We start from the raw sequence: 60,948 nt of genomic DNA, 5'->3' as shown, positions 1-60,948 counted from the left end.
AACTTGAGTTACCAGCATTTATAAATTGACTTTCACATAAAATCAGGACTTCTGGGTTTTCCTGGAAAACGGGAAGATAACGAAAACTGGGTGCTCCTTCTCCCAAGGAAACTGGCTGGATCTGAGTACCAATTGCTCCTTTCGGATAAAATTATCACTCCCTTATTTATGCTAGTACCTCCCACCGTTTCCTTCTGCCCAGCCCGCATAAGATCATTTATATGCAACCAGCCGAGGCATTTGGGTTTATGACCCCTTCTCCAGACACATCACTCACTGCTCTATTACACACCACGTATTCTTCAGCACCGGCGTCTTCGCCTACAAAGGCCCCCCGCAAAGCACTCCTACTCTTCTAAGCATTACTTCGATTCCTTTCACAGCTTTCTCTGACCACCCCCTCAACTGGGTCACCGCAGCACTCTGGCCATACCTCTATTAAAACCCTAATCACACCGGATGTACAAGTTTCTCTCCTTCGCTAGGACAGGAGTTCCTTGAAGCCAGCAGCCACGACTAACTGATTTTCGCGTACCCAGTTCCAAACCCGTGGCCTTGCATCTAACGCAGGCATTCAGTAAACTACCTAAAGTCTCAGAGGTGGGGCTGAGGCAGAAGCGCAGACGAGTGCACCCAAGTAGATTCCGGCCGAGAGGTGAGCGCCCATCACCCCAGCGAGAAAGAGCCACCGCGCGAAGTCCCGTAGTCGCACTTCCGTCGCGAAAACTCAAGTCCCAGCTCTCGCGAGATTCGGTTTGAGTGCCAGCCCCCGAGCCGGCGTGGTTCCCGCTAGATTCGCGCGGCCACGCAACTCTCCGGAAGTAGCCCTTCCGGCGCTGTGCCCCGGAAGCGGAAGTGTGACTGTGGTCTGTCAGAGAGTGTTACTCGGTGGTCCAGAAATCCAGGGAAGTCGTTGTCGTTTAATTTTTGCAGGCTCTCGAGCGCTTCCCCCCTGGCGGGTGGGAGTGCAGAGAGGAAAGTGCAAGATGAGCACCATGTTCGCGGACACACTGCTCATCGTTTTTATCTCCGTGTGCACGGCTCTTCTTGCCGAGGGTGAGAGGGGCTGCTTCTCTGACGTTTGATCAGCCCCCATGGGAAGGATCCTAGGCCTGGGGACCCTCGCGCCACCAAGGGAGTGGTCGCGAGCCTTGCTTGCTTGGGGTTGGGATGGTGGGGATGCTCATCTACTCCAGGGAATCGGGGCCAATCGGGAACAGGAGCGGGAGGGGTAGCGTGGAGTCCGGCTTAGGGTCGATTTCACTTGCGTATTTGTGGAGACACCTTCATACCATGTGTCCGTTATTTTGGTTGAAGAGTCAGATGTCTTAACATTTGAAAAAAGTTAACTGGTGGTAAATATAAAGCAAAAAGTTGAAATCCCTCCTCACCCAACAGTGACCACCAGTAAGTTTGCTGTGACCATTACAAACATTTTTTTCTGTTAGCATGTTGCTTTTAATGTTTCAGGTATAACCTGGGTCCTGGTTTACAGGACAGACAAGTACAAGAGACTGAAAGCGGAGGTGGAGAAACAGAGTAAAAAACGTGAGTATGGCAACATCCTTTAGATACAGTTTCAACAGGTCAAGTTCATTGAATGCATGTTCACAGTAAATATTTTACGAGCACCAACTGATAAAAAAACTTTATAGGAATACAAAGATGAGTCCGATTTGAATTGAAGGCTATGTAGAGGTATATGCAGTATTAGATATTTTTATGCAAAATGTATAATACAAATGGCAATAGAGCAAGGGACATGAGAAGTACGAGTTATGTGCTGTGGTGGTTCTAAAGAAGAGATCCTATTCAGTTGTGAGGAGCCATGGAAGCCTTTGTGATGGAGATGGCTGGTCGTCCTTCTTGGATAGTTAGAATTTGGACAGAGAATGAGCTGGAGGTAGGAATTCCAGGCGAAGAAAATCAGATATGTGCAAAAATATGGAAATTGTGGTGAGAAGATGTGTTTGGAGAACAACAGGTCATTATGATTAGTATCCAGGTGAGCGGTGTCTTCAGGGATAAGGCAAATTTCAGTTGTGTGAGGCGGTTGAAGGACAGTTTGAGTAAAAGGTTAAGAACAAGTACAGTTTGTGGTCTTTGAATAAAGCAGGAACTCCACAGGACACAGCTGAGGGGACTGCTAGAGGTATAATGTGAATGGTTCTTTATAGGCTTGATGTAGCTTTCAGTGTTCTTTTCTGCCTTATAAAGATTAAGTATAACTTTTGTATCTTAAAATTCCTCTGACTTTCTGTATTCTGTGACATCTTTATGTCTTCATAAGGGTTTAAAGTTTTCTTCCTTATAATATCTCACTTGATCCACATAGCAACCATTTGTGATCAGTTGTATAGATATTATTCTTTCCTTATAGAAAAGGAAAGTGAGGTTCAGAGAGGTTAAATAACATACTAATATCATAGAGCAAACAAAGAATTAGAAACCAAACTCGGGCTTTTGAAATTATAGTTTACTGGTCCTTGACGTATTCAGTGTGGATAATGCACCTCAACATATTAAAAACCAAGCTCATTATCTTTACCTTCACAAACGTGATCCTCCTCCGGTATTTCTCTACGTGACGAATGGTACCTCCATGCTTCTGATAGTGCAAGCCAGAAACCTTGATACACTTTCTTCACTTCGTTTTCAGGACATCACACTCTCTTGGTTTTGCTCTTACCTTGCAGGTCTTTTTTTTTTTTTTTTATTTTTAAGAGAGGTAGGGGAATTGGGAAAGGCAGAGGGAATGTGAGAGAGAATCTTAAGCAGGCTCCATGCCCAGCACAGGGCCTGAAGTGGGGCTTGATCCCAAGACTCTGACCTGAGCTGAGATCAAGAGTCAAACTCTTAACCGACTGAGCCATCCAGACGCCCCTTGCTGGTCATTTTTTTGCAGTTTCCTTGTTGGTTCCTCTTTTCAACCTCTTGTTTTTGGGCACCCCAGTTTGTTTTTAGTCCCCTACACTCACTCCCTTGGTGAATTTAATCATGTGCTCTATTTGTCAGTGGCTCCCAAATTTATATCCCTAGCCCTCTCTCCTTAATGCAAGATCCATATATCCTTGTAATAACATTTATATGGTGAGCGATGGCATCTACACTTGTGGTGAGCATAGCATAATGTGGAGAGAAGTTGGATCACTATGTTGTACACCTGAAATTAACATTGTGTGTCAACTATGCTCAAATAAGGATTTACATATTAATTTGTCAATTATACTGTAATGTCGAATATACATTTCAAACCCAACATGTCCACATTGAATACTTTTTCCTCCCTTAAGGCTGTTGCATTTGTAGCTTTCAGGATCTTGGTCAGTGGCAGGTCTATCCCTCTACTTGCTCAGGCCATAATCCTTGTGCAGTTATCTTTAACCCTTCTCTCACACCCCACATCTAATACTTTTGGGCTGCCTTCAGACATATCCAGAGTCTGACCACTTTCCATCACCTCCATTGATAACTACCTTCATCCTTTGCATGAATTATTGCAGCAGCCTCCAACAAGTGTTCCTGTTTCCCTATAGTCTGCTCCCAAGATAACAGCTAGAATAATCCTTTTTTTTTTAAAGTAGGCTCCACATCCAGTGTGGAGCCCAATGCAGGGCTTGAACTCAGGACCCTGAGATCAAGACCTGAGCTGAGATCCAGAGTCAGATGCTGAACTGACTGAGCCACCCACATACCCCCAGAATAATCCTTTTTAAAGCTATTAGAGCATGTCCCATCCCTGTTCATAACCCTGTGATGGTGTCCCATTTTCACTCAGGAACAGCCAGAGTCCTTACAGTGGCCTGTGGAGCTTCCCCTGTTACTGCTCTGATATTCTTCTCTCACACACTCTGCTTCAACCACACTGACCTTGCTGTTCCTCTCTGTACATCAGCCACACTCCTGTCTCAGGAGCTTTCTACTGGCTGTTCCCTCTGCCTAGCATGTTCTTCTCTATGATATCAGCTTAGTTAGCCCCATATCGTCTTCAAATCTTTGTTCAAGGTTTACTTCTGTGAGTCTTGACCACCCTCTTTAAGACTGCAGCCTGCTCATCTCTTCTACCTCTGCTGCTCCTCATCTCCCATACCCTGCTCCATCTTTTTTTTTTTTTTTTAAAGATTTTATTTATTTATTTGACAGAGAGAGACACAGCAAGAGAGGGAGCACAAGCAGGGGGAGTGGGAGAGGGAGAAGCAGGCTTCCCGCTGAGAAGGAAGCCCGATGTGGGGCTTGATCCCAGGACCCCGGGATCGTGACCTGAGCTGAAGGCAGGCGCTTAACGACTGAGCCACCCAGGGGCCCCTACCCTGCTCCATCTTTCCCCCCATGGCTCTTGTCACTTTCTAATGTATTATATGATCTATTTATGTATTGTGTTACTGTTTATTGTTTATCTCCACCTGCTAAAATGAAAGCTTCACTAGGAAAGCGTTTTTGTTGTTGTTCTTTTTTTTTTTTTTTAAGATTTTTTATTTATTTATTTGAGAGAGAGAGAGCACATGAGAGGGGGGAGGGTCAGGAGGGTCAGAGGGAGAAGCAGACTCCCTGCCGAGCAGGGAGCCCGATGCGGGACTCGATCCAGGGACTCCAGGATCATGACCTGAGCCGAAGGCAGTCGCTTAACCAACTGAGCCACCCAGGCGCCCTGTTGTTGTTCTGATATATCCTGTGCACCTAGAACAGTGGCACATAGTAAATGTTCAATAAATATTTGCTGATTTGAATACTTTCTTCTCTCACCCTGTATGTGCAGTCCACCATCAAGCCCTGTTACTGTTCTCCTCCAGGAAAGTTTGCGATCTCTCCACATCTCTCCAGTTCTGCCGCCACCACGTAGTCTAAACGTCTGTCATGTTTCCTGTGATCTGCAGTAGCCTCCTCATTGGTCTCCCTGCAGCCACTCAGATTTATTCTCTACAGTACATCCAAAGTAATTTTTTTTTTTTTTTTAAGACACAAATCTTATGTTACTTCCTCTTCTCAAAATACTTTGTTTTTCCCCATTGCTTTTCGGATAAAGATGGGGCTTGCAAGGTCCAGCATGGTCTGGTGCCTCTTCCCTTCCCCTGCAACTACATCCTGTATCAGGTTATCCCTTGCTGTCTATTCTCTAGCCACTCGGGCCCTTTTTCCATCCTCTGGACTAGTCTTTTTCCTACTATGGGCCCAGGCCTTATCTGCTCTTCCCTCTAACTGGAATAACTTTCCTTTCTCTTTTTGTCTAGTAAACTCCTACTCATTCTGTCTAGTAAACTCCTACTCATTCTTTAGCTCTCAAAACCTTATTTAGTCTTTCAGAAAGGTCAGATCTTCCTATTATGGGCTCTACTTTATCCATAGACGTCTCCTTAAGAACAGATTTATCTAGCCTCAGTCCAGTCCCCTAGAAGACCAGGTTAATGTTCACAGTACCATCTTATGTTTCTGTTCTCTAGCCTTCTTGTTTTTTATGCAGTTATGGTTAAGTGCTAAGTAGTTATGTTATGGTCCTTCTGGGAAGGGAAAGAAAAATTTTTGTTTCTTTGGTTAATAGTAATGATAAAGAGTAAAACATTCAATGTTTTCTGTCGATTTTGTCTTTTAAAATGTTATTCCGTAACATCTTGTAGAATTTGATTTAATTTCCTTTTATGATCTCATACTAGTAGGTTCACTCTAAATGTCTTTCTCCCCCATAGGTATATGTCATGTTTTATCTTTTTATTTGCATAAAAGAGTACTGGTACTTAGACACCAGTGCATATATTGAAACTACAAACACACACACATTTTATTTTAGTCACCACTTTACTGTTTCACTTGCAATATTGGAGTCAAATCGAAGTTTACATCTCTTTGTTAAAGTAGTAATACCAATTTTAGAATTCAGGTAGCATAATTAATGTACTAAGAGAAAAAGTCTTACCTGCCAATTCTCTTTGATGCAACTTTTAGAAATAATACATGTACTGTACTGTTTGCTAGTAAAGGAAGTATGCTAAGATATTATACAGAACAAAGAATGTAAATAAACTAAGTAAAGGTAATTTTTGACATACCTATTCTTAGTCCATTAATAGGTGGACTATGATAGGTATATAGATGAAAGATAGTAAATATAAAATATAAATATATTACATTATTTCTCTTTACAAGGTTATTTTTACTCTATCATCATAGTAATTGAAATGCATTCAAAGAAGTTGGTCTTAGCTTCTTCTGTCTGTTTGTTTTTAAGTAATCTCTATGCCCAATGTGGGGCTCAAACTCACAACCCCGAGATCAAGAGTTGCATGCTCCGCTGACTGAGCCAGCCAGGTGCCCTGGGTTTAGCTTTTTTGATTTTCTTGATCTCCCTACCCTACGCATATGTCTGTCTTGCCAGTTTTCTGTGTTATAATTGTTATTCAGTTATCTGCCCTCACTAGATTACTCTTTAGAGGGCAAGAATCATGGTTATCTTTTTATCTACCTAGAACAATGCCAATTACTTAGGCACCAATAGGTGAATAAATGAATTCCTACCTTCTATAGTGAATATGAGAGTGGAACTATAATTAACCTTAGTTATCTGAGAGAGCAGAATTTGAAAATTGTGCTTAGACTCAACCTACGGCAGTCACCCTCAGCTGATGGTCTGAAAGCCATCTTAGTTTTTATTATGTTTCAGTAGTTACTATTATTGTGTCCTTATGCAATCCTTTACGGGTGTTTGAGTGACGATGCTTCCAGTGTTGTTGTCTTAGTCTTAGATTGTTGTGTCTGCCTTCTGTCAGCAGCTGTGGGAGCAGATTGGTTGACTTGCTCAGGACCATAATGAAAGGCAGTGTGTAACTTTCTTGTGAGCTTCTTTCATTGGTTCAGCTGTGATAAAGCATCCTTCATTTCTTTAGTATAATGCATAATTAATTTTTACTGTTACTGTGTTGTTTACAGTGGAAAAGAAGAAGGAAACAATAACAGAGTCAGCTGGTCGACAACAAAAAAAGAAAATAGGTAAGATGAATTATTTCGTATACACAAAATTTAGAAAAATAAATTTTGGAAATTTGGAAAATTTAGAATTGGAAAAAATAAATTCTTAGGTGATGAAAATTAATAAAGTTGTTAACAGTGGTAACTCATGTTTGTATAATTTTGTGGTTTACAGAGCACTTGCATACATTATCTTACTTGATTCTCTCTTGTCCATTTTGTAGGGTACATTCAAGCAGTTGCTGCTGTTTGCTCTTAGCTTTTGAAATTTTAGTTTTAATAAAATAATGCTGACAGTTGTGGCTTTTGAATTTGGCTGAGGATTCTTGGCACAGTTTGTAAAAGTGTATTTTTTTTTCATATCTGAGATGATTATTTCCAGTTAAGGCTGAGTTACTTGTGTTGTTGCCATGACTTCCTTATGGAGAATTGACTGGTGATGGAAATCCACCAGAGGGTAGGAAATTTACTGCTGAGTAATTTTTATCTGGTCTGAAAAGGAATGACATGTTTCTGGTTTTTCAGTGTAATTTAGAGCTTAATTACAGAATGTAATTCTGTTCCAAAAAGACAATTTATAAATGATTAGGTATGATTTATATTTATATTTTATGATGCTTTCTGCTTCTGAGATTAGGAAAAAAACTGTGAAACTGTGTGTTTTGTTCAGAAACTATGTCTCTACGTACGTCACTGCCATTATATCCTAGAAGGGAATTCTTCCGGGCTGGACTATGCCACTATCCTGTTCTGGTTAAAGCTTTTGAATTTAGTGTTTCCGATGTTTTCTAAATGGCCTACTCATTTAGTTCTGTGGCAGGATGGTATTGTATGTCTACTCTGTGTCAGTTGCTCTGGTGGGTCATAGAGAAACAAAGTAGAAAAAATTCTATTAGGAAGTCTGTCTAGAGAGGGAAAACAGACCAGTGCAGTATGGTAAGTGTGTTCGTAGAGATATATTCTGAGTGTTAAAAAAGTAAAGAGAAAGGATATCTAAACCAAACTAGGGGATTAGGTTTTCTTGAAGAGATAATATTGAATCTTGAAGCTTTAGTGTGAATTACTTAAATAAAAATATAAATAAATAAAATAGTGGTCAAAATTTATTGAGCACTTACCATGTGCAACACACTGAGGTAAACACTTTACATGTTTTAGAATTCTCTTAGCAATTAATTGTATGTAGTAGTGAAGGGTGTTACTTCATTTTTATAGGTGAGAAAAATGAAGCTTGAATTAAGTAATTTGCCCTCAGTCAGTCATTCAGTGATAGATGGGATTAAGTTAGTGGTAGAGAAGGGGTTTGTTCCTGGTCATTTGTTACTTTAGCATTCAATTTTAAGCCCTATACATTCTAGGCAGGACAGGCATATACAAAACTATGGGGGGATCAAGTAGCAAGGTGTATACCTGGAACTATAAATAGTTTAGTATAACAAACAAAAGAAGGTATGTATAAAGTATAGACAGATGAGGCTAGAGAGATAAGTAGAGCCTGTTCATAAAGATCTTTATAAATTAAACTAAGGTAATGAGTTTAACTTGTATCCAGAAGGCTTTCCATCTTTCCATAACCATTAAAGGACATAAGCAGAGGATTGACATCAGATTTTTTTTTTTAAGATTTTATTTATTTATTTGACAGAGACACAGTGAGAGAGGGAACACAAGCAGGGGGAGTGGGGAAGGGAGAAGCAGGCTTCCCGCTGAGCAGGGAGCCCAATGTGGGGCTCAATCCCAGGACCCTGGGATCATGACCTGAGCCGAAGGCAGACACTTAGCAACTGAACCACCCAGGTGCCCCTGACATCAGATTTTAAGGAAGATAACTCTGGCAGTAGTTGGAGATAAATGGGAGAGGGGATAATTCTGGAGGCAGGAAGTCGTGAGGCTTTTTTTTTTTTTTTTTTAAAGATTTTATTTATTTGACAGAGAGAGACACAGCGAGAGAGGGAACACAAGCAGGGGGAGTGGGAGAGGGAGAAGCAGGCTTCCCACCGAGCAGGGAGCTCGATGCGGGGCTTGATCCCAGGACCCTGGGATCATGACCTGAGCCGAAGGCAGACGCTTAACGACTGAGCCACCCAGGCGCCCCAGTCATGAGGCTTTTTAAGTAACTCAGGTGCAAAAATGGCAAGAACCTGAACTTAGTTAGGTACAGGCAGTGGTAATGGAATAGAAGGTAGAGATTCAGCCGATCTAGAGAAGTAGGAATAACAGGATTTGATGACTGTTTAGATGTAGCATGTGGAGAGAGGGATGAGTCTACAAAGAAGTCCAGATTTCTGATTTGGAGAGGAAATATTGGAGGAGTAGCAAATTGGGATGGGGAAGAAAAGAGAGGATGATTTCAGGTTTGAACCTGTTAGATTTGAAATGTTCGGGTGACAGTAGGGCGGAAATATTTGGTACACAGTTGGGTGTGTGGCTTTGGAGCTAGCATAGAGGGATAAAGGCTATAAACAGACTTTAGAATCCTATACTTCTAAATAGTAATTGAGTTCCCACACGGGGAGTTCATATACGGGGAGACCATGTAAAGTAAGACAAGGAAATGGCTGAGGATGGAGATAGTCTTGAGGAAACAGAGGGAGCAGAAGTGGAGCTCTGCAAAAGTATTGCCAGAGAAGTCAGAAAGGGTTTGTCGTTGTAGCTGCGGGGAGGGTTTCAGGGGACAGAGAGGGTCCAAGGTGTTAATTGTCTAAGAGGTAAAATGGGAGTTCTTGTTAGTGATGTAGCAAGAATGATTTCAGTGGCGTGATGGGGGACAGAAGCCAGATTGTCTAGATGAGGAGATAATGCGTGGTGAGGAAGTGAAGACATTGAACATGGATCATTCTTTTTTTTTTTTAAGATTTTATTTATTTATTTGAGACAGAGAGAATGAGAGAGAGAGAGCACATGAGAGGGGGGAGGGTCAGAGGGAGAAGCAGGCTCCCTGCCGAGCAGGGAGCCCGATGCGGGACTCGATCCAGGGACTCCAGGATCATGACCTGAGCCGAAAGCAGTCGCTTAACCAACTGAGCCACCCAGGCGCCCTGAACATGGATCATTCTTTCAAGTAGCTTTACTGTAAAGGATAGGAAAGATATAAAAATGGAAAGCAGATTGCTCTCTGCCCTTAAACTGACAACACAAACTGTCTAAAATGTAAATTACCTGAACATGGAATGCAACCTTGAATTTTTTGCTCACCAGAAAGTATCAGAAGTTAAGAGAAATAATGCCTGTGAAGTGTTGGTTATCGACATCTTACCAAGAGTTAAAGATGTAATGTTTATGAGGAGTTGTTTAAAGGACAACCTATCCATGCTCTAGATTTGTAAATTTTACTCTGAGATTAAGCCAGACTATCAGGAATCTGTAAACCTACACCGCATTATTTTGGACTCCCTAAAATTGCTTCTATTCTATTTCACCTTGTCATTTGTACTGTTAGACATGTTGTGAAAAACCCAGCCAGATAGAATTTCTTGTAATACTACTGTGGAATACTTTTGAGAACATTATTTACAATGTCACGATGCTCTCTTGATGAGCAGTTATGGAAGCTTTCTATTAGTTTTCTTTTTTTTTTTTTTTTTTAAGATTTTATTTATTTATTTGACAGAGAGAGACACAGTGAGAGAGGGAACACAAGCAGGGGGAGTGGGAGAGGGAGAAGCAGGCTCCCCGCAGAGCAGGGAGCCCGATGCGGGACTCGATCCCAGGACCCTGGGATCATGAGCTGAGCTGAAGGCAGTCGCTTAACCAACTGAGCCACCCAGGTGCCCTCTATTAGTTTTCAATGTCAAGAAAAGCAGTGTTAGTTGGTAGAGTGTGCAACCCCTTGATCTTAGGGTTGTGAGTTTGAGCCCCATGTTGGGTATAGAGATTACTTAAAAATAGTAAAATCTTTAAAAAAAAAAAAAAAAAGGAAAGAAAAGCAGTGATTCTCATAAATAATTGATTTACTTTTATTTTGTGGACTTTGCTTGAACCGATGAGTTTTTTCCCCCTTTGAACTAGTTGCTAATAAGTATAGAGTCAGATTTGCTGTTCATCTCTAGCAACTTTCCACGACCAATTCAATGTATTTCTGTGAAATGACTCTATCTACAGTTTTGTTATTATGCAACCCTTACTTTCCCTTTCTTCAGGTCCCCACTTGAGCTTCTTTACAAGAATATAGACAGTAGTTGTGGGGGGGAGCTATGGAAAATGATCCTGCTGCACTGAAAAAAGGAAGTTTTCAGTACAAGGGGAGTATGCAGTGCAATGATAGGGTTTCAGAGAAGCAGAATGCCACTGATTTTACTAGGTGAAGCTCTTTGATGATGGTCTTGGGTAGAACCATGAATTTGAAGCTGAACTGTCTTACATTTGAACAAAAAAATTTTTTTTTAAAGATTTATTTATTATTTGAGAGAGAGAAAGAGAGAGCATGCACGCACGGGGGGAGGGGCAGAGGGAGAGAGAGAGAGAATCTCAAGCAGACACCCCACTGAGCGCAGAACCTGTCATCATGGGGCTCGATCTCAGGACCCTGACATCATGATCCGAGCTGAAATCGAGTCAGACACTTAACCAACTGAGCCACCAGGGTGCCCCTTAGGTTCCCCATTCTTTTTTTTTTTTTTTAAGATTTTATCTATTTTTATCTGAGAGAGCGAGCGTGGCAGGGAGGGGCAGAGATAGAGGGAGAAGCAGGTTCCCCACTGAGCAGGGAGGCTGATGCAGCACTTAACTAACTGAACCACCCAGGCACCCCTGGGTTCCCCATTCTTAATTTCAGGTGCAGATGTTTTGGCTGTTTTACATTTCCCTCTCACAGAAGGGAAACAAATTTACTTAGATATATGGATTTTATTTAGCTCTTTGGCTACATACAAGTTACCTCAAGTAATGAGGGATTTATTTTCAGAATATATGGGATCCAAAACTCAGGAAACACTGAAGTAACTGGTTACAGGAAGGCAGGAACTGTGTTAAAGCCAGTCTGGTAGGCAGAGCAAGCCCTGAGATGAAGTGAGACAGTGGACTCCAATATCTTTAAGGCTGCACTATTAATTAATTATTTTTTAGAGAGGGGGAGAGGTGGTGGAGGGGCAGAGGGAGAGGGAGAGGGAGAGAGAATCTTAAAGCAGTCTTCACGCCTAGCATGGAGCCTGATGTGGAGTTCAGTCTCACAACCCTGAGATCATGACCTGAGCTGAAATCAAGAGTCAGATGCTTAACCAACTGAGCCACCCAGGCGCCCCTGAGGCTGCACTATTAATATATACTTCTCTCTCTTTTTGTTGTTCAACTTCCCCCACTTTCTCTATAGTGTTTTTCTAGCATTTAGGTTTTGCCTACACCTAACTTTGGCTTGTGTCCTAGGGTTCTTCCTGTATCAGTATTACTCATAATGTGCTCTGTAGACCCCCGACATCAGTGTTGCTTGAGATATTAAGAGTGAAAGGTTCTGAGTCTTCCTCCCAGACTACTGAATCAGAATCTCTGGATGTGGGACCCAGGAGTCTGCTATTTTAACAAGCTTCCCAGATATTCTTAGACAAACTAAAGTTTGAGAGCCAGTGCTATATTGTAATTTTTCTGTTTCTGCTCCCACAGTTGATTTACTATTCCAAGATTTTCTGGTTTAAATTTCTGAGAGAAGGAATCTGGTTGGCTCAGCTCATCTCTTTACACCATAGGTCATGAGAAGGCATATGGATTGGCTGCCTTTTAGGTCAGTAGTGGCAGGGCAGGGGTGATAGGAATCTTTGAAAGGCTGACCCTCGACAAAGACTATGGTAGGAGGCAGATATCCTCAGAAGATGGCTGGGGAAGGGAGGGCAGGCATTCCGAAGCTTGAGTGAGTTGGGGTGGATAGCTCTTTTCTTAGTGACTTGGAGATATGGGAGGAAATTTTTGAAATTTAATTTATTTTGGGTCCTGAATTTATATATTCATTCTAGGCCTTTATCTGTACTATTTGGATTTTCCATAAAAGAAGACTGCCTCAGGCATTTAGTTTAAATTTTGTTTCCTCTCCATTACCAAATCTACATAAAATTTCAAGATTATATTAATTGGTTTTCCATTCAAGACGACTCAGAATGTAGGACTGCCATGGGATACCTAATTCTTTTAATCTATAGACTGGCACCTGCTATTTTGATCATCTCTTCCTTATTTGAAAATGTTCTCCATCTCCCAAACTGTTGGTTGGATCTGACCACCCAGTTGCCTCCTCTATTGATTTCCATTCCTTGACAGAAAAGACACTGGTTATTGACTAAGGTAAATGATGAAGTGTTCCTTTCTTAAATAATGTTACCTTGTTGTACACAACCTAATCCTGTCAAGTAAAAATGTATAATAGATTGGCTTAATGTCTGTTCATTCTGTGGTCAGAATAGATGTCATCATTGGTACTAGTTGATTCCCATAGCTACAAGAAATATAGCTTCCTTTTATTTAGAGTATTTCCTTTTAGAATTTAAATTTTTCCTTTTGCCTGTCATCTGGGATAACAAGTCATTCTAAAACATAAATGTAGCTTCTTCATATTTCTAGTTTCTTCTCTCCTTGAAGTTTCCTCAGCTTTCTTAGAGGTTGTATTCCCAAAATTCAGTAGTAAGAGGGTGTATAGAATTTCTATCAGATGGAGGGATTGAGGCATGATTTTCCCCTGTACTAAATCCTAAGGTTCCTGCTAATAAACAATTTACATTATCATTTCAAAATAAATTGCTTGCATTTATTTTACCTGCTAATGTGATGTTTTTAGGAATTATTCCCCTGGGGAAACAATTTCTTTTTAAGGGGAAAGCAGCTTCTTTTTTACATAATAGCAGTTGTATGTTTATTAGCTATTGATAATGTCACGAATTCTGTAATACTTTTTTTTAAATTTTATTTTATTATGTTATGGTAGTCACCATACATTACATCATTAGTTTTTGATGTAGTGTTCCATGATTCATTGTTTGCATATAACACCCAGTGCTCCCTGCAATCCGTGCCCTCCTTAATACCCACCACCGGGCTAACCCATCCCCCCACCCCCCTCCCCTCTAAAACCCTCAGTTTGTTTCTCAGAGTCCATAGTCTCTCATGGTTCGTCTCCCCTCTCTGATTTCCTCCCTCTTCATTTTTCCCTTCCTACTATCTTCTTCTTTTTTTTTTTTTTAACATATAATGTATTATTTGTTTCAGAGATACAGGTCAGTGATTCATCAGTCTTACACAATTCACAGCGCTCACCATAGCACATACCCTCCCCAATGTCCATCACCCAGCTACCCCATCCCTCCCGCCCCCCACCACTCTAGCAAACCTCAGTTTGTTTCCTGAGATTAAGAGTCTCTTATGGTTTGTCTCCCTCTCTGGTTTCATCTTTTTTCATTTTTTCCTCTCTTCCCCTATGATCCTGTGTCTTGTTTTCAGATTCCTTATCAGTGAGATCATATGATCATTGTCTTTCTCTGATTGACTTATTTCGCTTAGCATAATACCCTCCAGTTCCATCCATGTCGTTGCAAATGGCAAGATTTCGGGGTTTTTTGATGGCTGCATAATATTCCATTGCATATATATACCACATCTTCTTTATCCATTCATCTGTTGATGGACATCTTGGCTCTTTTCATAGTTTGGCTATTGTGGACATTGCTGCTATAAACATTAGGGTGCACGTACCCCTTCGGATCACTACATTTGTGTCTTTGGGGTAAATACCCAGTAGGAAGGCAGCTTCTTTTAAAAAAAATTATTTTTTTGGTTTTGTTCTTTCTCTTGCCATACCACGCTTTGTTGGAGTTTGGGTTTTTCTCACTCTTTCTGGGCTATAAAGTTCTTTCCAGGCTACTTCGTAGCAAGTTGAGTCTTGAACATCACCTCCCACTGGAACCCAAAGATCTTGGAGGAGCTTTGGTCTGTGACTAGGCTTTCAGTGGATTTGCCAAAGCAGCTTTACCCAGCCTGGGCCCTGGGATCATCTCAGATGCCCAGTGAAGAGAATTCCCAGGAAGGCTCAGCTGCCTCTCAAATTACCTCTGAAGTATTAATAAAGAACCTTAGTAAATTGATTCTTGACCCTAGTATCAAACTCCCTTCCCCTCTACCAGAATATACATCCTAACAGCAGGACAAAGAGAAGAAAGCACAGGGGCTCGTTGACCGCATCCTCAGCAGCAGGAGGGGTGGAGTAAGGACTTTGTTTTTGTTTTTGGTTTTTTAAAGATTTTATTTATTTATTTGAGACAGAGAGAATGAGAGACAGAGAGCATGAGAGGGAGGAGGGTCAGAGGGAGAAGCAGACTCCCTGCCGAGCAGGGAGCCCGATGCGGGACTCGATCCCGGGACTCCAGGATCATGACCTGAGCCGAAGGCAGTCGCTTAACCAACTGAGCCACCCAGGCGCCCAGTAAGGACTTTGTTAACTGCTCAGAAAGAAAGGATGGAAAGGACGATATGATTGATTCAATACCAGCGCTACTTCAGCCAGCTGTCCAAGCTTCAAAAAGATCTACAGCAGAAGGAAATTGAGGATGAATCAATAGTGGAAAGATTTAGATGTAGCTATCATTATTGCCTGTATCATAAAGATCTTTCTGAGGATACCAGCATGGAGAATAATTATGACATGGAGCCAATATAAACATAAACTTTATTCTTGTACTGTTTCTTCTTGGTAGTAATTTTAGGATCATTTTGCGGCATCTTGGGAAAGCTGCTCTATGTTAGGGCAAACTGTATAATATTTTGATAATCTATGATATAAGGTCTGGCTTTTGTGTATCTTTTCTACCGTGATACCAGTAATTTGTGAGGAATCCTATAGTTTGCATTTAAATGACTTCAGTATACTTCTACTTTTTGATTTGACCTAAGGCAGTACTAATAGGTTTTGAGTGTTGCTTATGTGTTTGAGAGGCCTAAAGTCATTAAGATAAAACCTAACATCAAAAATTGGAAGCCAAGTAACTTGTGTAGAAGGAATACGCAGAAAGCATTGGGTGGTTTGGTTAGAGCATAATAAGAGCAGGGTGCTTACACTAGATTTTCTGGTTTTCAGCAATTGAATTGTAATAAAATTTTTTTGATGTGCTATTTCAGTTTTCAGTAGCAAATGTGTGTAGAGGGTCTTATTAAAATTGAGACTTATTTGAATACCTCTTAAAAAAAGGTATTTTTTTCAAAATGGTTTATTAGAACTTGGGTTATTTTTATATAAACCATGTATTACATGGTTGTATTGACAGGCCAGTCTTCATAAACTTATCTAACCCAGAATGTAACATAAAAACTTTATTTATTCTTAGGAATAACTGCTTTTGTTTTTGTTTTTGTTCTGGTAATATTGGCAACTAAAAGCAAAATTGAATGTGAAATAACATTTTAAAATTCATTTAAACCATTGAGGCTTAAAGAAAAGTAGATTCATTCATTCATTTATTCATTCAACAGAGAGAGAGCACAAGCAGGGGAAGTGGAAGTGGAGGGAAAGGGAGAAGCAGGCTCCTATGTGGGGCTAGATCCCAGAACCCTGGGATCATGACCTGAGCTTAACTGACTGAGCCACTAGGCGCCCCAGAAAAGTAGATTTTAATCAGGATATAAGAGCTACAAATTTTAAAAATAAAAGGTTGTTTTAAGTACTTTAAAAGGACTTAAACTCTTCACTTCTCATTGTGTCTAATAGAATATCCTTGCAAAACTTGAATCTTATATATATATATATATTTTTAAAGATTTTATTTCTTTATTTTACAGAAGGAGACAGCTAGAGAGGGAACACAAGCAGGGGGAGTGGGAGAGGGAGAAGCAGGCTTCCCACTGAGCAGGGAGCCCAATGCGGGGCTCGATCCCAGGACCCTGGGATCATGACCTGAGCCAAAGGCAGACGCTTAACGACTGAGCCACCCAGGCGCCCTTGAATCTTATATTTTAAAATAATGAGAATGAATAACAAATCTTTTTGCCCAGCAGTTATGAGAGTCAAGGTTTGGTAGTCATAATAGAAAAGAGAGAGAGAAGGAGTTTAATGATTTTCTAAGAGTTGAAAGAAAAAAAAAAAAGAGCCATTAAAAGAACATGTATGGGGAGAGAGAGAATATGAATATGAGCATGTGAGTTGCAATTAACAGAGTTGGGAGTGGAGAAAAATGAAAATGGACTTTAGATCAGGTATTTACCTAGCCACCATTTAAAGGTATCATCAGTTTGGGGGGTTTAGTGGAAGAAGGGGAGGTATATAAAGCTAAATATGGCTTAATGGGGATATTTAGAAGTTTATTGTTCATAACTTGGGGAGTACCTGAAATTGTTTCCCTACTGGTAACATTTCTATTAGATCAGATTTGCTCTTTCCCAAATGGGCATTTTTGGATTTCTGAAGACTGTTACATTGTCCTGGACGTTTGAATATTAACTTCTTTGTTTTTATAATGTTTGTGCTTCTTGAGGCATCTTAGCATTTCCTACCCACAGATAGGTTCATTTCGGATGAAATTTTGCATGTATAATGTTTTCCTGTTAAATATATTTGTTTAGTTTGTTGTTTTTTTATTCCATTTCTTCTTTTTGTCCCTTTTCTCTACAGAGGCATCCTTTTAAAAAGCAACTTTATCTTTTTATATACTATCTTTTTTGTTCTAGTCTGTCGGGAATGGTCCCTAGTGAAGAGTGGAGTCACGAGAGTATATAAGGTAGCCTCAGACATAATCAGCTGTTAGTTGTCCATGAATAAAATCCCTGTGCTGAGAATTAGTCTTAGCTGCTGCTGCTATCCCATCCAGCTAAATCTTGTGCAGTTGATAGTGCTGTGCCATGAATTTATCAGAGATAGGTGGGAGGGAAAGCAAACATTGAACATATTTGTATCTTTCACCTCCAAAACCAAGTGAATATTAACTTATTTTTGAATTATTTGAAACCAACTAAAACAACTTTCTGTATGGTAGGTATTTAGTAACAATAGCATAATCCTGTGCTGCTGTATTATTATTATTTTTTAAAAAGATTTTATTTATTTATTTGACAGAGACTGAGAGAGCAGGAACACAAGCAGAGGGAGAGGGAGAGTAGGCTTCCCACCGAGGAGGGAGCCCGATGTGGGACTCGATCCCAGGACCCCGGGATCATGACCTGAGCCGAAGGCAGACGCTTAATGACTGAACCACCCAGGCACCCTGTGCTGCTGTATTATTAAGCTTTGTACACACACTGTCTATTTACGGTCATTGTTTCTGTGTGGACTTAGCTTCAGAAAACTATGTCACCTCAGTTTGCTGTCAACTTTTAGGCTCTTTGTGCTTTTTCTGTCTATTCAGGCTATTAGCTTCATCATAAAGGACTTACCCTCCCCCCAGAAAAGGACTACTTTCCCTAGAAAAGGATTTTTGGTATGCTGTATCTTCAGATCAGGTTTTATTATATTGCTGAATCATTCATGAAACAATATTGAGCACATACTACAATGTTGAGCAGCTAACTACATGACAGTTACTGAGGATACAGAGATGAAGAAGGCATAGAGATTCCTTGTTCTCCAGGAACCTGCCATCTAGTTGGGTTGATGGGTATATAAATAGATCATTATAAGAGAATGTACAAACTCAGTGAGCATAATGATAAAGATGTGCATGAAATATTCTGGAAGCATAAAGAAAGGACTTCTAATCCACTGTCTAGTACAGCAGTCATTAGCTACATTTGGCTTTTTAATTTAATCAAAGTTAGGGTGCCTGGGTGGCTCAGTTGATTAAGTGACTGCATTCGGCTCAGGTCATGATCCTGGAGTCCCGGGATCGAGTCCCGCATTGGGCTCTCTGCTCGGTGGGGAGTCTGCTTCTCTCTCTCACCTTACCCCCTCTCATGCTCTTTCTCTTCATTCTCTCTCTCTCAAATAAATAAAAATCTTTAAAAATAAATTAATTAATTAATTAAAGTTAAATGAAGTTAAAATTTTAGTTCCTCAATCACACTGGCCACATTTTATTTGCTCAGGAGCCACATGTAATTAGTGACTACTTTATTGACAGCACAGATACAGAATATCTTCGTAATTATAGAAAGCTCTATAGAACATTATTGAAAAGGAGGTGACAGAGAGCTGAGGCTTAAAAGTTGAGTACTAGCTAGCCAGGAAGGGGTTGGATAGGGACAGAATAAAACATTCTAGGTAGAAATCCCAGTTGGTCGAGACTGAGGAGTTTCTTGGGATGTGTGGTTTTTAGAGCTAAAACTGGAACAATCCTGAGAAAACTGGGACAGTTGGTCACCCAAGTAGAAAGGACTTCATGAACAAAGACACTGGATCTAGAGAAAAGCTTCACATAGAGAGCAGCTTACATTTGTTTGGTGTTGCAGGAACATAACAGTTCATATAAGGGATTGGAAATGAGGCTGCAAGGACAGACATCAGACTTGCAGGTGATACTGGAACATGACCTTGTAGGGATGAAAGGCCATGCCAGAATTTTAAGCCGGGGAGTATCATAATTTTGGTCACTTTTACATTTTAGGTAGATCTGACAGGCAGCTATGTGGGAGATGAATTTGAGGGAGCAAGTTTGAAGGCAGTGAGATGCTAGGAGACTTGAAGTAATACAGGGTTAGAAATCCTAAGGACATGGTAGTGAGGAGGGGAGGGTTTCATAAATATTTATGAGGTATGTGGGGTGCCTGAGGGGCTCAGTCGGTTAAGTGACTCTTGGTTTTGGCTGAGTCCCAGGATTGAGTCCCATCTCAGGCTCCTTGCTCAGCAGGGAGTTTGCTTGAGATTCCCTCTCCCTCTCCTCCTCCCCCTCCCCCCCCCCCCAGAGCGTGCATGCTCTCTCTCTCTCTCAAATAAATACATCTTTAAAAAATATTTATGAGGCATAATTAATAGGATGTGGTGTTTGATTGGATGAGGGAGTCAGGGATATGCCATGGCTTCTAGCATAGGTGATCTCCTGTACCTTTCTTTTTATTTTGTAGTGGTAGTCCCTTCCCTCTCCAGTTATTTTATCCCTGTTTACCTTCTCATCATCTCATACCCCAATCCTCAACCCTCCAATTTAAAAACGACTTGTTACATTACATTGTAAGAGGACTGCCCAGATAGCAAAGCAGCTCCCGCCCCCAAGATAGACCTTAGCTCCATTCCTTTTTGTTCATTTTGTTCCACAAATCTCCAGCATCCCGCTCTCTCCTGCCCATATCTTTCCCTTCCAGGGAGAACAAACTGGATAGGAGCAGTTCAGGGCAAGGGATCATGTCTTCATCCCACTATGTACTATTTAGAAACTACAGTTCGGTCTGCAAGCCAGCCTTCCTGTAGGCCTCTTTCTGTTCCTCCTTTCCTTCACCTGCTCAAATTTACTTGCCCTCACACCAGTTCATTCTAATGGTATATTTTTTTATTTTAGAGGATATTATATTTTTATTTTGTAATCTTCCTATGAGGGTGGGGATTTTTGTGTGTTTTGTTCATTCATGTATCCCCAGTACTCAGAAAAGTGCCTGGCATGTAGTAGATAATCAGTAAGTATTTGTTGAATAAATTAATCCTGGTGATAATACATGATCAAAGAGAGCAGTAGCATAGTGTACATAGAGATTATTGGCTTGAGAGTTGGGAAACTTGGATTCTAGTCCTGGCTTTGCCACAGAATGCTCACAGGGTCTCTACCAAGTCACTTCCCCTTCACAGGGCCTCAGTTTCTTCCTGGAAACAATGAAATCCCTTATATTAATGGAATACAGCAAATAAGGGCATTAATATACAGTTGAGACTTCATTAAGTGGTTTGGGTTGTGTGTATATAACAACGTTCTTAAAATATATGTGAAATTTTCTAGCTTTCTAAGTGACTCACCTAGAAAACTATGCTTATTTTTAGAGTAATTAGTCTGTAATATGAAAGAACCTGAATTTTATTTTTATTTATTTTTTAAAAGATTTTATTTATATATTTGACAGAGAGAGACACAGCGAGAGAGGGAACACAAGCAGTGGGGTGGGAGAGGGAGAAGCAGGCCTCCCCGTGGAGCAGGGAGCCCAATGCGGGGCTTGATCCCAGGACCCCGGGATCATGACCTGAGCCGAAGGCAGACGCTTAACGACTGAGCCACCCAGGTGCCCCAGAACCTGAATTTTGAATTTGTCTTGATTGGCTTTTACTTTTAGACTCTGCTCTCTTAAGAAACTGAAAGAGGGGGAAAACCATAAGAGATGAGTAACTCATATTTGAAACCTAAGTATAATCATTATGTTTATACTTTCCATCAGAGTAGTATAAAAGTATATCTTAATGTACAGAGTTAAGACAATACCAGAGGTAATTTTTAATTAATCTTTAAAGATTTTTATTTAAATTGAAATATTTTGGTGCTCTGCTGCATTCACATTTTCTGCTAATATAAAGTATACAATATCACAGGTATTCAGCTCATCTTATTATTAAGTGATACTGAGACACAAATGCTTTTATAGTCACCAGTCAGTGACAGTTTAACATCTGCTTTGTCCTCAGCATTATGTATATTAACCAGTTTGTTAATTCTTTTCAGAGAGGCAAGAAGAGAAACTGAAAAATAACAACAGAGACCTATCCATGGTACGAGTCTGAAGTATAATATTATGGTAAACCACAAAATGTTTTATAGCATAAGACTCTGATTTGCATTAAATACATACTTACCATTTCAGAAATTCACCCAATCATGTCATGGGTGTTCCTGGACCAGATGGAACTGAAAATATGCTTCTGGGCTTAAATGTCACTTCAGTAATAAGAGAAGCTCTTTTGGGCTGTCTCGGAGGTCATAATTTGTCCCTTTCACACAGTTCTTGATTAGCTGCGCCCTTCTGTTTCAAATGAAGTTGTCTGTTTTCTTTTTTTCTGATGTCATTGCTGAATCTTTGGTTTTCTGGTGACCTGTGTCATGCCGGCATCTGAGTTGGAGCTTTATAGATGGCCTTTATTGTTGCCTTTGTTCTTTAAGAGGCTTTTTGTTCTGCATGTCAGGCATACCATAAAGTGTAAAGAAAAATGATTTTATTACCCATTTACTCATCATTTTTAAAGAGTAGAGCTTGTTCAAGAGTTTTTCTAAGGCATAGGTAGGCTAATTATGTAGCTTGACTAATTTTTCTATTTAATTTCTGTATGTTTAACACAGGACATCTGAACTGTGCAACAGTTGTCTTTGCTTTCGGAGAGACCTTTGCTATATCATCTTCTGTTTCTTGCAATTTTACTGAGTAAAGCTGTAATTTAGAAGGGCATCTTTTTGAAAATAGCTTTTCTGTTGACATAGTTATTAAGTGTTTATAAGACCAAATTTGGAAACTACAGAAAGAAGAGAGAAAAATTGCTGATAAACCTGTCATCCGGGGGCCCCAGGTTAGCTCAGTCAGAAGAGCATGTGACTCTTGATCTTAGGGTCGTGAGTTTGAGCCCCACATTGGGTGTAGAAATTACTTAAAAATAAAATCTTAAAAAAAAAAAAAAGAACTGTCATCCAGAGATAATGATTGTTAATCTTACATCTATATGATCTTTTGTTTATTTATACTTTTACCACTTAATGTAATTAAGTAAGAAGTTAGCTGCAAGTAACAGAATACCTAACCAGCAATGACTTAAACAGATAAAGATTTTTTTTACTTGTTCAAGAAGTCCAGAGGTTGGTAGTCCTGACCTGGTGTAGCAGCTCAGTAATGTTATTAAGGACTTAGGTTAGCCATTAGATTATGGTTGTTTGGTTATTTGATGGCACTTTATCTTTTATCTTCAGGCATTATGTTCTTCATTCCAGGCAAGAAGAATGGGCAAAAGGCCTAAAGGGATACTGGCCAGCTTTGTCCCTTTTAAAAGTCCCGTTCAGTACTTGTAACTCACTGGCCAGAACTGGGTCACATGGCCACCCAGTACTATTCATCAGAAGGGGGCAAGGAGAAGGGCTTGGAGGTGGAGGGTGGGTTAGTCAATAAACAGCTTGTTGCTATGGGGAATGTCTTTTAAACATGACATGAAACCGAAATTTTTAGGTGTGCCTTAGTAGTGGTTTTCTTTAGTGTGAAATGACAATTTGTTGGTCTCTTTATAGGTCCGAATGAAATCCATGTTTGCAATTGGCTTTTGTTTTACTGCCCTAATGGGAATGTTCAATTCCATGTGAGTATCCTTTAGTAATATGGTTTTACCTAACTGTTGTTCTATATGTGTGTGTATTTATGATCAATTAACCTTTTTTTTGTTTTTAAAGATTTTTATTTATTTGACAGAGATAGCGAGAGCAGGAACACAAGCAGGGGGAGTGGGAGAGGGAGAAGCAGGCTTCCTGCGGAGCAGGGAGCCCGATGTGGGGATCGATCACAGGACCCCCCCCGATGCGGGGCTCGATCATGACCTGAGCTGAAGGCAGACGCTTAATGACTGTGCCACCCAGGTGCCCCAATTAACTTTTTTTTTTAAGATTTTATTTATTTGAGAGAGAGAGAGAGAGCACTAGAGAGAGAGAGCAAGCACAAGCAAGGGACAGAGGGAGAGAGAGAAACAGGCTCCCCACTGAGAAGGGAGCCCAATGTGGGACTCCATCCCAGGACCCTGGGATGATGACCTGAGCCGAAGGCAGACGCGTAACTGACTGAGCCACCCAGGCGCCCCAGCAATTAACTTTTTTGGTAATATTTTATTTTGATACTTCAAATTTACAGAAAGGTTACAAAAATAATATATCCATTATCCAGATTCACAATTGTTAACATTTTGCTCCGTTTTCTTTCTTTTTCTGTCTCTCCATATCATCTGTGTATTCATTCATACATGTATTATTTATGTATTTTTCTTAATTATGCAAGAGTGTGTTATGGGGTTCATGCCCCTTAATCCATAACTACTAAATTTTTTTTTAAGATTTCATTTATTAATTTGACAGAGAGCACAAGCAGAGGGACAGGGGAAGCAGACTTCGTGCTGAGCAGGGAGCCCAATGCGGGGCTCGATCCCAGAACCCTGGGATCGTGACCTGAACCAAAGGCAGATGCTTAACCAACTGAGCCACTCAGGAGCTCCCATAACTACTAAAATGTGTATTTCCTAAGAACATGGACATTCTCTTTTTTTTTTTTTTTTTTTAAAGACTTTATTTATTTATTTGAGACAGAGAGAATGAGAGAGAGAGAGCACATGAGAGGGGATAGGGTCAGAGGACGAAGCAGACTCCCTGCCGAGCAGGGAGCCCGATGCGGGACTCGATCCCGGGACTCCAGGATCATGACCTGAGCCGAAGGCAGTCGCTTAACCAACTGAGCCACCCAGGCGCCCCATGGACATTCTCTTATAGAACTTCAATCCAGTTACCAAAATCAAGGAGTTTTGAGAGAATACAATTATATAATATCTTTCCCACCCTCTTTAATATCAAGGATCTTTTATGTACAAGGTAAAGACCCAGGTATGATGGGGCCTCTAAAAAGAATTTAATATGTTTTCTGTGTTTTTAAGTTACTTACTAGCATACTGGTTCAAAACGAAGGTAGTCACATAGAGATGTTTGACTCTTAAAATAGAGTCTTAACAATGATAAAGTAAGTTACTGTTGTCTAAACTGGCAGATAGCAGGCCTGAGTAATTGTGGAACTGCTTTTGACAGAAACTGGGAAAATATCCAAAGATGACAAGCAGTCATTTATTACTTTTCAAGGCCCACATGAATCATCCCACAGGAATGAGAATTTCCCTCTCTCCCTCTTTTCCTTCCTTTCCTCCTACTCTTCCTCCCCTGCTTCATTTCTGTCTGTCTCTCCCTCTCCCTGCCCCTCCCCCCTTCCTCCAGTCCATTCTTCCCTCCCCACCAGTTCAGTGCCTACGTTGTGCCAGCCGTTGTGCTAGTGTTAGAATATAACAGATAAGGTGTGGCCCCCATCCTCAGTAATAATCATTTTTATGGGAAGAAAAGCTAGATAAACAAATACCTTGATGGATGCTACAGTAGAAACCTGTGTGAAGTGCAGTTGGGGGAAAAGAAGTGAGTGGCTGTTTTTACTTAGGTGAGGGACTAGAGGTGGTGTCCACATGGTTTTAATGTAAAATTTCCTTTTAAGTAATGATTACTAAAATTATAGACCTTTCGGGCTGAAAGGGACCTTTGGAAGGTAAAATAACTTGCCTAAGGTATCTAGAAGTCTGATGATTTCTGGCTTATAATTTTAAACTCAATACTCTTTCCATCCTGCCATACTTCATTTCTTGGGTACATATCCCCATGAGTTACCAGGCAAAGCAAACACCCTTGAAAGGTTTTATAATTAACTACTAAGTGTCCGTGTAACAACTCAAATCCACAAATATTCTTCGTAAAGTATTGCTTTCTGGACAGTATAGAGCTGGCTAAGTACTCATCTGTACTTTTTAAATTTGATGCTTAACTTCTACTTACTTTTCTCTTACTTCTGATGTTTTAAATAATATTTTAAGGTTAGTGTTGTGTCTTTGTGTCTGTTCTGATTGGCCTTAGCTTGACTGTATGATTTTTGTGACAGATTTGAGTCCTGCTTTGCTAGAGGTTCAGCATTTTATTTTATTCCTTAGTCTAAATATATTACTAAATGAAGCTAATATATTTCTTTACCGAACTTATGTTTATGTCTCCCTCTACTAGACTGTAAGTTCCTTATAGTCTTCACATGTGACAGTTTTTATATCCTTAGGGGTTTAGGGCTTATATAGATATTTATTGAATAAATTTAAAAATATTTGTAAATATACACCAGTTTCTTCTGTTATGGTTTCTATACTATTCTGGGGTCAGAATTTGATGCCATTTGAAATGTGAATCAAAAAAATTTTTTAAAAGATTTATTTATTTGAGAGAGAGAGATGGCATGCATGAGCAAGGGGAGGGGCAAAGGGAAAGGGAGAATCTCCAGCAGACTTCCCGTTGAGCATGGAGCCGACATGGGGCTCAATCCCAGGACCCTGAGATCACAACCTGAGCTGAAATCAAGAGTCCCAAGAGTCAGATGCTTAACCGACTGAGCCACTCAGGCACCCCGTGAATCAAAAATTTTTAAATTATAATTACTAATTTCCAAGATGTCAGTGGTTCATTTAGGAAAACACTAGTTAGTGAACCAATTACAATGGAACCAAATTATCAAAAACCATGAGAGTCTGAATGTAGTTGATGAAAATGTCTTCATGTGTGTGTGTGTGTGTGTGTGTGTGTGTGGCTTAACAGAAGTTTATTTCTCATTCTCATAAAGTCTGTCACGGGACTGGGGGACTCTCCAGACCAGCTGCTTTCCATGTGGGGGGCTCAGCATTACAAACTACTTTGAGTTTCTGGCCCCCGTGTCTGTATGGGCTTCCATGATTGAGACGGGAAGAGCACTAGCATCTTGCACCCACAAATAAAGGCTTTAACCCAGATGAAAACGTCTTCTACTGACTCTTAGGTCATAGTTTATTTTGCCTGGGATAGCTCAGAGTCTTGTAATAAGACAGGCTAATATCAGCAATAAATATTGAGAGTGTTTATTTCAGTATTAACCTATCAATAGTGTTTGGAAAAAATAATGCAAAATTGTGCACATCCTATTGACAGGTTAGTAATGTAAATCTAATTTTCAAAGACTATATCTCTTTAATGATGAGAGTGTTGACATTAGGCTTAAGTAGGGAGAAGTCTTGACATGTAAACTAAGTTGTGAAACATGGAAATGAATCATTTTGGCTTATGGTCATTATTTACAGTAGGAGGTAATGTTAGATTATCTTTTTGGAAGAAATTGCCAGTTCTTTCATTCTTTTCTGTGGTTTAAACTAGAGCTTGGCATACAGTTTTGATTTGAATCCATAGTTGGTTTAGTTACTAAATGAAGCTAATATATTTGATTATAGTCATAGAATCACATAACTGCAAAGTATTATAACATATTTCTTATGTTTCTCCTTTGAGTCAATAATCATTTTCATTTGCTTTCCTTTGATTTTCTCCCTCCAGTTTTCAATTTTTTGTGAGTGTACTACATAAATATTTATAGGTTTCAACTATTTTTTTTTTTTTTTTAAAGATTTTTTATTTATTTATTTGAGAGAGAGAATGAGAGAGAGCATGAGAGGGAAGAAGGTCAGAGGGAGAAGCAGACTCCCCGCTGAGCAGGGAGCCCGATGCGGGACTCGATCCCGGGACTCCAGGATCATGACCTGAGCCGAAGGCAGTCACTTAACCAACTGAGCCACCCAGGCGCCCAGGTTTCAACTATTTTTAATGTTTATTCAGGTCGAAAAGCTGCATGCCATTTTTTTTGTGCCTCGTGCTGTGGAAGATAAAAGAAAAATTACCCAGCCTGAGCCCTCATGCTGCTTATTCCCTTCAAATAGAATAGACATCTATATGGGAAATATTGATTTATTACTTAAAAATTTACTGTTCTTTTTTATGTAGGGGTCGTTGTAATTTGTAGAAGATCCATTATAGAGAGAAATTTGAGAGAGAGAAATTTTATAACAGTAACACCCTACCTCAGCTATATTTTGCCTTTTTCTTGGGCTGCAGAACAGCCTGTCCCTGGGCCTGAGAGGCTTATATCTCTTTACGTTATTTTTGAGACTCACTTGAAACCCATCATGTTCTCTGCCAAAGCAGTGCGCTTCCTGATACTTGTGTATCTTTCAGTGGTGCTCATTTCTAGTCACCTGGAATTGAAAGCTTTATCGCTTCCCTTCCTCTCTTCCTTTCAGCACACAGTTCTTGTGTATCTACCCTGTCCCACATTTAATGCTGGACAGAGTTATCTCTAACATTGTCAGTCCTCTGTTCCATCAGTTAACAGTTCCTGTTTATTCTACCTCTCTGTGTCTGTCTAGCCATCCATCCACCTTCCCATCCTTCCCTCCCTCCTTCTCTGCCTCTCTTCTTCCCTCCTCCTTCTCCTCTTCATCCATGCTGCACCACCTCTCATCCTAGTTTCAGCTCATTGCCTTTCGTCTCTGCTATTACCCCTTAATCTTGGGCTTGCCAATAGCTTCCTAGCTGCTCTCCGTCTTCAAGTGCCTCCTGTCCCTGCAGCATTAAGTTAACCATCCCCAAAAGCATGTTACTCATTGTCTAATAACCACATCTGCTACTAATGGAATAGTAACTGTGTGTTGGCCACTGTTGGCCTTTATATAGGTTGCCCTTGTAATCTTAACAGCCTTCCAAGATGAGAATTACAGTCTTTATTTTACTGATGAGAATATGAGATTCCAAGTTACTTAACTTGCCCAAGGTCTCAAAGCTAGTAAACGTTGAGCTGGAATATAACTCATGTGTCTCTGACACTAAAGTCCTTATGTGGCATCATGCCACTCAGACTGCTGCTTTAAGTCCAAACTTTTTAACCTGGCTTTCATGCCATTCCATGCTTTGGCCCCAGCCTGTTCTTCAAACTTTATTTCTTTTTACTGTCTACAAACTATTGTGTTCTTTTTTTTTTTTTTTTTAAGATTTATTTATTTGACAGAGAGAGACACAGCGAGAGAGGGAACACAAGCAGGGGGAGTGGGAGAGGGAGAAGCAGGCTTCCTGCTGAGCAGGGAGTCCGATGCAGGGCTCAATCCTAGGACCCTGGGATCATGACCTGAGCTGAAGGCAGACACTTAACGACTGAGCTACCCAGGCACCCCAAACTATTGTGTTCTAACTGCACTGTTCACTGTTTCTGAGACACACATTCTTTCACATGAATTTTTAAGAATCACTCATGTATCAGCTTCCCCTAAGATAATCCCATTCAAGTTTTGACTCAGATTTTATTCAATTGATATATTAGTTTTGAAGTATTAGACACCTTTATAATTTTTAATATTCCCATCTAGAAACGTGGTGTTTCTGCTAAGTCTGTTTTATGTGCTTTTGTAGTTTCTTTCTAAATAAGTCTTGCATGTATTTTATATCTTCTAGCTCATTACTACAATAACATTGTTATTTTATTCTGTAACTGACCATCTTGCTGAACTCTGATAGGTTCTAGTAGGTTTTAATTTGGTTCTCTGATTTTCTAGATAGATAATCATATGATCGCACAAATAACTTGGTCTCATTCTTTCCAAATTTTCCCCTCCCGCCTTTCTTCCCTGCTGCCTTCTTCTCCTCTCTCATTCTAAGCTGAATTGAATTAGAACAACCAGAAGAGGGGCGCCTGAGTGGCTCGGTCGGTTAAGCATCTGCCTTTGGCTCAGGTCATGATCCTGGGGTCCTGGGACTGAGCCCAGCATCGGGCTCCCTGCTCAGCAAGGAGTCTTCTTCTCCCTCTCCCTCTGTCTCCCGGCTTGTGCTCTCACTCTCTCTGTCAAATAAATAAATAAAATCTTAAAAAAAAAAAAAAGAACAACCAGAAGAGGGTAAAATACTTAATGAAATACTAAAGATAGTCTAATAATGATGGGAACCAAATGAATAGAATATAATAGTTGTATTGCTGCTTTGATAATTATGAAATTTCTAGAGGACCGAGGTTTTCAAAGCTATATACAAGAACATGTGGGGGACAAAGCACTTCCCTCGTCAGCAGAGGCCCCATGGGTTTTCTCTGCAGAATTTTCATAGCATTGTCACTCGCGTGAACTGTCTAGCACCAAACAGCAGTCTCTCATGTGCTCCACGATGTCTTATGTATTTCCATTTTATTTTTCCACACTTAAAGCTCTTGAGTCAAGGGCCACATCTGAAAAGCATATACTGTATAATTATTAAGCAACTACTTGTTGATGACATTTTTAGGCCTTAGACCAGTATTGAAATACCTATTTATGCAGTTCATCAGTACAAGATAAAATATTAGATGCCTTTTCTTTAAGCCACAGAGGTCAAAGAAGTCAAATACAGTATCTTCAGGAGGAAAATGTTACAAAAAGCTTCATTATATTCAAGCTTCTTGTAGAAGGCTACTGTTGGCAGGAAGGAAGACTGTTCTTTGTTCTTCAGTATACTATTTTCTTTTTGTCGACTTTCTTTTTCAGAACACTGGCAACAGTAGCTTTTTACTTGTTTTGTTTTGCAATACTGGTGTGGAGGTTCATGTAATGTAAGTGTTTTACTGTTTATTCAAGTGCTGTATTGATTTTTTTTTTTAAGATTTTATTTATTTATTTGACAGAGAGAGACACAGTAAGAGAGGGAACACAAGCAGGGGGAGTGGGAGAGGGAGAAGCAGGCTCCCCGTGGAGCAGGGAGCCCGATGTGGGACTCGATCCCAGGACCCTGGGATCATGACCTGAGCCGAAGGCAGTCGCTCAACCGACTGAGCCACCCAGGCGCCCTATATTGATTTTTTTTATAAGTTATTTTTTTAGAGCAGTTTTAGGTTTACAGGAAAATTGAGAGGAGGGTACAGAGATTTCCTATATACCCTCCACCCCATGCATGACCTCCCCCACTAGCAACATCCCCCACTGGAGTGGGGCACTTGTTACAGTTGGTGAGCCTGCTCTGACACATCCTAACCACCCAGAGTCCACAGCTTACATTAGGGGTCCCTCTTGGTGTACATTCAGTGACTTTGGACAAATGTATAATGGCATGTATCCACCATTAGAGTATCGTACAGAGTAGGTTAACTGCCTTAAAAATCCTCTGCTCCACCTATTCATCCCTTTCTCTCCCACCACCCCAACTTGTGGCAGCCACTGATCTTTTTACTGTCTCCATAGTTTTGCCTTTTTCAGAAGGTCATATAGTTTGACTCATACAGCATACAGCCTTTTCAGATTGGCTTCTTTCACTTAGTAATATCCATTTAAAGTTCCTCCATGTCTTTATGGCCAATAGCCCGTTTCTTTTTAGCACCAAATAATATTTCATTGTCTGGATGTACCAGTTTATCCATTTACATCTGGATTACTTCCAAGTTTTGATAATTATGAGTAAAACTGCTGTAAACACCTGTGTGCTGGTTTTTGTATGCACATAAGTTTTCAGCTCCTTTGGATAGATACCAAGCAGCACAATTGCTGGGCTATAATTCATGTTTTTGTTCTGGTCTTTGTGGCCTGTGCATTTAAAAATATATGTTATTATTGGGTCTAAGACTGTGAGCACCTAAAAGTTAAAGACTATATCTCTGTTTTTTATAAGCTGGCATATGAAATGAGAAGTCTAGCACATATTTTGATTCTATTATTCAGTTTTTAACTTAATTTCTCAGAGTGTCAACGTGATCATCTGTTTACTGTAGTGTGGAGTCCCCCATCTCTAATATACCTTTTAATCTTCGATTTAATCTTAGAACTCGTTGACAGCTGGCAGCTTTTAAGAAAAAAGCCTGAGGTTAGATGGGAGGGACTTGAATTTCCAGATTTCCAAAGAAGCAATAGGAGGCCCTGCTTGTAGCTATTTATTTCTTCTTGTGTTTTCATCCTGGATCATTTCCATAAAGCTGAAACATTACCATCTTAGAATTAGAAGAGATCTGAAGTCATTTCACAAATAACTTCTGTCCCAATACAAAAATCTCTTCAGTAGTACCTCTGGCAGATAATTTTCCACCCTCTATTTAATTATTTCCAACAATGAGGAGCCTGAGGTTTTCTGAGATAATATACTTTTATTGAGTAGTTTTTAGCATCTGAAAGTAATTCCTTTTACTGGACCAAAATATGCCTACCTGTATTTCTGCTCATGAGCAGTGGTCCTGCCCTCTGGAACCAGAGAGTAAGTACACTGAGAGAAATAATCTTCCTAGGTTTAATAATATCTATAAGCTCTCTCTCTTTTTGCACCTTTCCCCTTCGTTCCCCAACTCGTCTTTATTAGGCTAGACACCACTTCACTTAGCTATTCCTATGACAAGCTTCAAGTCTCCTGGAAAAATTAATTCATTAAAAGTAAGAGTCCTTCGAAGTTTTTTTTTTCCCTCATATCTGTGGCTGGCTTAAGGTCTCATGCATAGGGGTGCCTGAGTGGCTCAGACTCTGGGACCATGACCCGAGCCGAAGGCAGACACTTAACGACTGAGCCACCCAGGCGCCCCATATATTTTTCATTTTTTGAGGAACCTCTATTCTGTTCCATAATGGTTGCACCAGTTTACATTCCCACCAGCAGTGCATATGGGTTCCCTTTTCTCTACATCCTTGCCAGCATTTGTTATCTCTTGTCTTTTTGATGATAGCTATTCTTACAGAAGTGAATTGATATCTCATTGTGGTTCTGATTTATATTTCCCCGATGATTAGTGATATGTTCTCTTCTAGGAATGTTACAGTTTTAGGTCTTATGTTTATGTCCTTAATTCATTTTGAGTTAATTTTTATGAGTGTTGTAAGATAGAGATCCAATATCATTCTTTTGCATGTGGCTGTCTAGTTTTCCCAGAACGATTTATTGAAAAGACTGTCCTTTCCCCATTGAGTATTCTTGGCTTCCTTGTCAAATGTTAGTTGACCTTATATGAGTGGATTGATTTCTGGGCTCTCACTTCTGTTCCATTGGTCTGTGCATCTGTTTTTATGCTAATACCATACTGTTTTGATTATTACAGCTTTGTAATATAGTTAGAAATCAGGAAGTGTGTTACCTCCAGCTTTGTTCTTTCTCAAGGTTGTTTTTTCTACTCAGGGTCTTTTGTGGTTCCATATGAATTTTAGGATTGTATTTTCTATTTCTGTGAAAATTGCCATTGGAATTTTGATAGAGATTATATTAAATCTATAAATGGCTTTGGGTAAAATAGACATTTTAACAATATTAACTCTTCGTATTTATGAACACAGATATCTTTCCATTTATTTGTGTCTTTTTCAACTTATTTCCTCACTGTCTTAGAGGTTTCATTGTACAGATCTTTCTCCTCCTTGGTTAAATTTATTCCTGGGTATTTTATTGTTTTTGATGCTATTGTAAATGGATAATTTTCTTTATTTCTTTTTCAGATAGCTCGTTGTTAGTGTATAGAAATGCATAGAATGATTTTTGTATGTTGATTTTGTATCCTGAAACTTGACTGAATTTGTTCATTGGTTCTAAAAGGTTGTTGTTTTTTGTTTTGTTTTTTGGTTAGAATTTCAAGTTGAAAATAACAGAGAATAAAAGATTATATCAGATGAATATACTGGGTTTGTATGTTAGCAATACGAGGGAGTAGCTTACAGTCTGACTGTACAGTAGGATAGTCAGAGTGGCATGCCTAGAGCCGCATATTGTGTTGAGCATATAACCAGAAAATACGGGGCAGCTGCACTTAATACTTCTTGTGAGAGAATGGGAATATCTTCTCCTGAAAAAATTACTACTTTTGCTTTTGTGAAGTAGTAGAAGAGAATGAAAGTGATTACTTTGAGCAGATCTTTAAATATTTTTGTCATATATAAGTAAAGTCAATTTATGCTTGAGCCTTTCCCTGTGTAAATATATACTAGGAAGGCAGTTGGAAGTAGTAAGTGGACAGTCAGACATATAGAAGATGTCAAGAGAAGATTCATTCTCTTCTATATTCTTTGTAGCACAGTTGTCTAATAAGCTCTTTAGAACCACAGTAGTTGATCTGGATATTTAGGGATTTTTTTTTTTCCCAAAGACAAAGATGGTATTGCTACTTTTCTTTTCCCTCTCCCTCTGTAGAAACATTCTAAATACCAAGTAGGTTTTTTTTTCTTTTTTAAAAAAAAAATATATATGTTTAAATTTTTATCTAAGTTGGTTCCATACCCAAGGTGGGGTTCAGACTTCACAACTCTGAGATCAGGTCACACGCTCCACTGACTGAGCCAGCCAGGCGCCCAAGTATTTTTCTAAGAGGGAATTTTCTAGCTGTTTTAACTGGAATTAAAGACTTTATTTGGGGGATGCCTGGGTGGCTCAGTTGTTAAGCGTCTGCCTTCAGCTCAGGTCATGATGATCCCAGAGTCCTGGGATCGAGCCCCACATCAGGCTCCCTGCTCCGCGGGAAGCCTGCTTCTCCCTCTCCCACTCCCCCTGCTTGTGTTCCCTCTCTCGCTGTCTCTCTCTCTGTCAAATAAATAAATAAAATCTTTAAAAAAAGACTTTATTTGGATAATTTAGCTGAGGTAGTCATACATTTCTCTAATATTATGAAGTATCACTCTCCTTAATCACATTTTTATAATTTTCATTATTGACTGATTATATTACTTATTCGTAGAAAAGTGTAAAAGAAGCTAATATCCCCAGGACCTCAACATAAATGCTGATAAGCATTTTCTTGCAGCTTTTTTCTGTGTTTCTCTTTTTTTTTTAAAGATTTTTTTTTTTTTATTTGAGAGAGAGGGAGAGAGAGCATGAGAGGAGAGAGGGTCAGAGAGAGAAGCAGACTCCCCGCTGAGCAGGGAGCCCAATGTGGGACTCCATCCAGGGACTCCGGGATCATGACCTGAGCCGAAGGCAGTCGCTTAACCAACTGAGCCACCCAGGCGCCCTCTGTGTTTCTCTTTTAGAAATATCTCTCTTTTCTATTTTAGAAAAAGTAAAAAGAATACTTTCCAACACTAATAGTATGTTAAAAGTTATCTGAGAATATTGTGTATGAATTTTAAGACTCTGCTTTTTTCGTTCACCACTATATACTCCATGAATTTCTATTCAGAAATGTTTAGCTTGTTTAAGAGGTGTATTGGGAGCCTCTGGGTCTTGGAACAGAGGGTTCTTAAAATCTTACTGGTGCCATGGTTCCGAGCAGTGATTCTCTGTGATTCTCGGGCGCCTGGGTGGCTCAGTCATTAAGTGTCTGCCTTCGGCTCAGGTAATGGTCCAGGGGTCCTGGGATTGAGCCCCCACATCGGGCTCCCTGCTCAGCGGGAAGCCTGCTTCTCCCTCTCCCACTCCCCCTGCTTGTGTTCCGTCTCTCACTGTCTCTCTCTCTCTCTGTGTGTCAAAAAATAAATAAAATCTTAAAAAAAAAAAAAGGAATAGTGATTCTCAAAGTATGGTCTGGGGGTTCCTAGAGCTCTTTGAGACTCTTGGGAAGTCCTTGAGATGAACATTACTGCCGGAATAATTCTAAGATGTTATTTTTCTTTTTTATTCTTACTCTCTTTTTAGTGTACAGTGGAATTTTCCAGAGGCTTCAGGGCTCTATGATGTGTATTATTGCAACAGCCTGAATACTGAAGCAGCTATGAGAATCCAGCAGTATTCTATTAAACAAAACATGAAAGACATTTGCCAAAAGAAAAGAAAAAGCCTTTCTTTTCACTTTGTTTTGGAAAAGATGGTTATTTTTCATAAAAATATTTGTGTTAACATATGAATTTATTGCCACCTTTTGAATGATTTAGTAAATATTTTTTAACATTCCTCAGTTTTAATTTATAGAGAAGTTAAATAGTGATAGCTATAACCTTGAAACAATGTAGGGAATCTCAATTTTTCAGTGTTCAAGGCTTCTGATACTGAAAAAATTAAGAATCACTAGTTTAGAAAAAGATTGATGGAAAAATCTAGGCCCTTCCTTACATCCTTGTTCTTTAGGTCTCTTTTTAGAATATCATTCTTTGTGCTTGCTTCGGCAGCACATATACTAGATATCATTCTTTGTTTTTTAGAGATCAAGGGACTTAGAGGTCTATTTCTGTCTCAGATTCTTCCCTGGAACTAAGAAGCTTGTCAGTCTTCCAAAAATAACAATTCTTTGTTTTTTCCTTTTTAGATTTGATGGTAGAGTGGTGGCAAAGCTCCCTTTCACCCCCCTTTCCTATATCCAAGGACTGTCTCATCGAAACCTGCTAGGGGATGACACCACAGACTGTTCCTTCATTTTTCTGTATATTCTCTGTACCATGTCAATTCGACAGGTGAGTGACCATATCCAGTATTAAATACATACATTCTTCCTTGCTCTCACACCCTAAATTAGCCTTTACTACTTTAATACTAGAAATGTTTTAGAATCCCAGTGGATCCTCTAAAGCTGTTTTGTTTATTTATTTGTTTGTTTGTTTAAAAGATTATATTCATTTATTTGACACAGAGAGAGAGAGAGAGCACAGAGGGAGAGGGGGAAGCACTCTCCCCGCTGAGCAGAGAGCCTTACGCGGGGCTGATCCCAGGAACCTGGGATCACAACCTAAGCTGAAGGCAGACACTTAACCAACCTAACCTCTAAAGCTGTTTTAAATGTGTATAGGTCTAGATTACTGATCCATTGGGGTGAGAAGTAGCCATAAAACCAAACATGGCTTCCATATCCCATTTTTAGAGCTCTTAGGTTCCTTCTTCATTACAACCATCTAAAGATACAAAGGTGAAGAACGGGTTTGGTCTTCTCGGTATCATTTCTTTTTTTCTTTTTCTTTCTTTCTTTTTTTTTTTAAGATTTTATTTATTTATTTGAGAGAGAAAGAGGGGGGAGGGAGAGCACAGAGGAGAATTAGAGGGAGAAGCAGCTCCCCCCTGAGCAGAGAGCCCAACATGGGGCTCTATCCCAGGACCCTGAGATCATGACCTGAGCCGAAGGCAGATGCTTTACCAACTGAGCCACCCAGGTGCCCCAGTATCATTTCTTCTCTATTATACTCCAGTGCCTTTTGGCACTTCAGGAACACAAATAAATGTAATAATTTGATGATTTTAGGTTATTCACAGTTGAGATACTCAAGTCTGTGTTACAGAATTTACATTTGGCCACCATGATTATCACACATTCATAATGAAAAGCAGTGAGAGCCAAGACAGAAGTATAGATGGTTGAAAGAGCCCAGAGAGAAACCTAACATTTGATTCGTGGGGGAAAATTCAGGCAGAAAGGTTTAGAGAGTGAAGTAGTTTTTGAAATAGGACTTTAAAAAGTGAGAGGGGTTAATTAAAGTCTCTGGCTTAAGAACTTTTTATATTTCAGCTTTGAACACACTGCCATTCAGCAGGCATTGCCATGGGGAAGTTGGCACATGAGACTTGTATTTCTTCTTCTGAATACTGTCAACGGCAGCAGATTTTTTGGTTGGCCTGGCATGTGAGAATAAGTAGGAAATGGAATTATAGTTTGAAACTTGCAAAGATCTTCATGATCTTACTGCTTAATGTTTTCCCCACCTCATCTCTCATCCAACACTCCAGTCATTCTGACTTGCCTGACAGTTTCCATGTCCCACTCACCCAGATTGACTTTTTGTGAATGCTCTTCCTTCTGTCTGGCTGCCTCCCACCTCCTCCTTTTGTAGATTAAGTGCAGCCAGGTCTCAAGACTTCCTGGCATCATTTTCTGACACTTAACTGCTTTCTGAAGGATAGATGTGAGAGAGGAGCCTGACAAGGTGGAGAAATACCAGAAGACTATCTGAATTGTCTAGCATAAAATCATTATGTTCTGAACTATTGCCATGATGAGAGGGATGAAAAAGACGGGGCAAAGTTGAGACATACATGGAGGTAAAGCAGGAGAAAGGAGAAAGTAACTCAAGTCCCACGTGTGGCTTTGGGGACCAAATGGAGACTAGTGTCAGTAAGAGGGGAGGAATAGAGGAATGAAGAGTAGCTTGGTTAGAAGATGAGCCATTGGAGATGTTTATAGAGCAGCTAAGTGGGTATGTCCACCAGAAGTTGTGTTCTTGTGTAGCTGAGGTGTATACTACATCTTTCGAAAATGTCTCTGTAGTGAAGCATTTTATTTAGTCTATCTAAACATGAAAACCAAGACATTAACAACATAGATCTCTTTTGTTGGTTTAGCAGCGATCCGTTGATTTCCAGAATATTGCTCTTAAATTTGATTATTTAAATCTGAAATTTTTAATTGTAGCTTATGTCCAAATATTAATAAAACACAATGATGTATACATTCTGCTTTAAGCAACTAAGAACAATTCTACTTTAAATTACATTCAGATATTACGACTTTATGTGTGATGGCTCACAGTAGTCATTTTAGATGCGCCATTTGCATTGCTACCTAGAAATCACTGTTTCAGACAGTGATTAGAGTTTTTAAAGTGTAGAGTTTTTAAAATGAAAGAAATGTTAAGAATGATCATTGAGAAAGTTCAGCTCAAGCTGGTCTTTAAACTCCTTTCTGTTATTTCAGAGAGTCTGGTGAGGTGTTTGTTTAGCAGTTAATTTTATCAGGAATGCAATGCTCATTTACCATGGCGGTCAGCAAATTTTTTGTTAAGGTCTGGATCATAAATATTTTTGTATTTCCTTTTCAGACCAGACCATACACTCTGTTGTAACTACTCAAGTCTGCCGTTATAGTATGAAAACAGTCCTAGACAGTATGTAAATGAATGAGTGTGGCTGTGTTCCAGCAAAACTTTATTTACAAAACTGGGCAAGGGGCCAGTCATAGTCTGCTAATCCCTGAAGGTTCAGGCAGAGACTGTTGTAACTACTCAGCTCTGCCATTATAGTATGAAAGTAGCCATAGACAATGTGTAAATGAGTATGACTGTATTCCAGTAAACCTTTATTTATAAAAACAGGCAGTGGACCAGCATGATATGCTAACCCCTGAGAACCATAGTGTATAATATGTGCTATAAAGTTAAAATAGGAACAGTAGATCCTAGACTGGCATAGCTTAATAAAATAATTGCTTACTGAGTACAGAGAAAGGGAGGAAAGGGGCAGCAACCCCCCCCCTCCACACACACGCATATAGTCAATGTGTTTTGAGCCAGGAAGAATGCATACTCATAATTTTTTTTAAAGATTTTATTTATTTATTTGACAGAGAGAGAGACAGCGAGAGAGGGAACACAAGCAGGGGGAGTGGGAGAGGAAGAAGCAGGCTTCCTGCTGAGCAGGGAGCCTGATGCAGGGCTCGATCCCAGGACCCTGGGATCATGACCTGAGCTGAAGGCAGACGCTTAACGACTTAGCCACCTAGGCACCCCCATACGCACAATTTTTATTTCTACTTGTCCCATTCCATGCACTGATATTAATAAGAGAAAAGTATAGAAGAGCAATAGTATTGCATAGCTAATATAACAGTGTTGTATTTGAAAGATTTCTTTCTTTTGCTATATAGTTTTCTTCCCCAAGATCAATGGTGAGTTCTAACTTGTTGCTGCATCCTGAGTGGTGCTCGTCTTGGGTGGTTAATTTTATTACTCCAATTTTAAACAAGGTATTCTAATATATTTAAAGTCTTAGAAAAATTACTGAAGCGATCTACTTTTATAATTTTTTATTTTACTAGCTGCATATGGTTTCTGTACCTGTTCCTCACTAATTGTTGTTAGCATATGTACTGGAGGATTATGAACTTCTATCCAGTCTGACATACCTTAGCATTTGAAGTGTTACTATGAAAAATATGCTTCTGTCTTTGAATTAAAATGCTTGTTTTATTTCCATGTTTTGTTTTGTTGTTTATTTACTTTTTAGGATTTTAGGATACATGGTAATTGTGAAGATGCCTGTGAAGTGAGCAGCATAAAATAGGAGGCTTTCAGAAATTCAAATTATAGACGTACTATGATTTCCCCAGTGAGGCCATTCTTAGGCAAAGAAGTAGGCCACTTGGTTTCAGATACACACTGTGGCATAAAGTAGTTTTAAGAGAACATAATGAATTGGGGTTTTTTGTTTACTTGTTTGGGGATATAAAGTGGAGTGAGTGATGGGGAAACTAATATAGAATGATTCAAGTTTCCATAATGATTGGTCATATTCTTTTTTTTTTTTTTTTTAGATTTTTATTTATTTATTTGAGAGAGAATGAGAGACAGAGAGCATGAGAGGGAGGAGGGTCAGAGGGAGAAGCAGACTCCCTGCCGAGCAGGGAGCCCGATGCGGGACTCGATCCCGGGACTCCAGGATCATGACCTGAGCCGAAGGCAGTCGCTTAACCAACTGAGCCACCCAGGTGCCCCGGTCATATTCTTCATTGTAGGAGCTTTATCTGTTTTTGTCTACTTGTTATTTTTATCTATATTTTCTCCTTTCCTCTCCAACTCTTCATTGTTTATATATACCTTAAAGTATCTATGTACCTGTCTGTAGTACATAGGATGCACCTGAGACGTGTATGTTAAACGAAGAGTAGGTGCTACACCAAAATAGGAATTTATAAACTTGGCAAACTGGGGTTATACCATTTTTTAGTCCCAAGAGCAAGGTATGAAAATGCATGTTTCTGCCATCCTCACCCACAGAAATTGCTTTTGAGTTTTTACCCATCTGATAGATAAGAATTGCTACCTCGTTGTAGCTTTAATTTGCATTTTGGATTGAGCATCCCTGTTTGTCTAAGAGCTGTTCATATAGTCTTTTCTTTCTTTGGTGGCAAGAGACTTTGTATGCCTTTTGCCTATTTCTCTATTGGGTTGTTGGTCTTTTTCTGAATTTTTAGCTCCTATGTAGGAGATTAGCCCTCTCTGGGTGCTGTAAGTCGCACATAATTTTTCCAGTTTGTCATTTGTGTTTCAGTTTTACTTACAGTGGTATTTGCCACACAAAATTTTGTTTGCTGGATTTTTTTTTTTCCCTTTTTTGATCAAATTTGTCTTTTATAGCTTTTGGATTTTGAATTATGGTTAGAAAGTTCTTCTGCACTCCAAAGTTACAAGGAAATTCATCCTTGTTTTCTATTAGTACTTTTTTGGTTTCATTCTTTGCATTTAAATGATGAGCCAATCCATTTGGAGTTCATACTGGTGTACCTTATTCTTTTTTTGCTCTCTTCTACTTTGCCAACTGTTATGTGATTTTTAGGAAGGAAAACATAAAAACATGGATTCATGTTGAGATCACAGTTTGCCTACTTCTTTTTTTTTTTTTCCAAAAACTAAGAAGCTAGAAGGTCAAAAGAATACAGTGAGGTGAATGATTGGTCTTGAATCTGGTATGCATGTGAATATGACAAATCCCTGCCAACAGCCTAGTAGTATTTTGTCTGGAGTGCCTATCTAAATTCACCTTTGAAATGTGAAGGCCTGTTCAGTCCCGGTGACAAGTGTTTGAGTGGAGGCACTCCTCCTTTCTTCACACCTTCTTTAGATAAGAGGTCTTTTGAAATGTGCTGGTGTCGTAGGGTGGGCTAGGCAGTGTGATCTGAACCATTAGAGTAAAAAATGTGGAGGAGTAGGCCAAACTATAAATGTCATGCCTCGAGAGTCTCAGGGGGTTAAACTTAACCAGTGTGACTGCCTGCGGTAGCCGTATTCCTGCAGAATCCTCCAGCTAACCTCTCGTATGTCCAGATGCTACTTTCTGGTTTCCTATATTCAGTAATTCCAGTGCTGTTAATCTTTCTCGGTTATTGTGTTAAAATAGACATAAAACTTGCTATTTAACCATTTTCAACTGGACAGTTCTATGGCATTAAGTAATTTACATTGTTGTACAACCATCACCACCATCCATCTTAAAACTTTTTCATCTGGGGCACCTGGGTGGCTCAGTCGTTAAGCGTCTGCCTTCGGCTCAGGTCATGATCCCAGGGTCCTGGGATCGAGCCACTCCCCCTGCTTGTGTTCCTGCTCTCGCTATCTCTCTCTCTCTGTCAAATAAATAAATAAAATATTTTTTAAAAAATGTTTTCATCATCCTACATTGAAAATCCTACACTGACCCTCCATTACCCCTACCCCTCAGTCCCTGGCAACCATCATTCTACTTTCTGTCTCTGCAAATTTGACCACTCATATTTGTGGATTTGATTCCATGTAAGTAGAATCATATAATATTTATCCTTTTGTGACTAGCATGTTTTCAAGGTTCATCCATGTTGTACCATGTGTCAGAATTTCCTTCCTTTTCTAAGGCCAAATAATATCTCATTGTGTGTATAGACCCCATCTTGTTTATCCATTCATCTGTCAGTGGACACTGGGTTGCTTCCACCTTTTGCCTGTTGTGAGTAATGCTGCTGTGAGCATGGAATATCAATGTCTGTTTGAGTTCCTGCTTTCACTTCTTTGGGGTATATACCCAGGAGTAGAATTGTTGGGTCATGCTGCAATTTTATGTTTAATTTTTTGAGGATTCCCCAGCTGGTTTCACAGCTACTGCATCATTTTACCCAGGACTGTTCATCTTAAGCCTTCAGTTCACCACCAACCTGAGACCATGTATTAAAGGATAATTTTTCATGTTTTCGTTTCAGTGAATAAAACTATAATTTCATTAGCTCAGGGTTAATTTTTATGCTAAACATGTAAAAACCATGTATATTTTATGCAGGTTACCTCTAGCTTTGGGGGTGGCCTTGCTTGTTTTAACAGAGAAGTCTTCTGATAGTAAATTAGAGTATAGCATCTAGGAGAATGAGAAACATTTCTGTTATTAGTGCCTTGAAACTGTCAGTAGTTTAATTGCTAAAGTGATTAGATACTTTGACCACTGGGTTTCCTGAATTTATGTTTTTAAAGTCTTTTATTTGTGAAAGATTGTGACTGTATTTACATATATCAGTAACATCTCTATAGTGTTAACCAGAATCCACTTCCTTTACTAAATGTGAGTGATGGTGTTATTAAACCAACTAGTTCTATTCCCTTCATGACAATAATGCTCCCCTTATTATGATGGGGGTATAATATTTGGATGAATTAAGGGCATCTCTCTGCTTCAGTCATCTTCCCCCATCCTTAAGAGATCATTATCACATTAGTAATAATTCCTTGACAGAGTGTTCATTTATTTACTCAACAAAATTGAGCATAGACAGGTATCAGGCTCCGGGCTAGGTGCTTATTATACAGTTTTAAACAAAACTGACACATAATTATGGTCCTTGACTTCATGGAACCTTTGTTTCTTTTGAAATTAAAAGGTTAATTTTTCTCCCGATAGCTTCACTTAAAAAATCATTATCAATTATGAGGGTATAGAAATACATTTAGGGGCGCCTGGGTGGCTTAGTCATTAAGCATCTGCCTTGGGTTCAGGTCATGATCCCGGGGTCCTGGGATGGAGCCCCACATCGGGCTCCCTGCTTGGCGGGAAGCCTGCTTCTCCCTCTCCCACTCCCCCTGCTTGTGTTCCCTCTCTCGCTGTGTCTCTCTCTGTCAAATAAGTAAATGAAATCTTTAAAAAAAAAAAAAAACATTTTAAATTTTTTTTTTAAAATTTTTTATTTACTTATTTGAGAGAGTGAGTGAGAGAGAGACAGAGAGAAGGAGTAGGGAGAGGGGCAGAGGACGAGGGAGAAGCAGACTCCCCACTGAGAAGGGAGCCAGACGTGGGGCTCGATCCTGGGACTCCAGGATCATGACCCGAGCTGAAGGCAGACACTTAACCGACTGAACCACCTAGGCACCCCTAAAATTATTTCTATTATATTAGTCATTCAGAGTAGAAGCAGATGAAACCAAGGTTGAACTTTGAACCTAAACTAACACAATTTTATGATGTATTACTAGTTCACATAAGTATTTGTGAATCTGGTTTTCATCTTGTACATATTTTTTCCCATGCTAGGATGTTATTAATTAAATGATTGACCATTGCCTTAAGAGGTTTCAAGGGAAAGCAAAAATAATGCTATACTGATCATATAATCGATTTTAAGATACATTCCTATTTGAGAAACTTTTTTTTTAAAAGATTTTATTTATTTATTTGACAGAGACAGCGAGAGGGAACACAAGCAGGGGGAGTGGGAGAGGGAGAAGCAGGCTTCCTGCTGAGCAGAGAGCCCAATGTGGGGCTCTATCCCAGGACCCTGGGATCAAGACCTGAGCCAAAGGCAGAAGCTTAATGATTGAGCCACCCAGATGCCCCCCTACTTCAGAAACTTTAAAGTGATGGGGAGAGAGGAGGAATGCATTGGAAGGTTGAGGAGGTACAGTGTTTGGGGTAAAACACCAGTGTTTGAATCTTGTTGCTACTTTATTGGCTAAGTATCCTTGGGAATGTCAACCTCTTGGAGTCTCTCTCAGTCTCAGTTTTCACAAAGGTGAAAGGGGGTTGGTGGACAACCTCACCATGTTATGATAATCAGAAGACAGTGACACAGAATGTTAGCAGTTCTTAGCGTCACATTTTTTTAAAAGATCAATTAGTGCCCCCTCCTCTGGGGTATCAAAAACTAATGATGTACTGTATGGTGACTAACATAATAAAATAAAATAAAAAATAAATAAAATTAATATTTGTTCCCCAGCCCAAGATAGGATAAAGTTGCTTTTTATAGATTGAAACAGGGTGATACATCATTAACTGAAAATAAATCTAATTACCTTTTCTCATTTTATCTTTCTCCTTTTTTAAAATTCCTTAGTGCTTAGTGAACAAATGATTAAGCTGCCTTGACCTTCACACCACCAACTATTTCTTTTGTATGAATTTGCAGCAGCGGAAATGGTAGGTTTGCCAGCTTCCAGCAGGGGTGTTAAGTTAGTCCAGGGTAGTGACGGAATTCAAGAATAGAAGGAAATTTCCTTAATTCCCAAAATTAAAGTACTTGCTTTTTTTTATTTTCTTCTTCTTATGAGTCAGTAATAGATTGTGTAAATGGTGATCTCCTCTATAAAAAGTGCTCTAAATCTCAGTAAAAACCCAAGTAAACTTACCTGGTAAACAGCTAAGGGGAAAACTGGCTTACTCTTATGAATTTATAGAACTGTAAAACCTATGAATGGAATGCTCTTTCTTTGAAAGCAAAAAGGATTAGTGGTTCTGAGGAAGAATGGAAGAGTTTTATTTTTTTTTTCTTTTTTCACCCATATCTTAACATATAACTTTATGTATGTATGACTGTATCTGAAAAAGTATCCGTGAGAATTTGTCATTGTCTCTTTGAACAGGTATATGTGCTCAGAAGAGTGATAAAAATAAATTTTTATTTTTTTTCACTCTTGGCTTGCTTAGGGCAAAGAATTTTGATGTGCCCTGTGTATGTATAAAAGCAGGTTCTAATTATGTCATGTCAGTATATTTAAAGCCATCAAAATGAGAAGATCAAATGCCTGCCATCTCCTGTTCCTCATCATTAACATATGTCACTTTATTTAAGACTTAGAGCTTAGTTCATTAATGTATAGCTCATCTACAAGCAGAGTGTTTTCATTTTTAGTACTTAAGTTCAAATCAGTTAGAGAATGCAGGTGGTTCAGAAAATGATAGCTTAACTAGCAAGTGAGAAGAACAGATTATTCGGCATTACCTTAACCTGATCTCTTTGTGAGTTGTTTCAGTGCATGAGTTCAAGGCTTTATTTAGAATATTGCCTGTCATTGCTGAAGAGTGATTCAAGTCTTTATACAATGCCAGGAATTCTTCTTTGATGCTGAGAGTACAGGGTAAAAAGCAATGGTTTCTACCTTTGTGAAATTCATAATCTGTATGGAAAGACAGACCCATAAGTAATAGTAGAGTATGATTGATGCCCTTGATGTGTGTGTGCATGTACAAAATGGTATCAGAAAAAAAAAAAAAAAACATGCTATGGAAGCAAAATGGCTAAGGGATGAAACTAAAATTTTATACAAAGGGGCCATTTTAGTTCTATCTTGTAGGATGAGTAGGGCTTTTCCAATCTTATCAGAGCATTTTTTTTTTCAAGATTTTATTTATTTATTTGACACAGAGAGAGGGAGATAGTGAGAGAGAGAGCACAAGCGAGGGAGCAGCAGACAGGCAGAGGGAGAGGGAGAAGCAGTCTCTCTGCTGAGCAAGGAGCCCGATGTGGGACTCGATCCCAGGACCCTGGGATCATGACCTGAGCCGAAGGCAGACGCTTAACCAACTGAGCCACCCAGGCGCCCCAGAGCATTTTTTTTTTAAGGTTTTTATTTATTTATTTGATAGAGCACAAGTAGGCAGAGCAGCAGACAGAGGGGCAGGCAGAGGGAGAGGAGAAGCAGGCTCCCCGCCGAGCAGAGAGCCCAATGCAGGGCTCGATCCCAGGATCCTGGGATCGTGACCTGAGCTGAAGGCAGACGCTTAACCGACTGAGCCACCCAGGCGCCCCTTATCAGCATTCTTGGCATCAGAAGTAGTATGAGTAAAAGCATGGAGGCTTGAAAGTGTGTAGTGAGTAGAAGACTTCTGAGTGCGGAATTGTTGGTGGAATATAACAGGAGCTGAGCATGCCGCTGCTTAATGTTAGTCCCCCATAGTACAGCATCAGATTATTCCTTTGTCTCTCACTCTCTCTAAGTGTTTCTTTCTTTCTTTTTTTTTTAAAGATTTTATTTATTTATTTGACAGAGAGAGACACAGCGAGAGAGGGAACACAAGCAGGGGGAATGGGAGAGGGAGAAGCAGGGTTCCTATGGAGCAGAGAGCCCGATGTGGGGCTCGATCTCAGGACGCTGGGATCATGACCTGAGCCAAAGGCAGACGCTTAACGACTGAGCCACCTAGGCACCCCTCTAAGTGTTTCTTATAGTGTAAGTCTGCTGGTGACAAATACTCTTGATCTTCATTTATCTGAAGGTATTTTTATTTTCTCTTTAAAGTATATTTTCACTGGATATGGAATTCTGGGTTGATTGGGTTTTTCTCATTTGTTTGTTTTAATCCTTTCAACATTTTATTTTATTTATTTATTTGTTTTTATTTATTTATTTGACAGAGAGAGACACAGAAAGAGAGGGAACACAAGCAGGGGGAGTGGGAGAGGGAGAAGCAGGCTTCCCACTGAGCAGGGAGCCCGATGGAGGGCTCGATCCCAGGACCCCGGGATCATGACCTGAGACAAAGGCAGACGCTTAACGACTGAGCCACCCAGGCGCCCCTCCTTTCAGGATTTTATTTTATTTATTTCTTTTTTTAAGATTTTACTTATTTATTTGACAAAGACAGAGATAGTGAGAGCAGGAACACAAGCAGGGGGAGTGGGAGAAGGAGAAGCAGGCTTCCCACCGAGCAGGAAGCCCGATGTGGGACTCGATCCCAGGACCCTGGGATCATAACCCGAGCCGAAGGCAGACGCTTAACGACTGAGCCACCCAGGAGCCCTCCTTTCAGCTTTTTAAAATGCCTTTCCACTATCTTCTGGCCTCCATTGTTTCTGATGAGAAGTCTTTCATATCTTTGTATCCCTATAGATAATGTGTCACTTTTCTCTGCCTGCTTTTAAATTTTTTTTTCTTTAAGTTTGGTTTTCAGCAGTTTGGCTGGATATGCCTAGGGTATTACATTTTTTTTTAAATGCTGCTAGAGTTTTTTTCCTGCCCGTTCCTTCTCTCTTCTTTTCTGATTCCAGTTTCTTACATGTCTGTCTTTTCAGTATGGTCTAAGAGGACCCTGAAGCTCTGTTCAATTTTTAAAAATCTTTTCCTCTCTGTTCTTTAGATAGGATAATTTCTGTTAATCCGTGTTTAGTTTACTGACTTCTCTGTCATCCCTCATCTGAGTTATCCTTAAGTGCACACAATGATTTTTAAATTTTGATATAATATTTTTTAGTTCCAGAATTTCCATTCTGTTCTTTTTTTGCTATCATTTTTCCTTGCTGAGATTTCCTATTTCTTAATTTATTATGAACATACTTTATGCCCTTTGGCATAGTTATTTAGCTGCTTTTTTTTTTTTAAGATTTTATTTATTTATTTGAGAGAGAGAGACAGCACTTGAGAGCAGAGGTGGGGAGGGGCAGAGGGTGAGGAAGAGAGAGGATCTCAAGCAGACTCTGCGCTGAGTATGGAGCCTGAAGCGGGGCTCGATCACATGACCCTGAGATGATGACCTGAGCGAAACCAAGAGTCGGACACTTAACCGACTGAGCCACCCAGGTGCCCCTATTTAGCTGCCTTAAAATACAGACCTTATCTACTGATTGTAACATTTGGATAATCTGAAGATTGGACTCTGTTGCCTGCTTTCTTAAGTATGGGTCAAGTTTCTTGTTTGTTGGTATATCTAATTATTTTGGATTGTATCTTGGACATTGTTATGATAGGTGTCTATTATTCTTTGGAAGAGTGCTCAGGTTTTTAGTTAAGCAGGAAGTTAACTTGTCACTCAAACTCTATACTCTGTCTCCTTTCTTGTAGGCAGTACCTGAAATCTCAGTTATTTGAGTCTCAGCTAGGCTACTTGAAAGCTGTCTCACACTTGGCATAGTTTAAGAGATTTGGGCAGAGTTTAAATGTAGTTGTGAACTTCTCCTCTGTTAACTGTTTTCCAAGAGTTTCTCACTCGGTTTTAAGCTGCTGTGGTCACCCAAATCCCTGTCTTTTGGTTTTTCAAACCAGTGAGACTTAAGTTTCATTCTGAGTTTTAGATACCCCACTCTGTACCAGCCACATCCTACCATTCGTTACAGGATTAAAAATACATTACATACGTTGAGTACATATATAATATACAAACATACATCTTGTCTTCCTGCGCTAAACTACAATTCAGAACATTCTCCTTGACTGATCCTCAGATGAAGGGCTAAACGGGATCTAAGGGAAGTTTTACTGGAAAGGTGGTTAGGAGAGAGACAGAGATTTGGATTGTCACTTGATCACCTGACATACCCCCATCCCTCAAAAAAAAGACCTTTATTATAAGCAAGGCCTTTAGACAACCTAGGACAGAAAAGTTCATCAGCATTACAAAGGAAGTGGCATTACTCTAGTGCAGATTTGATGTGCTCATGTTCCTTTCAGAATTTTGATTTCCACTTTGCAAGATGTGTGTTGAAATCTGCAATATAATTTGTTAGAACATAGTCACATTCTAGAATGTTAGAGCCACAGGGACTTTGGCTTCTTGAAGGTGCTTGATGGGAAGCTTGAAGGGCCCAGCAGGAGGCCTCAGGTCCCTAACAGTATTTTATCTGTTTTCTGTAGAGGGTTTTTTCATGAGATTTTGTTTAAAGAAAGGATTCTGTGGCCTAAAGGGTTGAAAGTGATTGATCTAGTGATCCCTCTTCTTTCCAGGGGGTTGGGCAACTGAGATTCGGTAAGGTGAGAAGACTTTGCCTTATTGCTGCTTTGCCTGGTTTGCCTGTACTGGGACTCAAGTCTTCTGATTGCTGACCCAGTAGTGTTTCGGGTACCCCAGTGTACTGCCATTGTTCTCAGTAAATATTTCATCTCTACATCATTCTCTAAAACATCTAATTTAGATAGAATGTGAAAACCCTAGGTTGTTGGGTGGGGCCATCTGAGGTGATCGGATTTCCATACAGCTTTATGGATCTAGTAAAGATTATGTTACGGGAACTTGATGAGAAATTGTAATCAATTGGAAGTGAAGGCTGGTTGGTTGATGCCAGAGAAACTAACAAAGAATAAACTAAGGCTTGCCATGGCTGAGTTATTTTAGTTAAATGACTAAGGAATAACATTTAGCAGAATGTATTTATGGCTAGTGACCTGGGTCTTCCCAAAATATCCAGTTAGCAACCAACAACTTCCTTTTCTTGATCACCGGTTCTTATCCTTTGCGAAGAGGAAGGAACGCAAATCCTGTAATGGTATTTTTCTGGGTTTCCTGCCAATTGAAGGCATGATTATGGGAAAATGTTTTTCCTTTGTTTTTCCCTTCTGACATACACTCCTTAGTTGTTACCCTATTACACAAGACAGAACAGAAATTCAAAATAATTGTTTTATATTTTTCTATAACCTTACCAAATCTTACTGTATTTTGCATGTATATTAAGTATTCTTCCATACCATCTTTATAATATATTAAAGCTTTTGTCTTGGGGTGCCTGGGTGGCTTAGTCATTAGGCGTCTGCCTTCGGCTCAGGTTGTGATCCCAGGAGCCTGGGATCCAGCCCTACATCGGGCTCCCGGCTCCATGGGAAGCCTGCTTCTCCCTCTCCCTCTATGCCCTTGTGTTCCCTCTCTCGCTGTCTCTCTCTGTCAAATAAATCAATAAAATCTTAAAAAAAAAAAAAAGCTTTTGTCTTTTAGCAAAATGCATATCTCTAAGCTAAATCTTACTAAGAAGCCCTGAAAAATTGGAGGAGAATTAGGAGATTATAGGAAAGCAGTCAGGTCAAGTTTAATGGATAAGGTTGTTGAAAGACATAATGGAGATAATGTATACAAAAGTATCTGCTACAGTGTGTCATGCTCAGTAAGAATTTATTGAATCACTCTGACAGTTGACTCTTTTCCTCATCTGCATATAAGGATAATAAGCCTGCCTCACTGAGCTGTTGTGAGGATTGAATGAGAACATTCATGTGAAGTACTTAAAACAATACCTAGCCCTTTGAGATAGCACCCATAGAAATATTCACCTTTATTTTAAATTACCTGTTTAGGGGTATCTGGGTGGCTCAGTCGGTTAAGCATCTGCCTTTAGCTCAGGTCATGATCCCAGGGTCCTGGGATCGAGCTCTGTGTCAGACTCCATGCTCAGTGGAGAGTCTCCTCCCTCTCCCTCTGCTACCCGCCCTGCTCGTGCTTGCTCGCTCGCTCTCAAATAAATAAAATCTTTAAAAAAAAATTTTTTTTTTTTTAGATTTTATTTATTTGAGAGAGACAGAGATAGTGAGATAGAGAGCACAAGTGGGGAGGAGAGGGAGAAGCAGGCTCCCCACAGAGCAGGGAGCCCGATGTGGGACTCGATCCCAGAACCCGGGGATCATGACCTGAGCCGAAGGCAGATGCTTAACCGACTGAGCCACCCAGGCGCCCTAAAAAATTTTTTAAAAATAGGGACGCCTGGGTGGCTCAGTCAGTTGAACATCTGCTTTCGGCTCAGGTATGATCCCAAGGTCCTGGATTGAGCCCCGCATTGGGCTCCTTGCTCAGCGGGGAGTCTGCTTCTCCCTCTGCCTGCCACTCCCCCTGCTTGTACTCTCTCTCTCTGACAAATAAATAAAATCTTAAAAAAAATTTTTTTTAATAAATTATCCTGTTTAGCAATATTTCAAAAAGTTGGCGACAAGGAATGAGAAAAGGATATATAAACTGTTATTTTTTATATATCTTTACAGTTTTTATTTTTTATTTTTATTTTTTTATTTTTAAGATTTTATTTATTTATTTGACAGAGAGAGAGACTCAGCGAGAGAGGGAACACAAGCAGGGGGAGTAGGAGAGGGAGAAGCAGGCTTCCATCGGAGCAGGAAGCCCGATGCGGGGCTCGATCCCAGGACCCTGGGATCATGACCTGAGCCGAAGGCAGACGCTTAATGACTGAGCTACCCAGGCGCCCTCTTTACAGTTTTTATATGCATTTTGTATAGACTATTTTTTAGAGCAATTTTAGGTTCCCCACAAAATTGAGCAGAAGGTACAGAGATTTCCCATCTCGTCCCTGCCACCTCGTGCACAGTCTCCCCAACCACAACCCCCAGCACCAGAGCACTGCATTTGTTCTAGTCAGTGAACTTACAGTGACGCTTCTTTGTCACCCAGAGTCCATAATTTATTTTAGGGTTCACTCTGGGTGTTGTACATTTTGTGGGTTTGAATTTATATGCATTTATTTATTTTTTTAAAAGATTTTATTTAAGAGAGAGACAGAGCATGAGCAGGGGGAGGCAGGGCAGAGGAAGAAGCAGGCTCTCCACTGAGCAGGGAGTCCGATGCGGGGCTCGATTCCAGGACCCCAAGGTCATGACCTGAACCAAAGGCAGACGCTTCATTGACTGAGCCACTCAGGCACCCCTGCATTTATTTACTTAATGATGTAACATACTCATGTGCTCATACGTAATCTTCATAACAGCATGTTTTTATAGGCCAGGACTGCTACAAGATCTTTTTTATTACTAAGATAATGATCTCTTAGAGAGTGGTTTAATAGAGGAAAGCTGTACTTTGAGTTGTATGTCAGTTCACGTCCTGACTTGTAACCTCTCTGTCTCAATTTTCTCATCTCCAGAGCAAGGATAACTGAGGACTGGCATCTAGTCCTTAGAACTATTTGTAAACTTTAAGGTGCATAGAAATGTTGGATGGTATTACTACTGTGGAGAGAGAATGGTGACCTCTTCTTTTTTACCCATCTTTTTTGCATCTTGAGAGCATCAGTTAGCTCCTACACCAAAAAGACTTCACGGACAGGGAAGCAGAGAAAATCTTATCTAAGAAAACCATCAAAAGCCCTGGGTTCATTTGTGAAACTATAGGAATTTAAACAGATTGTTTAGAATTTCACTAAAGGATAAGATTGCATGTAGTACATAGAAAGCATTTATAGTAAAATACAAATACTTGAGTAATGTAACATTGATAAACTTAGTGTTCCCAAAGGAAGCCTGTGACAAGAGCCACAGGAGAACAAAGTATAGAGCTGCCTGGATTTCCATGAACTTCAGCCTTGCCAATAAAGTGTGTCCGTTTTAATGTTTTTGTTGCTGTTTGAGCTCTTTCCCATCTAGAGCGGTGGACTTGTATCCAGTAGTCATTTAGATGCTTTTATTTCATAAATAGGACGTCAGGGCGCCTGGGTGGCTCAGTCGTTAAGCGTCTGCCTTCGGCTCAGGTCATGATCCCAGGGTCCCTGCTTCTCCCTCTCCCACTCCCCCTGCTTGTGTTCCCTCTCTCGCTGTGTTTCTCTGTCAAATAAATAAATAAAATCTTAAAAAAAAAAAAAAAAGACGTCAACAGTCTACCCTTCAAAATATTTCCTATTTTCCTTTGAGTTGTTTCTTTAAATTACGGTAAACCTGTAATTTAAAGGGCATCAGAGGTTTTACACTAGTCTTTATTTCTAAAATGGTAAGGACTCACTTAATTGGCCCCTGTCTCTACAGAATAACTGATCAAGGATGTCTAGTATATTTTGTCTAGACTGTATTATTGTGTTTGTTAACTAGACAAATGTGTTTATCCATAGCTAATTCTGTAATGTCTTATTCTTTCAAATTTTATCTTTAAAGTCATTTCCCACAGTGCCTTGCTTAATGCTGGATATATTGTAGGTGGTCAGTAAAGACTTACTGATTAAATAAAAGAAATGGGAGGGGCACCTGGGTGGCTCAGTTGGTTAAGCGACTGCCTTCGGCTCAGGTCATGATCCTGGAGTCCCAGGATCGAGTCCCGCATCGGGCTCCCTGCTTGGCGGGGAGTCTGCTTCTCCCTCTGACCCTCCTCCCTCTCATGCTCTCTGTCTCTCATTGTCTCTCTCGCAAATAAATAAATAAAATCTTAAAAAAAAATTAAAAAAAAAATAAAAATAAAAATAAAAAAATAAAAGAAATGGGAAATTAGTGACATTATATCATTTGGTCTTATTGTTTTGTACACCTTTTTAGAAGCAGGCATGAAGGAGTTATTTTTATTATAAAAGTAATACATCTCCAGCTTTACTAAGGAGAAGCAGCCTGATCTTATGATTGATTTTTTTTTTCTTAGCTTCCTCCCAGATTTCTTTTTAAAGTAAAGCACAAGGGGCTGGGGGGATGGGGTAACTGGGTGGTGGACATTGGGGAGGGTATGTGTTGTAATGAGCACTGGGTATTATATAAGACTGAGGAATCACAGACCTGTATCCCTGAAACAAATAATACATTATATGTTAATTAAAAAAAAAAAAAGAAAGCACAAGCTGCAGTGTTGTGAGTGTGTGAGTGGATGGATAAATGAATGAATGAAGTTTTTGTGATAAATATAATTTGAATGAGTTCTTAAAGTTGTGTCTTCATTTTTATATATTCTGTTATATTCTGGCAGTGTGCTATGTCAGAAATATAAACACTCAAATCTGTAGCAGTCCTCATTCCCAATGATGAAGGACTGAGGGATTGTATACACTTCAGAGAAGGCTGGATATGGGTATTGTCATGGTGCATTATGTACAGTGGTGCTCAGTAACTACTGAGTGAATGTGCGCTTGCTCACCTGCCTACCAACGGGGTAGAGTGTGTTCTGAAGACCAGAACTTTAACATAGGAAGTACTGTATAAGAGCATCCATCCGATTATGAATCAAAACACATGGGTTTTAATTCTAACTTTGCTCTTCATTTAACTTTGTAATTTTGGACAAACCATCACACTTTTCTAGGTTTTCATTGGAATTCCTCAAATACAAAATGAAAGAATTGAGCAAGAGAAAGTAGATAATCTTTAAAGTTTTTCGCTCTTATGAATGCTGTACAAAATCTTAACACCTGACCTTTAACTGAAGCTCTCCACATTCACAAACCCTCTCACTTCCCTCTTTAAAAAAGCATAGCATTTAATCCCTGCATCACACTCTCCATTCATGGTTTGCTCTGTGGTATGCCCACACCTGTCTGTTCCTACCAGGTGAGTCATTGCTTTTCAAGAGCCTGTATCTATCCTAAAACTGTTTATGCTGGTTTTACTTGTTGTTGTATTTATGTAATTTAATGTTACAGTAAGTAATAAAATATGAATATAAAAAGTGATTTTTATGAGAACTACTTTAATGAAGGTGAATTTTTGAAAAAACTGCTGGATTGGATATAATGAGACAAGTGAAAAGGTGAGGGGAGGTGCTAGAAATCTAGGAGGATTCTGGACTCAGATTGCTTTGCAGGAACCTAAGATCCCTTACCACCCTGAAAAAACTGAAATTGAGTATTTCAGTTTTGGCTTTAGATGGTGCAGTAATGACTAAATTCAGCTGATGATCCATATTGAGAGAAAAGGCCTTGCTGTAAGAAACAGCTAATGAATATACTTTATATGCTTTGAGTTGAAATAAAAGATTACCTCTTTTAATGATTCTCCACTTGAAAAAATCAGCTTCTTTTGGTTGTGGACCAAGGTCGCATTAGGTGAGAGGGCTTTTACTGTCTTATGACCTCCATTGTGTTGTAGCCTTTTAAAAGATAACATGGTAGTAATTGTCCTATTTTAGGTCATAATGGTACTTTTAATTTATATGCCTTCTCTTCATATGGGATCTATATAAATACTCTTCTATCTCATATTAAAACCCAATTTTAATTCTGTTTTCTTCACAGAACATCCAGAAGATTCTTGGTCTTGCCCCTTCACGAGCTGCCACCAAGCAGGCAGGTGGATTTCTTGGTCCTCCACCTCCTTCTGGGAAGTTCTCTTGAAATCAAGAAGAACCCTGTAATTCCTGTCATTCTTTTGAAACATTCAAATTAGACTGACAACTATTTTGTAGCAAGAGCCATAGACAACCTTAGCACTTGGGCCACTTTCTAGTGCTGAGTTATTTCTAGCCTTTTTGGGTATGATTCAAATGAGAATGGCACCGAGCAAACATGATAGTACTTTCAGTCACAGATTAATTTTTAGAAAAATAAGTTTGTTGGTTAGATAAGTTCAGGCGTTGTTTATGTAATGAGAAGCAAATAGCATCTTTCTTGTTTGGCCTACATGGATATTTTCTGTGGGCCTGACTCTCAAGTCTGTGCTGTGTGCCATGTACCATGGAAATTGGCTCTCCATGAGCATTTAGAGATCTGGAAGAAAAATTTAGTTTGTGATATCTTAATTGGAACTATTTGTTGTACATTGTTTCCAAGCCAAATATATGACCCAGGATCAATAAAGACGCCAAAATTTTAGCTATTTCATCTACAAGGTGAGATCTGTTTTGTACCATATTCCTAGATACATGTTTTTAGTAATCTGAACATAAACATTGGCCAGGAAGAGCTAAACTCAAAGTTTCAAATGTACTATTTTATCATACTTGCCTTATAAGCTGACAATATAGAGTTGTCCTATTATAAGAAGTGGAAAGCATGAGAGGAAAGGAGAGAAGTAACTCATGGGAGTATAAAAATGAGGGCTTGGCATCCCTTTAAACCCTTGGGTGACTTACGGGATTCTTGGCAAGGCACTCTTAGTCCTCCCCTGGAGGCAAGGTTATAGTTAGAGGTAGGAAGTCTTGCAGAGCTTCCTTTTGGTCACAGTGGCCTTTAGTTCCTGCCGTGTTCCTTTGTAGAGGATGAGAGGATGCTTTTATCATGAACTTCCCCTGCCTAATCCCTGAAATTGGAAATCTTGTATGAAGATTCAAATACATACATTGATCAGTAGTCTCCTTAGATGCATGTGTTCTTCCAATGAGAGAAGACATGTTATTTGCAAAGTAACAACTGTGAAACTGATAGCAAACTTCTCAATGGCATAAAATCCAGAAGACAGTGGGATAATATCTTCAAAGCTGAGGAAAATAATTATCAGCCTAGAATTTTATGTACGGCGAAACCATAAGATTGGGGGCAAAACTGGGAGGCAGTATTTTCAGAGCTACAAAATCCAAGATAATTCTGAGCTTTTAAGGTTATGTTTCCGGGGCACCTAGCTCGCTCAGTCAGTAGAGCATGCAACTCTTGATCTCGAGGACATGAGTTCAAGCCCCATGTTGGGCATAGAGCATTCATATTAAAAAAAGAAATGTATATATATATATATTTCCAGGACAGAAAAGAATACCAGGAGGAAGGTGTAGGATATAAGAAACAATGGTCAACACAGATACTTATAAAATATATGGATAAATTTAAGTGTTTTATGGATTATCTAGTTAAGAATTGTTTCAAGAAAACCCCATAAGGTAACTACTGTTCTTACCCTCATTTAACAGATGAAGAAACTGAGGCAGGAGAGGTTAAGTAACTTGCTCACCATCACTTAGCTAGTGAGTGGCAGAGTTAGGATTTGGAGCGAAGCCACCTAAAGTTACATAGTCCGGGCTCTCCAGTCCCTCCCCATAGGCGTGCGGTGATTCTCTTCCCTCGGCTCTTATTTCTTCAGCTAGAGTACATGAGACATGAATTGGGGGCGGGGGGTGCTTGGTGGTTCTTGTTTCCTTAAAGCTATCGCATGGGTGGGAACACAGCAGAAGCTCAACAAAAGTAGATGAAATGGAACAGAAATCTTTATTTCTAGGTCACTTTGATCAGAAAGGATGCCTGATAATGGATGGCAATGATTTCTAACAGTCTTTTCCCCGCGTCAATGACTGTTCCAGGCAAAATAATAGTGAAAAGAATGATCATGACAAAAATGATGGTCATGATAAGTGATGACAAAAATGACGGAATCTCTAAAATAAAACAGAAAAGAGAAGGAACCACACTGAAAATTCTGCCAATGCCTTTGTAAAGTGAGAATATATAATCCATCCTACCACCTACCTCCTTAGGTTTTGATGAGAGTGCTTTCTAATTAAATTTCTTATGGACCAGGTTTTCATAAAGTGGATTTCAATAGAAGAGGGTGAATAAGAGGGAGAGTAAAAAGGAAGGAGAGTAACATCTATTCACCCTATTTCTAAAACAGCACAATAGGTGTATTACAGAAGAGTAAAGCTACCACATCACGAGAATGTAAATTAAAGGACGTATTAAGGCCTATGCAACCTCACAATTAGTTTTTTTTTTTTTTTTAAAGATTTTATTTATTTATTTGAGAGAGAGAGAATGAGAGAGAGCAAGCACATGAGAGGGGGGAGGGTCAGAGGGAGAAGCAGACTCCCTGCCGAGCAGGGAGCCCGATGCGGGACTCGATCTAGGGACTCCAGGATCATGACCTGAGCCGAAGGCAGTCGCTTAACCAACTGAGCCACCCAGGCGCCCACAATTAGTTTTTTTTAATTACTTGCCCTGAACAGTTTTCAAGACTAGTCATTTGGATGATGACCTTTCAAGCCAGACGAGCCTCTGAACATCTCTTAAAATGTATGACTTGGCTACTGGACCTATGTAAAGGATAGTTGTCCCTTTTCTAGTTTAAGGGAAAAAAATCAAGCATTTTTAATGCTGTGTATTAGCCTACTCAGGTTTCAGTCATAATATGCTAAAGCAGTAAACTTTCAAAAAAAAAATGCAGGTAAACCTGAATTTATTAACAGATAGCATTCCAAAATCTAGGTCAGTTTGGAAATTGGAAAGCAAATGGGTGTAGGTACTCATGTGCCCTTGAGCAGACTGTGGTCCCTCTTCTCCCATGTAAATCATCCTCCAGTGGGGTCAGGGACATACAATGACATCAGTGGATTGATGAGCATACAGAATTCCCTTACATCCAAATCAAAATCATTTTGCCGCACACTAGTATGTAGTAGGGTTTTTTTCAGTATACTTTCTTTTTTTGCATTAATTCTGCTTAAGTTATAGTCTTTTAATTTACTTTTACCCTTGAGTTTTTAAACTTTTTAGAATGGAAAAAAGTCTCAAAAACAAAAGTCTTAAAAAGTATAAAGAACACTGAGATACCCATTATTCAACAATTACTAACTCATAGCCAATCTCATGTCTACCCCTGCCTGCCTCCTGTAGTATTTTGAAGCAAATCCTAGGCATCCCATCTTTTATGCATAAATATTTCAATGCTTTTAAATATGTGTGTACGTGTACATATAATCTTAACATCATTTACGTACCTAAAAAATTGATAATTCCTTGATACCATAAATTGTCTAAAGATGTCAAAATTTGTTGCAATCTTTTTTGAATGAAGAGCCAAATAAGATAACTGTATTGCAGTTGGCTGATAAGCATTGTAAATTTCTTCCAGTCTGTTGTAGCAGTTTTCAAACAAGAGTGTATCAGAATCCCCTACAAGGCTTTTTAAAACAGTTTCTGATTCTAAGTCTGGGGTGGAGCTTGAGAATTTGCACTTTTCACAAGTGCAAGGTGATGCTAATGCTGTAGGGTTTGGAGCCCACTCACATTTTAGCTCCCCACTGTCTCTGTCATTTTCCCCCTTGCAATTTATTTATTGAAGAAACTGAGCTGTTTACCCTGTAGAGTTTCCCTCAGTTTGGGTTTTACTGATCGCATGCCTGTTTATTCTTGCCGGCACTTGTCGATGGGAAGAGAATACCATGTGTGGACGCCGCTGGGTTCAGGTCCTCATCACTGTCCCGAGTTTCCCTGCAGGAGCCTCCCAGGCTGTCTCCCTTAGTCTGGCCCGTTGTCCATCCTGTCATGGCAATGTCTTTCTATAATGTAAGTCTAACTGTGTTGCTTCTCCAAGGAAATTTGTCCAGTGGCTCCCGGGAACCTCTAAGTAAACTATTTGGCACAGGAAACCATCCCAGTCTGGATCTCTAGCCCCCACTCACACCCTGATAAACCTAGGCTCCAGTCAAGCAGAATTTATTTTAAGAATACTTCATTTTTCACAGTCTTTTTGGACTTTATTACCCTTGTTTTCTCTGCCTGGAATGTTCTCCCGCTTACTTGTCTGATTTCCTCCTATTCCCTTCTAGACTCTGCTCAAGCATCATCTCCTCCTAAGTTTTCTTTGACCTTTAGACAGCCGGTTCTTTCTCCTCTCTGTATCTCTGTTTGTGTTTTTCATATATGAATCACTTATTAAAAATGGCCAAGTGTCGTAACTTTCTAAGTCTCAACTGCCTCATCTGGAAAATGGGGTTAATATACTCCAGTCAGAGCTCCCTGATCCAACCTTCTCTTATCCAAGTCTTTCCCTGCATCCTCTCCATTCTCTCTGCAAAGCACACTGACTGATGCGCACAGCACATCGAATGCTCTTAGCCATGCTTATGCACTTCAGCTCCCACCTGTGAATTGTGGAACGTTATTTGTTTTGTTAATTTTAATCACATAAATTGACAAAATATTAGGCGAATTAATATGAATGCAAAAAGAATTGCATCTATGAAAACTGAATGGTTTGGAATGACTCAATAAAAGCAAGTTGCTGAACATAATTGTTTTGACTTATTTGTGGGTGAAAGAAGAGAGACTGAAAAAAGTAATAATTTAGAAAGATTCAGCCCTTCTATCCTTTCTCAGTGTTTCAGTTCACAGTTCCACATTACGGAAGCAAAAACTGGAAATCAGAGGTGATACATTTTGGTTTTAAAACATTTTATCTTTGGAAAGCATCCACCATAAAACATGGGATTTTTATCATTACAAGTTCTGTTTAAATTCTTCCAATTTTTAAAATGGTTCTTTCGGGCGCCTGGGTGGCTCAGCTGGTTAAGCGACTGCCTTCGGCTCAGGTCATGATCCTGGAGTCCCGGGATCGAGTCCCACATCGGGCTCCCTGCTCGGCGGGGGGTCTGCTTCTCCCTCTGACCCTCCCCCCTCTCATGTACTCGCTCTCTCTCATTCTCTCTCTCTCAAATAAATAAATAAAATCTTTAAATAAATAAATAAATAAAATGGTTCTTTCATATTACTGCTAAAAAGTATGCATGGAAAACAAAATAAATATAATAATTCTTTGGAATAAATGGGCCAGTCATGCATGATCAAAACAAAACCAAAAAATGAAAACAAAAACAAAAAAACAAAACGAAAACCCCACAAAAACCCCAAAACCAGTGGGACTCCAAACAATAGGCCCACACTCAAGGGAAATGCCTTGGCCCTACATCAAAAGTGAATGGGTATGTATTTGTTTTAAGTTAAAAGTGTCTGAAGTACATAAAATATTTTTGTGTGTGTGATTCTATTCTGTAATTGACTTTTTAGGTCAGAACAGCTCAGCCGCACCAGGCTAGGTGCAGGGATTAATACTACATAGAATCCTCTAGGAGAAGAATGAGCAACATTAATGACTGTAATGTTTATTGCAATAGAAGTAGCTACACAGAGAGAAAGGAACCATTGATTCTCTTTGGCAAGAATTTTGGGTACTGGTCAGCAAAAATTAGTAAAAACCCTTGCCTTCAAGGAGCATCGAGTGTAGATGGGGCAGCCCTGGAATAAATCCACGAAGTATGCTAAGTAGAGAGAACACTACCTGCTTCAGGAGCAGAGAGGAGGACGTCTAACAGTTTGGCAAGAGCCAAATTCTGAAGGGTTTATTGGAGGTGGCAGAGAAAAAGATGGAAAAGCATTGGAGACAACAAATAATGTAGACTAATGTACAAAAAAGTAAGCAGGCAAGAAACAGTCGGTAGCTGAGGATGACTGGATCATTAGGGAGAAATGGAGAACTGACAAGTTGCGTGGTCTCTCCATGATTAGCTAAGGGGTTTAGTTTGAGATCCCCAAGAAGCCAGTGAGTACAAGCAGAGAAGTGGCATAATCAGATGCACAGTTTTAGGTCACTCTGGTGGCAGGGTGGACATAGATTAGAAAAGGCAAGCCTTTGGACAGGTTTGGAGGCCAACCACTCACCAAATACTAAGCACCTACTGTGTGCCAGGGGACACTGTGGTCACCAAAAATACACAGTTACACTTTGACGAGTTCCAATCTAGTGAGGGAGGTAGATGTCAAATCGTCAGACAAGTGAACATCTAGTTACAAAAATTGTTACAAGTAATTCCTGTGAATCACTGAATATAA

At 39.6% G+C, this 60,948-nt stretch overlaps 1 protein-coding gene across 2 annotated transcripts; it reads left to right on the top strand.

The window, feature by feature from the left end:
• Positions 1-840: 840 nt before the first annotated feature.
• TMCO1 (transmembrane and coiled-coil domains 1) lies at positions 841-55,239 on the top strand. Of its 2 annotated transcripts, none has more exons than XM_021698413.1 (7): positions 841-1,056; positions 1,471-1,548; positions 6,919-6,978; positions 21,486-21,532; positions 23,028-23,095; positions 35,572-35,716; positions 54,655-55,239. In XM_021698413.1, the coding sequence occupies exons 1-7, from the start codon at positions 987-989 to the stop codon at positions 54,751-54,753; spliced, it is 567 nt and encodes a 188-aa protein (XP_021554088.1). In that variant the 5' UTR covers positions 841-986; the 3' UTR covers positions 54,754-55,239. The 2 variants fall into 2 exon arrangements, with proteins under 2 accessions (XP_021554088.1, XP_021554089.1); XM_021698414.1 differs by lacking the exon at positions 841-1,056 and adding an exon at positions 4,757-4,933 and having other exon boundaries at positions 1,533-1,548.
• Positions 55,240-60,948: the final 5,709 nt, after the last annotated feature.

This window comes from Neomonachus schauinslandi, chromosome 6 (genome assembly GCF_002201575.2).
Source record: "Neomonachus schauinslandi chromosome 6, ASM220157v2, whole genome shotgun sequence".
Lineage (NCBI taxonomy): Eukaryota > Metazoa > Chordata > Mammalia > Carnivora > Phocidae > Neomonachus > Neomonachus schauinslandi.
This window is presented reverse-complemented; position numbering and strand designations above follow the sequence as displayed.

What these genes read in the sequence shown, in the direction of transcription:
- TMCO1 (XM_021698413.1), top strand. Translation starts at nt 987, where the DNA reads ATGAGCACCATGTTCGCGGACACACTGCTCATCGTTTTTATCTCCGTG. An exon ending in ACAACAGAGACCTATCCATG is followed by an intron (nt 21,533 to 23,027) that starts GTACGAGTCTGA and finishes GTCTCTTTATAG; the next exon opens with GTCCGAATGAAATCCATGTT. An exon ending in GTACCATGTCAATTCGACAG is followed by an intron (nt 35,717 to 54,654) that starts GTGAGTGACCAT and finishes TTTTCTTCACAG; the next exon opens with AACATCCAGAAGATTCTTGG.